The 72,089-nt window shown below is 36.7% G+C and overlaps 2 protein-coding genes across 5 annotated transcripts; one reads left to right on the top strand and one right to left on the bottom strand.

Annotated features, from left to right (window-relative positions):
• Window positions 1-16,227: 16,227 nt before the first annotated feature.
• On the bottom strand, window positions 16,228-39,937 carry LOC119787574 (RAS guanyl-releasing protein 1-like). 2 transcript variants are annotated; one of them, XM_038291531.1, is made up of 17 exons: window positions 39,630-39,937; window positions 38,327-38,505; window positions 30,264-30,369; window positions 27,983-28,045; window positions 27,760-27,891; window positions 24,842-24,995; window positions 24,492-24,665; window positions 23,219-23,335; window positions 22,062-22,337; window positions 21,617-21,697; window positions 19,150-19,254; window positions 18,880-18,989; window positions 18,412-18,556; window positions 18,271-18,307; window positions 17,790-17,921; window positions 16,846-17,162; window positions 16,228-16,747 (listed from the first exon to the last, which is right to left on the bottom strand). In XM_038291531.1, exons 1-17 carry the CDS (start codon window positions 39,761-39,763, stop codon window positions 16,613-16,615), a joined length of 2,397 nt encoding a protein of 798 aa, XP_038147459.1. In that variant the 5' UTR covers window positions 39,764-39,937; the 3' UTR covers window positions 16,228-16,612. The 2 variants fall into 2 exon arrangements, with proteins under 2 accessions (XP_038147459.1, XP_038147460.1); XM_038291532.1 differs by having other exon boundaries at window positions 38,327-38,502.
• Window positions 39,938-48,513: 8,576 nt separating this feature from the next.
• exd1 (exonuclease 3'-5' domain containing 1) lies at window positions 48,514-60,950 on the top strand. Of its 3 annotated transcripts, XR_005281330.1 has the most exons (12): window positions 48,657-48,786; window positions 48,868-48,933; window positions 49,021-49,051; window positions 50,871-50,947; window positions 51,022-51,089; window positions 54,456-54,542; window positions 54,638-54,742; window positions 54,827-54,907; window positions 56,162-56,305; window positions 57,703-57,894; window positions 59,754-60,390; window positions 60,457-60,950. XR_005281330.1 is itself a non-coding variant. In XM_038291506.1 (11 exons), the coding sequence occupies exons 1-11, from the start codon at window positions 48,657-48,659 to the stop codon at window positions 60,291-60,293; spliced, it is 1,521 nt and encodes a 506-aa protein (XP_038147434.1). In that variant the 5' UTR covers window positions 48,514-48,656; the 3' UTR covers window positions 60,294-60,950. The 3 variants fall into 3 exon arrangements, 2 of the variants coding, with proteins under 2 accessions (XP_038147434.1, XP_038147435.1); XM_038291506.1 differs by having other exon boundaries at window positions 48,514-48,786; window positions 59,754-60,950; XM_038291507.1 differs by lacking the exons at window positions 54,638-54,742; window positions 54,827-54,907 and having other exon boundaries at window positions 48,514-48,786; window positions 54,456-54,479; window positions 59,754-60,950.
• Window positions 60,951-72,089: the final 11,139 nt, after the last annotated feature.

Below are 72,089 nucleotides of genomic sequence, written 5' to 3'. Positions count from 1 at the left end.
GTCATTGGGTGACCCTTTAATTAGTCACATAGTTGCCTGCTTCAAAACCAAGAAAAAGGAAAGAGAAAAAAAATTACAGAGACCAGTTACATTGTTTAAAAAAAATATATAAAAAAAAATATATTTATATATATATATATATATATATGCAAATCATGACCTGATGTTTTTCTTATATTGGGTAAAACAATTCATTTCTTTGACAATACATTTAGCCTGTTACCCTGATCTAAAATTACCTTAGCAACATCTTTCTGTTGCTATTTTTAAGCGCTGTGTTAACTGTGCAAAAAAAAAGTGTTGGTAAAAAAAATCAGTTTTAATTAAAGTTGCATGATCTCACACTGATAAATAACACATTTGCCCATTCTCTTTGATTAGTCATTGAATACCTCTCTGCTAAACTATTTTCAGTTCACCCCACAAGTTTTCTCCATGATTTCATTGAGGGACCAAGATGGCCGTGGGAGAAGCCTTTGTTAACCCCATGGTGCCAGACTTAGAAAGCTTTGTTTTATACCTCTTAAATATCTTGCATTGTTTGTGGTGGAAAATGAACTTGAATCTTTGGTTAGCCTTATTTGTAGCTTTTGAAATTATTTTAAGCATTCCATTTATTTTGTGTAAAAATATCAGTGAATGGCTATTTATCTTTAGTCTTATTTATGGCAATCAATATTAATCCGTTACTTAAATGATGTGTTCCCTTGACTTTCTCTTTTTTTTAGATTAAACAAAAGCTTGGTTTTAAATTATTTTTCCCAAGGGAAACATGGACTCATATATTATTTGCTAAAAATTATTCAACATTTAGATCACATTAAAATTAGAAGAAAAAACTTTAAATTTGGTAGAGCTTATTTTTTTAGCATTGTTCGGGGAGCCAAAATTCTCTCTTCATGTAAGATTTTTTAAACTTAATATATTTAATGAAATCAAATTTTGCATTAATAAGTATTTGGTAGAGAGTTATGCAACCAAATTAAAAGAGGAATTTATTGTGTTTTTTTGGAATCCAAGTAAGTGGGGAAGGCGGTGTGGAGTCATATACAAGAAGTTAGAATATGATTTTTTAAAAGGCTGAGATTAAAAGTATCTTTTTTAAATTCAAACCTTTATAACCATATTCTTGTATTATTCTTTATTGTATTGTATTGTATTGTTCTTTTGTAATATTCTAATTTTAAATGTTGGGTTTCCATTAGCTGTATAATGAAAACTGTTAAAATTAATGAAAATACGAGCTAAACAACATAAGTGGATCTTACTTTAGTGAATAGATTTACTAAAGAAAATAGGCTTTTCAATAATATTCAAATACTCCAAATATGACAATATTTGAAAGGATTATTTTGATATATGTCTACAGATTTTAAAACAATTTGGAGTGATTTTTGGGGGGGGATTTTATTGCCATGAGCTAAATTGTGAGGAGAATAACTCTACCCTATGAGATGAACCAAACAAGTTCAATTCAATTCAATTCAGTTTATTTATATAACACAAGTGAAGAGGAAAAACTCCCATTTAACAGGAAGAAACCTCCAGCAGAACCAGGCTCAGTGTGAGCAGCCATCTGCCGAGGCCGACTGGTCTAAACGTAAAAAGCATAAACAGCAAGAATTAGAATTATTTAATAAATTACAAATATTTGTGGATTTATTTAAATTTATTGTTATTTTTCTTTGAAAATTAGCTGATATCTTGTGTGAAATGTGATGCTACCCACAGTGTATTAACTTGCATCATTTTTCTTTTTATTAGAAAATAGCATCACTTTCTCTTTTGTTATTATTTCCATATTTTGCTTTGAAACCATAAAAAAATGCTCTTTAGTCAAAGTGCATGTAAGACTGGTGGCTAACTCATTAATTATACATGTGCATTCATGCCCCACAAGCACTGCAACACTAACCATCCATCTTAGATGAGAAATGCAGGGTCAGTACCAAACTTTGTGTTAAGCCATAAATTCATGGATTATAGACTGATGTATTTTTTTATTCATCCATGACAAACCTTTGGTAAAAATTAATAAAACATTGTTAGGTTTTGCAAGAACTGAAAATCTAAGTATTAGATTTAAACTAATGCAATATTTTCATAGTTTATGCTATTCATTTTTATGCAATAACTTGCAATTAGTCATTGTTACTTCACTGTCTGAAGCCAGGGTCATAATTGTATTTGTCTCACAATAATTCAGTTTAAGCAGGTTATTTGAGTCACAAGCTTCCTTTTGAAGACACCATTTATACAGATCCAGCCAACTTATGAGGACTAATATAAAATATGTCACAGATTACATATCAGTTACTAGAAATATTGTTTTGTTGCATGAAAATTAAGGTATCTGCTGCTGTCTTTGGGGGGGGGGGGGGGGGGGGGGGGGGGGGGCGGGGCATTAAATCCTGGTGTTTGTGTGATGATGACAATAAATTTCCCATTGATTTATTTGCAAATTTTCCTATAATCATGACATCAAGGATTAAACTATACCCATCTAGCTGCACTTTAGCTTGATGGAGTCTTAGTGCTTATATTCTGAGGAACATATTCGTCTACAGTATAAAAGCTCACTAAGAATTATTCGCATGGCCTGCACCATAAGGATATTTAAACTAAACGGATTTTAGCTAAATTTAGACAATTAGCTGAACAGCTATTTATCACTAAGCAAGAAATATTACTCGACTCCAGAACATGGTCTGTATGCTGTGTTTGTATTGCCTCTGCTCTAAAGAGATTATCCTGCAGTCCACATTATATAATTGCAAGCATCAGCGTGACAAATAGACTGGCTTCCTCTTGCAACAAGGTATTTATGTCACTTCATGTAAAGGATGAGGGTTTCTTGGAAAAGACCACAAAAATGATACCCAACATCAGCACTGTGTTTAATACAAGCAAGGGAAGAGAGACTGTTTACCCAAGGAGGAGAAAAAGATTATTTGTTGCAAATTTAACAGATATGGAGTCAGTATGTTGCTTGTTGTATTTAGGATGCAAATGTTGGCAAAAACAATCCATCCATCCATCCATCCATCCATCCATCCATCCATCCATCCATCCATCCATCCATCCATCCATCCATCCATCCATCCATCCATCCATCCATCCATCCTCCTCCATCATTATATGATTCTAGTGATTTGATTCAGGTGTGAGGACACAAAGATACTGGTTCTAAAGCCACTGTCACACCATGATGAAGACCAAAATATGCCTGACGTATGAAAAATCTGGCAAAAACGCTGGCATACGTTGGATAAGTTATGGGTCAGTTTTGTATAAGTCATGACAAAACGGCAAGTACGTCAAGAAATGTTTAGCATGCTCAACATTTTCCGATTTATGCCAGCGTATTCTCATACATCGGCCATGAGTTACAGGTAAGTTATCTAATCGTTGACATATGTTAAGTGTAAGTTAGTCATAAGTCATGGCGTCTAACTTATCCAAAACCTATGAGTAGCGTGTGCATAACTTATGAGTAATTTATTAAGAGCTTATCTCCAATGCATATCAACGTATTTGACGTGTTCCAGACGACCTCTGCATGTGTTTCTGACTTACAGCTACTGTATAATGGCGTATTTCTTTCCATCCATTTCCTTGTGCAGGTAAGGAATATAATATAGATGTCCAAAGACCCTAAGCTCCTGCTTTTTAGCAATCTGCCATTGGATTCTGTAAATAAACACCACGAATAACCTGGACACAAGGCAGAGTTCCATCTACACTGGGTAAATTTTACAGTAACATATAAGCTGCATTACCATGGAAACCCACAGGACTGTAATCCTAAAAACAAACACCTTGATTTTCATGAAACAAATTCATGTTTCCTAAGAAAAACAAGAAAATAAAAGATGACTATATCTCACTATGTCTTTGCTGAATATTAACAGACGTCATTGTTTATATGTGTGATTGCACCACTAACCAAGCATCACCCAACCAGAGAACAACAGCTTCAGGTGGCAAAAATATGAATGAAATCTAATTTTAAAATCTCTGAATCATTTTACTGTGCAATCTATGGTTATTCATGACAGTCATTGCATTTAAAAACTCAATATATTACATTATTTGATTTTGTGTATTTTGAGGATTCTCTTTTAACTGTTTTGAAACGGGCCACTATAATTTCTGAAAGCTGTTATAGAATACAGCTATAACATAATGTTGCTTTTTTTCTTAACATATAAATAGGAAGGTATTATAAGTAATTTGAACATTCAAATGTTGAAAATATATCCAGCATTGCACAGATTTGTGCAATGCGATTTTGAAACTACAACATTCAACCTCCAATCATACTGACTAGGAGATGGAAAGCTCTGCATTTCAGTATATCTTAATTTGCCTCAAATCCTCCAAATCTTGGAGTCAGCAGAGTTTGACACTGAGGTTGCACAAGTCCTCTGAGGTTTAAGAGTTTGAGGATTTCTGACGTGCCTGGATGGAAGTGTATAAATGAAGAGCTGTGCTAACATCAGTAAGAGCGTCTACTGAGATCATCTGTGCATGATCAGCATTCAAGATGGAGGTTATGAGTCAGAACAAGCACCTAAACATGCAAATGAAAGGAAATAAGTAAGATATATGACCAATAAAAGAAGGTTTTGCAGAAATATTTATTCTCTATGAATTAATGTATGATTTATCACATTATAAAACACAAACCTGTGTTTGTTTTATTATTGGACAAATATTAAGTAACACATATAGGTACACCTCAAAGACTGTTAATGTTGTGGAAAATTTGAAAAGCCACTACACACATATGAATCCTACACATAGGCAAGAAATGTTACATTCCTCCAGGCAAGCAAATAAAATACAATGTCAATCTTACCTTGGCCAAAGAGAAAAAGAATTGGACTGTTTCTCATTGGTTCAGTGTCATTGTTTCAGATGAAAGTAGAGATTGCATTTCATTTGGAAATGAAGGTCCCAGTCTGGTGGAGAGGCACAGGATCCATGCTGTTTGAAGTCCAAGCTGAAGTTCCTACAAATGCTGATGAATCGGGTACAGATTTCTGACATTTACTATCAACACTGCCACTACATTTAAGACCAAATAATGTCTACTTCATTTTCAGGCAATACTTGGTACTTTGATACACTGTCAAACTTACCAAAAGCTGCCTCAATGACCATGGTTTTAAACCCAATAGAATATTGGAATATTGTCAACAGGAAGATGAGATGCACCAGTCCGAATAATGCAGATGACCTGTAGGCCTCTATAAAAACAATGAATGGGTTCCTATCACACCCAGACATCACCACAGGCTGATCACCATCATATAATTCAGCATGTTTATGTAGGCCTAACCATGCATTGAATGCATAGAATTGAGAATAACTTTTAGAAGTCTGACTTTTCCATTTAAAACATCTTCTTTTTATATCTTATATGATAGTCTAAATTTCTGGGACACTAAAATATTTGACCAAGTGCACAACAAGCATATTCATAAAGTATATAAGATACACTACACAAACATCCGCAAAGTCTAGTTTTGTTGTGTTAGTATGTCAAGATTATGTAAATTTTACGTCAATAATATTACAGATATTAATTTGTAAATTTAGTGATAAACTTTATGCAACATGATTAGTAATGATGCATCACTTTTTTTCTCCAATTGTAAGGACTAATTCCATAGGAGGTCCTAATAGATCAATTTCAATTATCAGAAATCAGAGGCGTGGTCAGAAAATGTTTATAAGGGTAGCCAGGCAATAACCAATGTACACTGAGGGGTGGCAGAAGTAGATAGGCACCAAAACCTCACGGTCCATCTCTACTGTTACAACAGGAAAATTAACGAACAAAACATCCATATTTTCTAAATAAAGACAATCTATACTTTCTCACAACCTTTGCTAACAAATAGGCGAATATATTCAAACATCCGTGCTTTCTAAAGGTATAGTGGATAAAATTCTTTCAGGTTTGAGTTTTGGGTGAACATCTTTTCCATTGTCATTACTTACCTACTTTTATCAATAATCATTTTGCATAAAATTTATATTTACAAGTACTAATATCTACATAAATTGATTATTTAATACCTTTTTATTGAAATACTTATTTATCCATGATTTCACTGAAGACTCTTAGATGACTTACAGAGACACATCATTTTCTCTTTACCCCATGAAACACAAAATCTATTTCTGCTTGAATTCTGTACTTATTTTTGTGCATAATTAACCATAGTGTTTTATTATTTTACAATTTCCCTAAAGGCTATTTGTTATGCAGGTTTAAAACTGCTCTACATATTACAGTTGCCTTCTGTATAGTAAAACACAGCAGTGGTTGCATTAGGCTGTAAAGATGACTTTCTTCAGAAGGAAATAATTAGGGCTATACTAAAGCATATGCTGATGAAGATTCTCTGTCATCCAGGTCATAGTCATTCCGTAAAAGTTTAAAAAACAAACCATTGGACTTGGTTTCCAAGATTTGAAGACGTTTCGCTACCTCTCCAGGAAGCTTTCTCAATTCAAATGTGTACTAATAATAACTAATAATACTAAAGCATACTAAATGTTTACATGTTTTGTAAAATAAATGATTAGAGACAGATATAATTTTTCTTCCACTTTATCACAAAGAATTTCTTGCTAATAAGATCCAAAGTTCAAGGTAGATGAGCAGTATATCATAAATGACTCAGTTTTTTCTCCAGTCATCAGACCCACTCAACTCTTAAAAGGATGAGCCACAAATGACAGCCGATCTATTATTATAACCCTGCCATCAATGTAGGAAGTCGCCCCACTACTAATGGATACTCTCTGGAGAGACCTGCAGGGAGAAAGGCATCAAATCACATTTAACTGAACAGTTGGCTTTTCCCGGTGGACTATCTGCTCACAGATGGTAGAAAGTTGTGTGCGATGTGTCGAAATCCTTTCAGATTGACCCAAATTAACTTTCGCTCATCACTCCGTTTACGCTGGGGATCAGAAAGGTGATTACAGTGAATCATAGAGAAGGAAGTTGCCCTACAATAAACAAGACACATGCTGTGTTGTAAATATGATAGTTAAAATTGCTTTATATAAACAGAGATTGTAGGAGGAAATTTCTTTATCAAAGCTGGTAACCTTCTCAGGTAGCAGATGTTGTCAGCATAGCAACACACTCACTTCTTCACTAGAAAAATACCCCTTTCTTCCAATACAAAATAGAGCAAACCAGCTTTTGATTTGACTAAAAATTCTGAATTACAAACACATTTTCTTCCTTTCATTCCCAAAGCAACTCCCAGCTTCAGTGTTTTTTTCATTTTTTTTAACCTTCAAAGAACGAAGGAGTTGAAAAGGAAAGACAGAAACGTTTCTACTTCTGACCTTTAAGTGAGGCATTACCTCTGAGCAATAACTGAAATTGATGGTTTTTTTTGCTGTTATGATGCAGTGGTTACATATGTCACTGTGTCCCCCAGGCATTAAAGCTAGACTGCTGCACATCCTGAACATGTTCTTATATCTCAGTTCACTGGAGAAAGCAGCAGAGGGTGGTCAGCCGGCAGAGACCAGCAGGCTCTTAAACAGGCTGTCGGCTATCATTAAAGTCTCATGGTTGTTTCTGCCAGCCGTAGCAGATAGCTGTGCAGGATTGATTGTCTAGGGATATCTCACCTTTTTTTTGTATTGTTGCAGCAGTAAACACTTTATTGTGTATACAGCAAAACACATTTCTGTATCTCAGGAAAGAAAAAGAAGCAAAGTTTTTTGTGTTTGAAAGACCTTAGTCATTGTGCTTATCCTCAGTTATTAGCTTATAACATCAAAATGTGGGGATGGAGCTCATCTACTTGGAAGTGGGATAGAAAAGTGAATTCTGCAAATATATATTTTACAAGTTTGCTTATGCAAATTATAAGCAGCAGATGTACAGCTTTTGCTGTAAAGAATATAGATGAGATGGAAAAAAGCAAAGAAAGACCCATCAGTAATAAGAAAAAACAGGTCAAATTACTGAGTAAATTATCAAGAAAAACAGAAATGTGTAAGCTGCAACAATAAAGTTTATTTATTTATTTATTTATTTATTTATTTATTTATTTATTTATTTATTTATTTATTTATTTATTCAGTATCCGAAAATGTACTGTAGTTTATATTTTGAAGCAGGTAAATATTACAAACAATGGACTTCCCTTAAATTGAGTTAAAACATGTAAAATAAAAGTTTTGGACAAATTAACAGCAGTCCTTATAGACCAAGTGGCATATGTTTATAACACTATGCACAGGGAAAAACACTTAACATCATCTTGACCAAACAATTATTCAAATATAGTGATTATATAGTGAATATAGAAATAATTAATGGATTTAATAAATAAATAAATAAAATGTGAAAAAGACAGTCAAAGACGGACTAGGAGAGAACGCCGCCGTTTGGCAGAAATATCCGTTTAAATACAGTCAGGGCTACAATCGTACAGCTCTGGTTGAAAGCGTACTAATGTGTTACACTGGCTCAGTCAAGGTCCAGACCTATATCTAATAGAATATGCACACAAGCTTTTTCAGTCGTTCATCTTTAAATTAAAAAGATCGGAAGAAAAATCATACAATTCTAATTTCTCTGATTTAATTTGATTTATGGTTGTAAGGAAAAACATAATATGACTAAACTCAAGGAATTTACAGTATGAAATATTCTTAGGTGTAAAAGATGCAGTGCATTGCAAAGGTATGGTAAGTTATACAGCTATGGGGTGAAGTTTTACTACTATGGGGTATTTTACACTCGAAACAACAGATGAGTGAAAAATAGCCATAGGAAATAGACGCAAAATGTAACTTAGAGAAAATTAGAAACCAAAGAGTGTCTTTTAAAATAGCTTTAAAAGGGTTTTATTTAATTAAATCTGTATTCTGGATTCACTTTTTTAAAGATGAATCATAATTGTTATCAATAAATCCACCTCATAAAGTTTGGGACCCTAAAAACTAGTAAACACATTTCTAAATAAAATGTTTGTCATAGCACAGGACAGAAGGAACCAGTATTCACACTGAGACAGACAATGGGATAATTCAAAACATTTATTTAAGAACAGAAGCGGGCTGTGGATCCGCCGTATAAGCAGCTATGGAAGGGCACCGCTCATCACTGGAAACTCTGGTTGGAGAAAAACACAGATTAGTGACCAAGATAATCTGACAAAGAATTACTATCCATATCAGTCAGTAACCTGGTTTAACAGTTCAGTCTTTCTCCATAGAATGCGTTAGGATCCAGTCAGTCGTCTGCGAAGGAGATGCGGTGGGCGCCACCCTGAGTGTCCCAGATGCTGCAGCCCCGGAGAAAAAGCAGGAGTCCAAGCCAAGTCAGGGAAACAGATCAGAACAGGAAGGCTCAGAGGTTCATGAGTCCGGAGCCCGGCCAGGGATACCGATCAGAACAGGAACAGGCTGGTCCTGGGTCCCAGGAGTCCACAGACAGTTCAGGCAGTACATTCAGATGGGAACAGGCATTCTCAGAGGTTGAGAGGCAGAACAGGCCAGGATATCAGGAACACTACGGAACATTAAAAACCGCTCTCTCTCCACTGAGCCGAGACAAGAACAGACGCGCTCAATGGATGAGAGACAGATCATGATCAGGAAATATGAGACCATCTCTACTGAGACCAGACAGGATCAGGAAGCCCTCAGTGGATAACCCCATAATCCCACATCCTCCATAACTGCTCCGGGCCCCTGCGTATGAGAGCAAGGCAGAGCGATGTGCTAGCGGATTATGTGGAATCTGGGGGTTAGAGACAGAACAGGATCAAGAAATCAGAAACAATACGTAACGCTAAAAAAACCTCTCTCCACTGGCCCCCGCGAACAAGCACTAGAACAAGAAAATCAGCATCAAATATCTGGCCATGATGGCTGGGACTGAGCCATATAAATAGAAGCAGCAGCAGGTGGATTAGATGAGCAGTAATGAACAACTGTGCAGAGTTAGACAGGTGAAGGGAGTGAGCAATTAGGCCAGCCATCAGTGCCAAGTCAATGACAATGTTTCCTAATATGTTTTTTTTTTTTTGGCCAAGATGTATATAAGCTGCATGGAGGGTTTTTATGTAAGCTTTCATTCCTATCAGGCAGGTGGTCGGCTTCAGTCATGTACTAATGTTTTTTTGTACTTTATTTCCCACCATAAGATTCGCACCACTTTCTTCCCTCTTCCTTCTTTTCAACTTTTCTGCATAGTTTTAGCATTTTTTTAAACTCAATTATTATCTTAAGTAATGTACATTCTGTTTATAACACACATTGATTTAAAACTTAAACATGGAGTCAGTTTTTCGTATAAGATGGTACATTTTACAACCTCCAAACCAAGTAAATAGATTGGAATAGACTAGAATAGAAATAACACGTTTAAAAATATACAGTAAAAACAAATAATTATCTATCAATACTTTAAAGTAAGGTCACATTTCCAACATAGGAAAATATTCCTTTATTGTAATGCTTTATAATAATACATAACATACTAAGATTAGAAGAAATGTTGAAATTTTTTAAATGTTTGTACATCTAATAATAATCATGTTAAAACAAAAAAAAAATGACAACAATGTTCAAATGTGTAGTTCTTTTTACAAACACCTTGTTAGGTGACTCTGAAAGATGAATAACATGATGACAGTTTATGAGATATAGCAGGATATGAATTTCTGGCCCCATAGATGGCTTCATGAGAGTGAACCACTTTATGAAAGCTGGTAGAGGTAGAAGATATTTTTTAAGGGTACTCTGACAGTCGGCTGTGGTGCACATATCTTTATTACTCTGGCTGCAGCTTCACACCTCCTCAAAAGTGTTTTATTACAAAGCAGCAGCAGCTATGCTTTCTAGGGGGGTAGATCTGTGTGATGTAGTTAGTAGAATTCCTGCAAAAATGGAGCCTAATTAAGATTTTCATACTGAATTTTTTTCCTTCATTCCACAATAGACGTTCTTAAAATGTGCATAGAGGTGATTTCATGCTCTCCTTTTCTTTTGGACAATTAAAAGCCCACAAGTTTATAAATGTATATATAAATGTATTTGTAATCGCCTAAATTATCGGTGCAGGGTTGGCTTTTCTTTTGGTGGCATCGACCTCAGGTTTAAAAGGAGAACAGCTTGTGGTCTTCTGTCATTGCTTTCATCATTCTACACTTTGCTGTCAGAGGTACGTATCTATATCTAATTAGTTTTACAGTGTTCATTAGCAAATGTGGTCAGATTATGAGTTTCACCAAATTTCTGCAATTCCTGCAAGCCATGGCTGCCTGGGTGATAAATAACCTCAGTCTTGCCTGCTGTAATTAGTCCAACCACTGAAGTGTTATATTTTGCCCTTGGTGTCTGGACAAAAAGTATGGTCTGTATCATTTAATCTAAACGATATGCAGATCTTATTCTTCTTCAGAGATATACATAGCACAATCCAGTCCAATCCATATCAAACCTGTTGTCATATTGTTTTCTATGGTAATATATAAAATCCTCATGTTACACAGATCTAAATGCAAGGATTAGGGTATTTTTGTGAAAAATCCAATCAGTTCCCATCTTTTAAGGTTGTTGATCAGTTTTAATGTGCTCATGTTTTAAATGGTGAATGTGTATCATAGACATTTTGGTAATAGACTTCATATGTTTCTCTCTCTCATTACTCTCAACATTACTTTTGCAGTAACTTCACTCTTTTTTAAATTTTTTTCCATACCTATGGATCAGCTGACTGCCTGAAAAGGAAATTCCTGTAAACTATTAGTGTCCTTAACTGGTCAGACAGGTATATGGTGAACTGATTAGAAAGTAGGTTCTGTTGACTGGTTTACTTTCAATTTTAAGCTTCAAGTCTGACACGAGATTTACTCTGGATTTAGAATCCTGGAGTGAGTCAGTCTTCATTATTGCCTGCATGAGTAGGTTAAGTACTGCAGTTAAATTCATTTCAGCCATGCACAGTTGATTACTCTGTAGAGTATAGTGTTCAGGGAGAACTGCAAAAAAAAAAAAAAAAAAAAAAAAAAAGAAGATGTTATTTTTTTTTTGTTAAATACATGCATTTTTTCTTGATTTGATCAGGTGAATGAGACACTTTGCTGATGGAATAAGACCATTTCCAGTTCAAATACGGGAAAAAAACTGCAGGCTCTTATTTCCTCTGCATAATATCTAATTATCTCATTCTAAGGTTAAAATTACTAATTAGCAGATCATCTTATTTACCAACCCAGATTATTTTAAGAAGTTATTACTCATTTTTTCCGGCATGGAAGGGAGTTTATAGAACTAGTTCTGTGTGAGGGACACACACTAGTTCATAATGTTTTTTGCGCTTTTAACCCTTTTGTTACGATGAAATACTTATATAAAACAAAAAATTTGAGGTTTTTATAAACAAGCATCACAAATTTGAATTTGTTTAAGAGTTTTTATAATTTACAAAAGGTATAAATCATTCATACAGATTTTACTACAGTTATGACCTGTCCATGGTGTACCCCTAAAAAAATAGACGTGACTCTGAAGGATGAAGTGAGAGAAGATGGATGGATTAAATAATATTTTGTTTAAATGAGCAGGTGTATGATTAAGGTTGGTGGTTATCACACCACTGATAGAATATATAACAATTTGTCTTGATATATGTAAACCTGACCTTAACAGGAAATGTTGTGACATCAGAATAGATTTGCTTCTCTAAACCTCAGCTGCCTCTTGGGGTTTAACATGTCCTTTCTACTATTCTTTTCCAGCAATAATATTGGGAATTATTCCGCCTTAGGTAAGAGGCAGCCAGCTAGACTGAGGATGTTCCTCACTAGCAGCTGGGTGTCACATCCAAATAAAAGTAAATTAGCTGTCACCACGGCTCGGCTTAGGAGCTGCATGCTATGCCTCAGAGTATCCTTTTTCACTTGTTCTCTCTTCATACTAGTGCAAGAAAACATGCTATAGTAGCACGAAAATAGAAATGGGTGTCCTTAAGCAGGGGATGAATTAAAGCTATAAAACAGCTTTTATTGGAAAAGAGATCACATACATTTAATCAGTTAGTGTTTGCAGTAATGCTTCAATGGAAAAAGAAGAAAGGCATTCTTTGCTTCTACCAAATCAAAGGGTTGACCTCTCATTTACTGAAGCTCATTTCATTCTAGGTGGAGCAACACCATGACCCCACAGACTGTGTTTTGTCCTCACTCAATGTTGACATCCAACAGAATATATATATATATATATATATATATATATATATATATATATATATATATATATATATATATATATATATAAATAAACTCAGCTATATTACCATAAAATAGAATTAAATCTGTCTGAACTTATGAGTAAATGTAAAAAGGGGCTTTAATTAACTCCAAAAACAGAGAAAACCATTTGATGTTGTCATGCAACAGTTTTTAAAACATCTACTACACACACCTCTAAACATCTACTATACACACCTTATTAATACATAAACTGAAAGTCAACAATAACCAAATGCTTGCAATCACGGGTTTTGCTGACCCCTAATGGCCACATGAGGTAACACAACAGCTGTCTTATCCATTGTGCATATTTATTAGAACACTGGAGAGCAATACACAGGGGTGGGGGTTAAACAAGACATAACTGCTATGGCATAATATGTGTATACTTTTGTATTTACACTTCATGATGCACAATGCAAAAACATGGATTTTGACCATTAATCACAGTACAACACTGCTACAGTAGACCACATTGTCAAAAAAAAAAGACAACCGCACAATAAAAAACATGAAGGCAGTATGCACGAGCATAAATAAGTCAGCAAAAGTACCTTGACTGTGTACAAAATATAACATCTTATTATGTAGTATATGAAGTTTGTAGTGTTTCAGACAATAAATACTGGCAATGCACTGAAAAGGCAATACAAAGCAACAGCAGTTTAGAGAGCAGAGTCGCCAGTTTTTTTTAGTCTGCAGATAAAATATGGTGGCCTCTTACAGTCGTGCTTCCTGCTGCCTTTATGCATCGACCAGGTTCTTCTTTATTATGCTTAACATAAATATTTTAGTTCACTAACTGATCAAGAATTGATCAAACACATTTTTCTGTATTTTCCTAAATACTGCACCGATTAGATAATGACTTATCTTTTGCGGGTATGACCGAGCCTAAATCTATGGTTTCACCAGGTGTAAATATATCTTATTTATCCGAAGTAGGCATGGGCCAGCTATCAGATTAAGGTTTAAAAGTGTTGTTTTTTTTTTTTTTGGACCAACCACTAGAATTCCTTAAAATCCTTTGAACAGAACTTTCTTCATCTTGGATCATAGAGTAGCTCTTCGCTTCCCTTTTTTCAGTTCCTGTGCACTGCTGGTCAGAATCAAGGACAAAAATATTCCTGACCAGTCATGAGGAGGAAAATGGGAAAGCCCAACCCATCACTTTAATTATTAAGATTATTTAAACCACAATTAGAACTGATAAAATGGGCTTTATACCTACTTCACTCTCTTGAGAGTAAAACAGTAAAAATTAGACTACATTCAGTGCAAATATATGCACTTAAAACCTTCTATTATATCCAACAAATGTCAATTCTATTTGCTGTGCGTTAAAACACACAAAAAGCATTATAACCATTATTCAAGATGTAAAAAAAAAAAAAAAGGTTTCTGCTTCCAGGATTCCAGAAAGTTCATTTCAAGACATTTTGTTAAAACCATTAGAGAGGCAAGGAGAAATGTTAAAGGTTAGATACAAAACAAATATGAAGAATCAAAAGCAAGTTACTGTAACTTAATAACTTGGTAAAGTACTAAAAAATTTCCATAAAAATGATATTATTTAAATATACCTTTGCTAACTTATGTGAGATTAGCCAAATTTTGGAATGTGATTCCATTGCTCTGTGATAATTGGCAACATATTTTAATCATTTTTAATAACAGAGCTTGGTACTTTTTCAGGATGAAGGATATAATTGCTGATAAAGAAAGTAACAGAACTTTAAAAAAATTTTTTTTACTCCTCTGCACTACTAACAATGCAGCAGTTCAGGAGCAAAATCTGAGGGTTTAGGTAAAGGGTGGATTTCTATGCCCAATAGTTTTGTTAGAGGTAATAAAACAAACTCCCCAGCTAGAACAACAGCAAACAAAGAAAAATATTGCAATTAGTGAATTCTCAAATAAAAAAAAAGACAAGAACATATAAAAATAGAAGAAAAAAAAACAATACCCAATTTAATTGTAATTTTGGTCCAAGTGTATAAACTGCCTACATATATTTGAACATTTTCATCACCTAATTAAAGCCAAGATTTCTTTCTTTTTTTTTGAGGTCTTTCTAAAATCCTGTTGTTAATATTTTCATACGTTGCAGTACTAAAAATTAATATCAGCAACCAGAGCCTGTTTACACTGCAAAAACGATATAGAAATAAGTAAAAATGTCTTAAATTAAGTGTATTCACCCTTAGTGCGAGTAGGTAAATGAGATGGTTTGCCAATGGAATGAGTAATTTTACACTTAAAATAAGATAATAGGATAAAATGCTCTTGAAATAAGACAATGCAATTGTGTTTTCTTATTTTAAGTGTAAATTGTCTTGTTCCATTGGCAAAATTTCTCTTTTACCTCCTCAAACCAAGAACAAATGCACTTATTTTAAGATAAAAATAACGTATCTAGATTTAGATTTTTTGCAGTGTAAGTTTTTAGTTTTACTTCTTTCCCTAGGAAAAAAAGGGGAAATTGTTAGATTTTCATGCGTTATCAACATATCTTATGTTATATGGACCCATGCCTACAGTAACTGTGGACTGTTTTCATAACGTTAGGTAATTTTGATTCTTGCCATCAAAAAGCATTTATAAACTGTTACTTCATCCTGCATGTAGTTGATAAAAAATAAAATTCATACACTATCAGCACAAAAACACAATTCCACTTTTATCACATTATGCAGAGTCCTCTGACTCTCAGTATACAAATGCACCTCAATTAATTAGAATAAGATTGAAAATAAATATAATTTCAGCAATATATATATATTTCAAAAAGAGAAACTCATATAATGCACCAATCCATAAGATAAAAGAAAACTTGTTTTTATGTGAAGCACTGAGTCCAACTCAGGCATCAGCTTGCAAAACTCAGAGGCTTTTAAATGGATTTTGCATCAAATCCTTTCAAGCCTGCTTCTTTCCTTGTTGTTTGCAGAATGTTTTTAATGCAGTTTTTCCTTTTAATTAACTTTTTTTTTTTTTTTTAGAAATGCACTTGGATAACACGCTCTGAGTCGCAGTTACATTTTGTAAATAGATCTAATTGTACCAATGGGTGCCTTTTAATCAGACACAATTTCAGGTGTAATTAATTCATGAAATCTATTTTAACTTTGACTTCTTGTAATAACTGAAATAAATACATTTTCAATAATATTGTATTTCATTGAGATTCATAGTATTTGTAAAACTCACTCTTTGCCCGTGATCAATAAATAGAAATTAATATGTTTCAACAAAAGGGGAGGGTCAGGGGGGTGGCACCAGTCTCTATGGAGAGTTAAAGTCTAAGAAGAGGAGTCTTCCTCCACAGGATGAAGAGTGTGTTTCTTCAGCAATGCCTTCAACATCTCCACTTCCTGATACGCCTCCCTGAGTTTCCTTCGTAGTGATTCGTTATTTTTTTGAAGTTTCAGATTTTCCTAAGAAAAACACAAAAAGTCAGGATAAGGTTTGGATTTCAGCTAAACAGGTTAAAACTTTTTATATTTATTTTTTTTAAGGCAATTTTTACACTCACAAATTCCAGGGATTCATAAGTCGTTTTTGGCCCCTCAGCTGGTTCTTTGGGTTTTTGCAAGATGGAGGTGTTCTCCCACTTGGCACAGTGTTTTCTCATGGGAATGGGGCTTGGACAGGAGGGGAGGCTGGGTGGGACAGGGACTAGAAGAGAGGGCTGAAAGCGGGTGGCTTCAGGGGCGATGCAGGATAGCTGAGGTCCCTCTGTCTGGGTGTAGCTGCTGACTCTTGCAGGCCTCCAGTTGGGGGTGACTGGAGATTCTGGGCTCCAGTCCCTCCTTCCATCTGATGGGTAAGGGAAAAGACACTCTTCTGAACCTAAGGAGAGTCATTTTATTATTAAGCACAACAAATGAAAATTGCAACATAATTTTTTAAAAGTTTGTTTTGTGGCACTTTAAAACTTTCATATCTTAAAGGACATCTGACACCTCAAAACAAAATGACTAAGCTTCATACGTCATGCTTACCCAAATACGTGTAGCAAAATAGTGCATAAGAAACAATCCCACACACTTAAAAAAAATTTCTGGGCAAGTCAGGTTATATTAAGTAAAATTGAAAGTTAAAATGTTCTGAATATAGTGGCTTCCTTGCACCCAGTGGGCAGCTATGAGTATTACTGTAAGTGAACCAGTTCCCAATGACAGCTGGAGGGAAATTACCTACACAGCATAACTTACACTTAAGTGTTTTGTTTCAGCTGCGGCAAACTTAGTCAAAAACCATTTAAAATGAGACTTTAAGGCTCATCTGGAGTTTTGCTAACAGCGATTTAATTAAATAGGCCAATTTAAATTTAATAATTAAAATTTACAAGGCGAAAATTCCGCCACCAGATGGCAAATGAATTGTAGGTTTGCTCTCAAAGGTGGTTGTGAAAGTAAAAACAACATGTGTGAGAATGAGACGTTATCTGCTGGGAACACAATCGGAACAACCCACCGTCTGAGGTGCTTGTTGTAACAGGCGTGGAGCTCAGTGTTGGACTGTCAACGGTGCTGGCCCCTTTGGTGTTCTTCTTGCATTCGAACGCCACCTGATCCTTGCACAGCCTGTGACAATTCATGCCACAGTCTAAGCAAGCCAAAACAATTCACATGTTAGGGCAGGAAGTTTGTCTCACAACAACTAACTGCCTTCCCACTTATCAATATGCTACCTATTCTGCAAATGCAACTCTTAGACCTGTGCAAGCGTACAGCAGAGCAAATACTTTTCTTCAGATCTTCTGCAGGACGGGGGAGGGGAAAATCTGTGGTTCTGAGTACAGTCTTTTTTTTTCTCCCTGCACTGCAGGGTTCACTTCGTAAAATGCAGCTCAGAAAACCACAGCTCACCTCACCTGCTCCCCACTACAAAATGCACGCACCTCTCCATGCCAAAGATAGAAATTGTGAAGTGAAACAACAGAGATAAAACCTACCCTTGCATTTGTAACCTTGCTTGATGACACCCCATAGCTAAGAAAAAAAAAGTAGAAAGGAAAACACACATTAATGGATGCAAAAAAACCCAGTAAATTTTTGTGGTAGAAAGAAAGTTGTTTCTTTTTCAGTTTACTTACAAACCCTGAGCAGTTGTCACAAAAGGTGGGTTTCATGTAAGTCGTTTCCTGGAAGTTGTGAGCAAAACCCACGCCCAGTTTGGAGCAAATAACACTGGCACGCATGAAATAAGCTGTGATCTCCTCTCTGCTCACAAGGCCGTTGCTTTAAAACCAAAAAACACAGACTGCTATGAATGATTAAGTAATTAAAAGGAAACATCTTTATATAACAAATTCTACATAATTCCTTATATATATGCATGTTCTATAAATATCTGCACCAGCTCATCGGATGTTTGTTGTTAAAAGCAGAAACGATCAGCTGGTTGGGTTTTCATGTAACTATCTAAAGTGTCCTATTGGTTCCTTTTGAGTCTATAAATGCTTCCTGTTGCTATGTTCACTACAAATAGTACGTTTGCTTCCTTTTCTTTCTGAAGTCAGATATTAGCAAGAAACTGAGGGTGTGACCTGTCAAATACCCACTTCTCTTTGTCCATTACACAGAATGAGAAAGGAAAGCTTGTAGCAATTTTCTCAAAGTCCTCCTGAGAAATAAAGCCATTCTGTTCTGGATCGTAGTTCTTAAACACGGACTGGAAGAGACAAAAAGCAAACACGTCAGAACGGTATCCTGTAGCTGCAAGACTACAGACCATATGAATGTGCCGTATATATACTGATGGTTAAAACTGCAGATTATTTTTGTATAAATATATAAGTGAGTGGTCTATGCTTTAAAAAAGAAGTACTTACATCTACCATCCTCTGCACATGTTTGCTGATGGTTCTGGGATCAGGTTTAGGAGCCACTCCTGATGCCCAGTCCACATAAACTGGAGGTTTGGAGGGAGTAGCTGGCTAACGAAAAAGAAAAGAAATATCACTAAACACATAGAATTGTACAAGAAATTAATATTCAACAAATATGTGCATTGTGCATGCATTTTGCAACAACTATCCGTTCAGTGTTAGCTCCTATTTAACAGCAAATCCTTCAGTAAAAGCAAATATAAACCAGAAAATCAGAGTCAAATTCAATCATCAAGCTGATAAACAGATCCTACTTAATTGAGCAATCTCTGAGTTAAATTTCCCAAAGGACAGACTGAAACAGGTTGAAGTTTATTTTTGGGAGGCAGTTCTGTGCTACTGCTGTCAATAACTTACATTATAGGTGACAGAGTTGGGCCTGTTTTTCACCTTTTTCTCTTCTAAACATAGCAATTGACTCAACTTTTACTGCGACTCGCTGTACGAGCTCCCTTTCAGCTGATATGACATGAATATTATTTCAAAGCCTGTCTGCTTGACTTTCTTTCTTGAACAGAACCACCTGTGGAGTTATTTTACCATTATATTTTGTAACATAGAAAGTATTTATAGATTATTGCTTCTAAGGTCCTTTTATGTGTATGCTCCTGTCCTTCAACCCCCACTAGCCCTCTGCAGAAGGCCACTCACAATGAGCTTAGAGGTTTCTTCCTGTTAAAATTAGTTGTTTGTCTCCACTTTCGCAGCATACTTGCTGCGAATTCAGGATTGCTGCAGAGTCAGCGGTACAATGAAGCAGCTGTCTACTATCCACATAAGCTCATCCAGGAGGAGCGAATCCTTGAAAGTCAGTGACTCAAAGTGATCATCTGGCTTTCGATAAATGGCACTCGGTAAAGTGTCTTGAAATTACATTTTGAGAACTAAAGCTCTATAAATAAACTGAAATGAACGGTAAAACTGAATTGTGTGTTTTGTACTGGAGGTGTGTGCAAATTATTTCAAAGATATGAAAACACTTTCCACTGTTTAAGCAGATTTATTCAGACGGTTAAAGACATTTTTTTTTCATCTCAACAAAAGCATAGTTAGCACAGCTTGTCTCTAATAACTGCTTTTCAAATTTTATTTAGAGTTTCTAGCAACTTCTCACTTGTAGATAGTTATTTGCTGTTTCCCGTTTTGAAAATAGGACCTGACACAAAATTCCATTTTGTTGGGTTACGGCAGATAGGGAAAAGATTGAGATTTTCCAAAAAATAAAACTCTAAATGGGTTTTTGTGGAACAAAGGATAAACATGATAAAAAAGATACTCTTAAATATTTTGGAGGATTTATATAGATTTTTTTTCTAGATTTCATGTGAACTTTGTTAGAGTTCTGAAATGAGCTCTAACGCTCACACTGAGCCTAGTTCTGCTTGAGGTTTCTTCCTGTTAAAAGGGAGTTTTTCCTCTCCACTGTCGCTACAACCATGTTTAGCGTGTTGGATTGCATTCAAGTCAACGAGTCCTTGAAATCAACTGGTTTTCCATTGATAGAAAACTTTGAAGCAATTTGATTGTATGATCTGGTGAATTGCAAAGTGCCTTAAGATGACATGTGTTGTTAATTGGGGCTATATAAATAAACTGAATTTGAAATGAATTGTAAAAGTAACATTTAATTTAAAAAAAATGACCTTAAATCTATGAGTTAAGTCAAATTAAAGCAACCTATTACAAGGATATATTTTTGTAATATATATTTATCAAATGCATGTAGGGAAAACTCGATACAGAAATGGTTTTCAAGAGACTAATTCAGGGGTCGGCAATCCAAACTGCTCAAAGAGCCATACTGGACCAAAAAAACAAAAAATAAATCTGTCTGGAGCCGCAAAAATGTAAAAGTCATATATAAGGCTTGAATGGCAACACGGGCTCCAAGTGTATTAACCTACTATAGAAAGGACTATGTGGGCTTAAATATATAATAAGCATTCGTGATTAAATGTTAATCCTGAAGCAAATGTCAAATAGCAGCATGAGGTGAGGGAGGAGCAGTGAATTCACCATGCGCTGCTTCACCGTCCTTCACCGTGATTTAAGTTTTGTTGCATTTATGAAATTATAGAAACTCAATAAACAAATCTTTCTATGATGGACGTGTTTCTGTTGGGAGGATTTGATTGAGTCATGAGGAAACCTACATTTTTGAAAAAGCTCCAGGGAGCCACGGGTTACCAACCTCTGGACTAAATAAACTCTCCTTCCATGAGAATTTGGATTCTCATTTCTCATGTAATTCAGTTGAAAACCTCATAACTGTCCCAAAATGCACAGGTTTCCAGTGTGAGAGGACTATTCTGCATTATAAAATATGTAAAGGCTTTTTAGAGCTTAGTGCCAGTAGGTTTGGGTGAAATAACTGATGGTATCATCAGAAGTTTGAGATTTAAACACTTACCGGTGCTTTACAGTTCTTTGGTTCCCGTGCGTAAGACAGCTCATAAATCTCATCCTCTGTATAGTAGAGGTCCAAGGACAGCTGTGAGTGAAAAACAACAAGAGCTGTAAACGGAAAATAATGATTTGCCCCAATCCTATGATTTCTCCTTGAATTAAATGCAGTGTTGAGGGGACATCTAGTTTCGCAGGACAATTGTTATGTCTCATGGGCATTCTGTCCTTTGAGTGTGAATAAAACACAGAGATAACACAACAATGCAGCGACGTGAACTCAGTCTCATTCACATTCAGCTCAGTACCCACACACTCATAGATCATGGACTCTCATCACACCCACACAAGACATTTGCATTTATGCATGTGTCCTCAAATTAGTGAATTACGTCAGGCTGCACAATATTTCACACAATCTTAATATGAACTTCTGCAGAGAGGCTCATTACCGTCAACAGATGAACAAGGTCCTTATTTGCATCCAGTTTGGAAGGGATCTGCTGCAGCTGAATAAGGTCGTTGATGTGGTTGTAGAGTGCCTGGAGCTTCTGGACATTCACCTTGTTGTCATCCACATAATCTGACATGGCCTCGTTGACAGAAATCAAATCTTTGAGATGGACACCGAGGATGGGGATTTTAAAATCTGTAACCCTATTATAAGCTTGTCTGTAGTTGTCATAGTTTCTGCAGGAGGACAGCAGATCCGTCATCTCGTTCAGTACCTAAGGAATGGATGTGTAACATTTAGTTATAAATAATAGCAATATTATGTAGGTCTTTTAGGGATTAGCAACAGGAAAACAAAAAACTTTTTTTTATGTTCTCTGTTCAGACTTTACTGAATAAAAGCTGGGAAATCTCATTTTAGTGCATGTGGAATACTGATCTGAGCTCTTGTGAAATTTTCCCATGCAGCTTAACCAGCCATACCACAATGTTACCATCATGGCCATCACGTCTGCGCTAAGATGTTTCCTCAAACTACGCACCAGCACAGAAACCTCCCTATAGAAGTAATTGAGAGATTTCCGTGCCCCGACTATCAGTGAGGAGACATAGAAGAATCATTAGGACCTTTATGGGCTTATCAGAAAAGCTGAAACTGAGAAGCTCATATAGTGTTTCTACACAGAACACAATATAAAAAATGTGTGTTTTTACTTGAATAGAAATTGAAAGTCAGTCACCATCTGAAATCTCTCATCATCCAGTTGGGATATGCTATTGGGGGGGGGGGGGTGTGCTTTTCTCCCAATTTGGAGCCCAAAGCATAACAGTTTCTACATCAAAATAACATTAGCATTGTGCGTGATGGTTTCATGTGGATAATGTTTAATATATTTGGATTTGATTAGTGAGTTATTTCTGTCCAAATGACAGATTACACAGTAAGCAACCTGCCTTTCCTGCTACCTTTACCTCACATGCAGGAAGAAATGCTTCTAAAGTAAAAACACACCACCCAAGGAAGATTGGCACTTCCTCAAACTGACTGCAACTCTCACGCGCCTTGCTATGCAATGGAATAAGTTGGGTTATTTTGGGGGGCGGGGGGTTTAATTTTAATTGCTTGATTTTATTATGTGCCTTTTTTAAGCACTACCTTGGTGTCTTCATCAGGCACATGCGATGTGGTGTCTTTAAGTCTCGATATCGAGCTGTGAGACAGTCCTCCCACCACTGCCATTAGTGTGTTGTAGTTGTGCTTACCATGTAGACACTAGGGGAAAAAACGAGTACACACAAAGAAACCACAATAAGAGACTTCACATCATTGGCAAAAAAAAAAAAAAACACAATTAAATTGGTTCCAGGTAACATTGGTTACATAACTCTCAACACAGATGTTACATAAGCCACTTATATTGTTATCTTTTTCTAGCTGCACACTGATATTTCATTCTTTTTTTAAAATGCCTTTTCTCCCTCTTTTCAGTTTTCTAATCTGTGCTGTCACTGAAGCATTATGGTGTGCAATTCATTTCCACACCCATGGGTTTCGAGGTTGACAGCAACAGGCAACAGCAGTCTGGTGCATAACCGTCAGTGTGAGAGGTCTAGCAGAGTACAAGGCTGCCTAACGGCTCCCTGACGCTAGTGTATCACTTCTCTGCAGGCTGCAAGCAGCTTCCCCCTTGGAAAGATTTTAACAAGCACAAACTGGTCAGTGACAGCAATCACAAGTCAGTTTTCAATTTTCCCCTGCTGCGTGAGTCTTGTTTCACTCCTACAGTTACTAGCAGCTTGAAATAATAGTTTTTGCATTTGTAAAATGTTAAGATCAGTTAAGTCCTGCAACATATTTACTGAAAATCATTGCAAAGTATGCTAGATCTCATTCTGAAACATATACGGACCAAATCTTTAAAGCTTTCAGCATTTCTTCATGTCACAATTGCTGATTTGAATGCCTTAAATCAGGATTTATACAATATACGTACAAGGCGCAATGAGTATTTATACAATGAAAGGAAAATAATACATTATTACAATTTTTTTTTTATTAAAATCTAAATGTGCAGATTTTTTGCAGGTAGGCAAAAAGACAAATGCAGTCTTGTGCTACATGTGAAGTGCAGACACATTCTTCTTCAGCTTTCTTTCAGATATTCTAATGCCTGGTGTTCTTTTATCAAGACCAGATTTATGAAGCCCTAATAGATGTTTTTTGACATATTTATCAAAGTAAGGTGTGGATTTCTGCAGCTTCTCTAGTCAACAACCTACAGTTATGTCTAATGTACCAAGGGACCATAACAATGGCACTGTATGTTTAATTCAACCTTGCAAGTTAATTATAGCAGGATGATGTGAACAGGAAATGTCTAGAGCTTTAGTACTATAGAAGAAATAGTGGGGGTTGAGTTAACCACTACCTGTGCAACATGGATAAACTTGGTGAAAACCTCAGCTCTCAGCTGAGCTGTTGGCCGACTCAGCACCATCAGCTGAACCCACTGGGAAATCCCGTTACACAGGGCGATGGAACGCTCCAGCACAGGGATGTCCTTCATGCAGCAGTGTCGAATGTAATTTATAAAGTCTACAAACTGACAGAGAGCAGACAGAGGAGCATCAACTGCTTTGTGGAAACTGAGGGATTTCCACAAGGGGGGAAATATTTAATGGTTTTTAAAAACTATCGTCATTTTATTTGAACAAAACTATGAAGCAAAAACAGTACAGTACTGAATTATATGAAGCCCAAAAAAGATGACATACTTACTGATATTCTACAAAAAGATTTGAACTCCAGGAAAGTGAGATGTTCAGCCAACTCACTGGGTTCCAGGTGATCAAAAAGAAGAGAAACTTTCCTCTTTTTACTATAGTGAGGTTGAATCTTTAGGCTGGCCTTCCACGACTTCTCACGCTCATTTCTAGAACACCACAAAGACATTTCCACATCAGAAAGGATCAAACAGATTGGTTAAATAAAAAAGAAAAGAAAATCATATTTAATAAGAGGTATAGAGGATGATAATTTTTTTTACGGGTGGATGATCTAAATAAGTGGTCCTAATTGTCAATGATTTATCTGATATGTTTTTACGTAAGGCCGTCCTACGTGCTTGCCCCATTAGCTATATTTTCCTGTGAATGCTCACTTTCAGACATATATCTGTGGTGAGCTACGGTTTCAGACAGTCATTAAAGCTCACCTGCGGTTCTTTGAAAATGGCAGAGGGTCGTAAGAGAAAAAGTGTCTACAAAGTGTATGAGAAGAAAAAAAAGGCTTTAGAAGAGGAAGATATATCCCATGCTTTGCGCGGAGAGCTGTCTTCGCAAAGCATTTTGGGATTTGCTGTCACAGCGACCCGCTGTGGCCATAGGCTGTCGATACCCGACAGCTGCGGCTAATATCAAAGATGGCACAGGCACCGTGCAGTGGACCAACGGAGAGTGATTATTGGTCCGAACATCAAGTTAACTGAGTTCACTTTAAAGTCCACTCTCTATGTAGGGATTGAGGGATATAGGGGTTAGGGCGGACGTTCGAACACAGTAAGCTTGTATGAGCTATGAGAACAGCAACTTTTAAACAGAGCGTGCACAAGGAGAAATCGGTTTATTTTTTAAAGTGGAGAGGGCGGGTCTTTTAAAAAAATTCAAGAAAATGCTCCACAATACCTTTAAGAGTAAACCAATTTTGTCTAGCTAAATTTATTCAAATAATCTTCTAAATAACTAAATTCTATTCAAAAATCAAAAGTAATGATGATTTTGCTTATTTTCTTACCAGCCAAATGTATCTGAAATTTTAAAAATTATGAAAAAAAAAGATTTCCAGATCTTTTATGCATTTGTTAAGGTTGAATATAAAGTCAAACAATATCTGATGTGAGTGCAACTCTAAAGGAAACATAAGCTGGAACCTTTTGACCTTTAGGAATGGCCCAATAATCACATTACTTAATTCCATGCAATCAGGTAACCTTGGTTCTTTAGCTGTTTAAAACCAAAAGTAATAGCATGAACTGTTTTAAATCTGGCCAATAATTATCCATCTGGAAGGACTTCACTGCAAAAATGATCTAGAATTAAGTAAACATTTCTTAAATTTAGTGTATTTACCCTTACTTTGAGTGGGTAAATATGATGATTTGCCAATGAAATTAGTATCTTTACTCTTAAAATAAGAAAATTAGATAATATGAACTTGAAATAAGACAATGCAGTTGTTTTTTCTTATTTTAAATGTAAATTGTCTTGTTCCATTGGCTATGTGTCTCACTTTCGTACTAAATTGGAGAAAAAATGCACTTATTTTAAGCAAAAATTGCTTAATTAGATTTCCATTTTTTGCAGTGTTGGAGAATATTATGATTACTTTTTTTTTTTTTATCATTTTATCTAATACAGAAACTTTTAACCCCCAATACACCTCTTCCATTCAGAAGGCAAGCACAACAAAAGAAACCTAAACACTATAAAAGATCTTTAACTTCCACAGAATCTCCAGGAAAACAATGGAACAGTGGTCAATGTGTGCGTTTCTCCTGCATCACCCTTCTCTGTTAAACCAATGAACATTTGATTGCACAATACTTTCATTTATGTTCACCTAACTAGTATTTTTCCATACCTAGAACAACTTTGGTCGAAAATATTGAAAACCATTTTATGAGGGGAGCGATGGTCTAGCAGTTAGGTTGCAGTACCCGGTTCGATCCCCACAACTTCCACACTGGGTTCCTGAGCAATACCCATAACCCCACACTGTATCCCCCACACTGCTGTCCAAGGGGATGGGTTAAATGCAGAGGGTTAATTTCCCCATTGTGGGACAATAAAGGGATTTACATAACCTACCTCTCATCATTATTATGGATGGATAGATAGATAGATAGATAGATAGATAGATAGATAGATAGATAGATAGATAGATAGATAGATAGATAGATAGATAGATAGATAGATAGATAGATAGATAGATAGATAGATAGATAGATAGATAGATAGATAGATAGATAGATAGATAGATAGATAGATAGATAGATAGATAGATAGATAGATAGATAGATAGATAGATAGATAGATAGATAGATAGATAGATAGATAGATAGATAGATAGATAGATAGATAGATAGATAGATAGATAGATAGATAGATAGATAGATAGATAGATAGATAGATAGATAGATAGATAGATAGATAGATAGATAGATAGATAGATAGATAGATAGATAGATAGATAGATAGATAGATAGATAGATAGATAGATAGATAGATAGATAGATAGATAGATAGATAGATAGATAGATAGATAGATAGATAGATAGATAGATAGATAGATAGATAGATAGATAGATAGATAGATAGATAGATAGATAGATAGATAGATAGATAGATAGATAGATAGATAGATAGATAGATAGATAGATAGATAGATAGATAGATAGATAGATAGATAGATAGATAGATAGATAGATCAACTAGTCACTGCAGCTCTTATCTAATCTGCCTAGAAAAGGTTTTGTCAGGATGAAGTCATGCTGCTGGAATGCTCCTGCAGCCACAAGGCTAAACTGCTTTCTGTTCTGTGTTCTGGATCGTGACTGATTTCATGGCTGCAGCAAACTGACTGGGAGTCGTGTAGGCTTCTTGTCTCAGTCGGCCAGCTGGTAAGACATTAACACTTACATCCATTTGGTCTCTAAGAGAGAGCAAAGATGCTCCTGTCCGTGTTCTCTCAGCAGATCCCGGAAGTCTTCCAGGCTGTCAGACAAGCTGTGGGGTAAACGGAACATCATCCAGAACTCCTGAATCCAGTGCCTGAAAATTAGAAATAATAATAATGTGAGTGAGTGACAGTAAACAAAATGTGACATTGAATCTGGAGATACTGGACACGTCTTGCACTGACCTGATGAGGTAGCATATCTTCTGGCGCTCTGCTGGCTGATCATTGTCTAGAGCGGTTTTAAAAGTAAGCACAAGTTAAGGAGCCAACATTTTTTTTTTCAGCTTATTTCTCCAGGAGGTATACAGATACCCAGCATAGCAGGTATGTTGAGTAAACACTGAAAACATGGCTGATTTACCTGCAGGGGCTGGCACTCGTTAATACAAACTTAGCCCAGTGAACCAAAAGGCAAACACATGTGACATTTGGTCATGTGGGAGGAGGCATCTGCAACTCTGATGAGCATCACCAAATGAATCATTCTGGCATACAGGGGAAAGTGAAGAGCAAACTGCACAAAGAAAATACACAACCAATGTCTAATATAATGCAGAACCGCTGAAAGCCATTGTTTAGAGTCAGGACTCTGGAGATGTTTCAGCCGGCGATGTCTGCCTACAAAATATTCATCATCTTGTGCTTTGGATGACCTTCACTCTGCACATGTTGCTCACCAACACAGTCCCTCATTAATTTATTTAGGGTAAACAGAAACCAATCCTTTCTGAAACAAATGAATTTTTATACCCCAGGTGCTGATTTAAATTCTGCTACAGAATTTTATCAGAAGCTATGTTTTATTTTTAAAATTGAACTAAGTTCTAAGGTTAAAATCTCAGGTTAAGTTGGACCGGATGGAGATAATTCACAAATGTTAATTTTGATCGCGCCATTTTTACACCTGGAAATGCTTTGATATTTAAACTTCCAGTGAGTTATGGACATTCATTGCAGCCTCTAACAGTTTTTTTTTTCCCGAATTACCTTGTATTTGATTAAATCCATCTTCTCATAAACTAGTTTTTCTGCCCCAGCTGGGGAAAACTATACAAACAGAATGTTGCTCCCCTTCCCATGTTTTACTGTGAAATGTTAGTTATGCGTCCCACATTGCATTTTGCATGCTGGCCAAACTATAAGATGTTGATCTGATCTCATTAGGGTACTTTCTTCAATGCATTTACCGAATCCTCTGCATACCTTGAGGCAACCCCCAAACTGAACTGATGAAGTGATGACCTTGAACAATTACTTTCTTTTTACTGATCTTCCATTTTCACCACGAGTTTTGCGCTCCCAACAGCATGTGATTGGATTCTCCCATCTGAGATTTGAATCTCTGCCACTCCTCCAGAACTATCATGGACCTAGTGGTCTCTAACGAATACTCTGCTTGCCAAGCCTTGCAAGTTTATATAGACAGCCATGTCTTGGCAGGTTTGCAGTTTTGCCATTCTCATTATTTTAGAACATTTCTCTCATATTAGATCTCCAAAGCTGGAGACATTGCTTTATGCCCCAACTGTTCTTTAGATGTTTATCGCCCATTTTCTCCACAACCTTTCACTTGTCTTCTATGTTTCTTGTTCTCTGTGATGTCATCTGTCCACCGATGTTTACCAACAAATACAAACCATTAGGGGGTATATATATTTTATATTGAGATCAAATGTCATTTTTCATATTTCTATTTCCCAAAAACTTTGAAAACAATTTTATGTATTAACACCTGATAAAATACATGCTTTTATAAAGCAGTATAACTAGGCTCTCTACTGAGATTAGGTTTATCCTCCTACAAAGGGTAACAACGTCACAGGAACAGAAGGCTTGACTGCATTGGGGACAGTTAATTGACCCCCATGGATCTTCTTGATCTGAAATTGATCTAATGTGTCTTTTTTGGTCTTCTTCCCACAAATAGAGGATTAGAAAAACAATGCATGTTTGGTTCATTGTCTAAATGTAGTTGATCAACGACGGAGGCAATTTACACCTGATGCCTTAACAAGGTCCTATCATGGGGGTTTGTGACGACACAGTCTTAAATTAAAGGCATTTTCATAAAGGGACTATTTTTTTCCTTAGCGTATATTAAGGATATCGACGTATAGAATATAATAAAATATGTCGAACAGGACTAACAACTCCAAGGTAGTATTCTCCCTGCTATTGAATGGATCGGGTACAAGCCTTAGTGGAGTAGAGTTGCAGCAAGAGGGAAACTGGATGCAAAATGGAGTATAGAGAGTGAAAACAGGCCACTTGCCCATCATGCTTTACACTGACAGCAAAAAGATCTAAGCCAGGAATGAGCTTGACTGTGCGTTGCTGTTGACAACCGAGCCCGCAGCAGGTCCAGTTATTTGTTCACATGTTACAATATTCTGCTCAAAACCACTGTTAGAATCAAGAAACAAAGCACCAGTGTGTACGTCTCTGGTAGGCCGTTGAAGGATATCGATCGATGAGTTTGTCCAGCAGGTCACTGGAGGACATGAGGAGACGGTGCATGGTCAGGGTGATGTTCAGCAGGTGGTCGTTCTTCCTCACGCGACCATCTGCGTCTGAAAAGAAGAAAACATGCAGTCAGAGTAAAAACACACAGACTGTGTGAGCAGGACATGCCATTAGAGACCAATATGTAGAGTACCAGAGTCAGTCCAAGAATAAAGATGTGGCTGAATTGTGCTTGTTATGATTATGCCTGTTGCTATATTAGGTTATAAGAGAAGGAAACACATTTGTGTGATCAGATTACTATTCATACTAACGTCAAAGTAAATTTTTGACAGCCATTTTAAATTGTTGAGTCTCATTTAACTATTAATAATACTAAACAAAACTAGTTTTCATCTCTAAAATAAGCGCTTGCATTAACATTGTGTTACTGATTGCACCATCATTTCATCTTTAACACGACTGTGAACTTTGTCGTGTTCAGTCAAAACCTCAGGGTTTTTTTTTAGACGCATCTTGGTTGGCCTCATTCGTTTTATCATACATTTTGGCCTTTGTTCAGACAGCATCCTAAACCCTTAAACTTAGACAACATTTACTGTCATTTTGTATACACAGAGTGTGACAAAACGAAATTTCGTTTTGTACAGCTTTCATGACATTTCCATCTCTTAAAGTGCAGCAGTGATCAAATGTAAACATGTATGAAACGTGTGAAGAAAAAATAAATAAATCCCTGATAACTTCTGGGTTCCTTCATTTAGGGTTTTATTATGCAGAACTTGCCCTTCTGGTTTAAATCTAGTTCCTTATACACTAAACCTTTATTGGTTTACTGAAGCTCACACTGTAAAGACATTAACACCCATTTTTAAAGTTTTGTTACACACCCAAACCAGAGCACAATGATGACAGAAGAAATGCTAGAACGTTGTTTTTATTTCTTTTTTTATAACAAAAACATCATTAGTGTGTATGTGTTTGTATTCAGAGCCCTTTTAATGTCTTATAATTGAATAGAATGCATACTTTGAGAGTTCACTGAATTAACAGAGTTCAGTTGTGTCAATGTTAATCACGCGGTATATATAGTTGTTGTGTGAAGACCTCTGTGCAGGGGTCTGCAACTTTTACAACCTGAGGAGCTCAATTTTGATTTCAGTCCAGCTAATAAAACTTGTTTAGAGCCACAAACATTAATCATCTTTGTTTTTTTTTTTAATATATAACTAAGTTTTAATAAATATCTACAACGGGAATTTTGTCCTCTTTAACAACCACAGTGCCATTTCAAATTTTAGGTTTTTAAATAATGGAAAATGACTAAATACATTCTAAATGGGTTATTGAAATTAGAGTGAATCCGTTAAATAAAAGCACAGACATTTTTCCCCACTTATAAAATATCAAAAAACTTATTTCTGTTATATTTAGAGTCAATTTATTTTGGATGCAATCAGTGCATGCAGAAAATGCTAAAACATGCATAGGTTAGAATATCTACATTTAAAATTTTAACTGGCTCTTTATCAACTTTAGCCAAAGCGATGAATAGCCACTGCCAAGTGTCTTAAGATACACTTGCGGCTCCGGAGTCACAGGTTGCAGAGCCCTGCATTCTTGTTAGAGAAGTTTAGCGAACAAACAGTAAGAAGAAGACCAAAGAACACAGCAGACATAAAGTTGTGGGGAAGTTAAAGCATCCAGCTTTGTGAAGTCAATAATCAGAAAACTGAGTTAGTGCTGCATAATTTTAAATCCTTGAAACACATCTGTCCAACTAATTTGAGACCATTAATATAGAAGCAGTAAAGAGGCTTGTGGTCACTGTTGATCTGGTGAAAAGATTCATGACAAAGGAAAACAAGTAGACAGGAAAAACATACTTGCACTTCACATGTGAAGTCTTTATGGCAGACTAGCAAGAAGAAATAAGCTGTTAAAAGAAAGCAGCAAGATGCTGATTTTAAAGTTTGCTACCAACCATGTAATGGATAGAGAAAATGTGAATAGGCTCGAGTTACAGGAGGTAAAAACTGAACTATTTGGCCTACATACGGTACAAATTGCAACTTGTGGTGGAAAACTAACCCTGCTCCTTCCTTGAAGACACCAGCCTTACAGTGAAACACAGCAGTGGTAAAATCGGGTTCTGCAAAGGCACAGGGGAACAGGTTTGGGTTGATTGGAAGACGGTTGCAGCTAAATAAAGGACAGTCCTTGTAAAGTTTACATGTGCGTTTAGCCAAAACTTTATTCTTCTATGGAGGGATCATGTACTGTTGGTGGGCAATTTTTTAAAAGAAATTGATCACAAAACTCATGACTATCTCAGATGTATTAAAATTATCAGAAGTCTTTCAATAGTTTAGTATCATCTTAAGTTCAAATGAAATCATGTTTTTTTAGTCAAAACATTTAACAGGAACATTAAGTAGCTTTCTAATCTGCATGTTTGTGTGAGAACAAAAAAGATTTACAAAACGTTGCATGGGTAGAACATCATGAGAAAGAAAGACATTTCTCCCATTGGAAACATTTCTACCCAGTTAACGAAACGGGGTAAAACAATTTGTGCACATGCTTTAGTCATACTATCCACAGACCATGCAGTGGAAGATTTACCTTTTCCTCTGATTGTGTGAACCAGTGATGCTTGCCTGTCTCACTACCTTTTTCACTTCCTCCTTCCTTGCAAGAGCAGAACTTCCTCCCTTTGTGACCAGACCACCTTCCTTTATTCTAGTTGTCTGCGTACTACAGCTGACATCTCGAGACCCCTTTTTTTCCCCAACCACTATATAGTGTATGTGTGCAAAACATGATGTGACATTAAAACATTTTCACTTCCCACTTACAGGAGAAAACAACACATCTTATGCAAATATTCTAACCACTAAAACCGGGAATTTGAGATTAACCATGAAGAAACCTTTGCTTACCAAACACCCATTTATATACTGTGGGATTTTTTTTCACCCTACTTGTCTAAATCTTTCTCCTTTAAAGTCTGTAAAAACAGAAAATTTAGACAACAAGCGCACAGTAAATGAAAAGCTTTGCCGCAACCTTGGGGCCATCAAGGCCATCAGACATCTGAGGGGGCCACATTTAAACCATATTACCTTGAAAATAGCCCAGACACCATGACAACATGCTTTCTTATCTTTTTTGTCGGTAAGCAACTAACCACTCCTGCTGGAAGTGGCTAATCTTGTCTGCCTTATCCTACATCGGCTATGCTTCTGCTTACAGCATAGAGCTCCTGCCTTCTAAACAAAGCAAAGGATGAACTTATCTGTGAAGTTATTGAGAAAGTAAGAGTGTAATTAAATGAATTCTCATTTTCAAAATGATGTAACTAATGAAACAACAGTGATGCATTCAAGGTACTGGATTTCTGTGATGTTCTACATAGGATCTGTGCAAACAAAATTATGAGAAGCATTTTGTTTTTGTTTTTATATGTGTATCAATTCACACGGACAAAGTAGTTAAAATCAGCTGCAGAGTTGAATCTCCAACAGGATGTCATGACTATCTGGTAAACAATTGCTTCACAGCATTCCAACCACTAACACTCCCTGTGCAGGGTTAATTGCAGGAGGAAATCCTTTCTGGACCGTCTGCTATTGACGGGAAAATTAGGAAAGCTGCCGCCCAGCGCGCTGGATCCACGTGATGCTGGCTGGTGATAAACACTTCAGAGTGCACGCTTTGACTGGCCTGCTTTTAAGGTTATCTTAAACATTCATCAGCCACTTTAAACCTGCACATTTGCACTTTTCCTTGTTTTGAAAGAGGCTATCAGATGAGATGATCCCTTTGTTTTGTTTTTGGTTCAAGTAAGATGCAGGAAAAAAGGACTTCTCCCTGTGCTCTGGACAGTCAATAACACTAATCATATATCTGGTGTTAAAAAAAAGGTGAATGGCTTTTATTAGCTTCAATTATTAAAAGAAAAGATTAAGTACAAAGTAAGCAATACATCAACAATTAAATAGTTGCTTTACTCTGTTTTGCCATGAATAAATAAATCAAATGTATAAAATAAATATTATATAAATGCATAAAACTTGTCATTTCATTTCATTTAGTCACAATCAAGTATCTCACCTAATATAATAGTAAAACCGCAAGGTGTATTAACTAAGTGGAAAAAATTTATCTATTTTAATTTAAGGTTTAGTAAAATTAGCCTCTTTACTACTATTATAGTAATAAACATCTCCTTAGAGTTTTTTGAATAGGTTTTTTGAATAAGGTTTCTCCTGGTGATGAGATCCAAGTTTTGAAAGTTTGAAGGTCTCCTCACCATCACCCTGATCTTTATTTCCCTTCTATTGTTTTTTTAAGTAAATTTTGCTTACAAAACACTAAAGATAGATTGCATCTCAAAGAGAGTATAAACATAGAAACACAATAAGAATAAAATAGCTCTCTTACATCCAATGAGAAAAAACCCATGTTAGTAAATTACAGTAGGAATAGTTTTTGGTCAATTGTTTAAAAATGACCAAATAAATCGAAACAACAGATGGGAGACCGAAATTTTAATTCAGTGCCAGAAATGCACCTGCATTTATCCATAGATTTGATGAATTTCTTGGACAGGAAAATCTATTATTATTTTTAAATACATGACTTGTCAACTAATACTCAGAGCCATAAAGGACTAATAAAGGTATTTATGGTGGCTGATTAGTGTATCTTTAACAATTAGTAAACAAAGGTTTGAGGTAACTCAATAACAATTAGAAAACATTTTAGCCAAAAATCATAATATATATATATATATATATATATATATTTATTTATATATACACACACATTTATAAGATGTTTCGATTCCAAGTGTAAACAACTTTCTTGTGAAAGCAAAACAGGCCTAAGGTTGGTTTTCATACATTTCACATCTGATAGCTACAGCACACAAACATTCTCACATCTTGTCTTCAAAATAAAAACAGAGCCGTATATTATGTGCAACTCAGTTAGCGGAATGGTGTGGGGTCAGAAGAGAGTGATGATGTCAGCAATTGATCCACACCTCCCAGCGCTCCTGCATTTCAAAGGTTGGTAGGCATCTGAAGGCTACAGTTCAGGGAGCTGACCTTTCAGCTTGACCAAGTTTGAAGCCGTTTCAATGGTAATCTTTTCAACTGCCCTTATGTGTGCTATCACGTTTGAAAAAAAAAAAAGAAAGGTGGCAGGACTTGTAGACCAAGGGGGGTTCGTGTGTGATGTTAGCTGAGGAAACAAATTTGCCATTTTATCCAGAGAAGCCATTCAGGAAAAAAAAAAACACTCATAGCACACAGCACAAATAGATTACATCCTGTCCATGCACACAAACATTTCTTTTTTAAATAAAAGCAGTGACATTCCCTTTAGAATATTACATGTTACTAGTCTATAAGCCTCTTTAGACGCCTTAATGATAAATTCTGTTTTGCTCGTGGACCTGATGAGAGGCAGGCTGTCATTAGAGCCCACTTCTTCTTTTTCTGCAGATAAATGCAGTTATGAAATGTCACTTAATGTGCAGCCCATCATAACACGTCTCCACTGCTTTTGCTGCATTTGCGTAACCAGGCAACGGCCATCTGAAAGCTGTCTCTTTAGAGACACAATCACCACAACTCTGAGAGCACTCCAGACAACTTGATTGATGCAGCGATCTTTGACTGATCCAACGGCAGCCTACTGTACGCAATGACTGTTGTCCATTTTTTGGTACTGTACACATTCTTTACAGCCATGTGCTACATGTAGCCATAATTGGTTTCATTTCCAACTTACAAGCTGGAGCCTATCTTCAACAGTCTTCAGACAAGAAGTAGAATAGACAGGTAACCAGTCCGTCGCAGGGATTTAAGACCCCTTCTCTTATAAATGCTGCTAAATATCTTGCTATAAATACAAATATAAACATCATCATTAAAATATTATTCCCCTAATTATATTTCTGTATGTGGTTGTGATTGATCAAGCTTTTAAAATAAGTTGTAAGAAAAACGAGATATAAGGTGCTAAAGGAACATTTAACATATAAAAATGATTAAATTATGCAGATTCATATCTAAAACGAACCTGGAGTATGTTAGTTTGTATAAAATTCTCTTAGTTTCCAATACCAAATGTTTCTTTCGTTTTGTAATCCTAATCCAAAAGCTGTTTTTTTTTTGTCAACATTAAATCTAGCTAATTTGTTTATGACTCTTTCTCATGTTGAAAATGGTTTTATAAAGGTTATATATTATGAAATGTGAAAAGGCCCATTAAAGAAGAGTGATGATATAGTAAAGCCAGCAATATTTTAAAGCAATCTGCCATTAAAAATCAGACGAGCGTCTCTTAAGTGGTGATAGAAAAATAGCTCAGTGTTTATTTACTTTTTTTTCTTTTTCAATAACTAACAGGAGATTGTTATTACAGATATCAACCCCTGTTCATAATTGCTGATGAGCTTTTTGGATGGGTCCACTGGTAATTAACGATTTCTTTTCAGTGATGAGGTTAAGAGTTTTGGAGTTAGAAGGCCTTCCTGTTATTATCCTAACCTATGGTGCCAAATTTAAACCAGGATCCTGTCTACTTTAAAACGTTCATATTAAATTCAGCCAGAAACCTTATGTCAAATACCACATAAGTTAAAAAAAATAACAGCTATATAAATAATTATGGCCTCAACTGTAAATAATTGAAAAGAACAGATTTTCTTTAAGGTTTTCAAATACTTGCATTTAAGGCCATTCAGTATATGACCTGTTCAGTAAGGCAGAACAAAAAGACAGTTATATTATAGCTTCTACTGTTTTGTTTTTGTTATGTTAAGCACTCTGACCAATGGTCTTATTACCAAAGTTTATAGTTTAATACTGGTTTTGCTTTTCAGTTACCAAAAATAGAATATTTGCAGTTATTTTTACTCTACTTTGTAGATATGCCCTAATTGTGCAAGCTTGTTGCACCTCCTTTTAAGGATGAACCCAATCAATCCCAATCATTTTTATTAAAAATGTAAAGTTGGCTGAAATAGTGTAGTGAAACCAGCAAAACATTGTAGATGAATTGATCTATGACGGTATATAAAAATATCTTGTGCAGACAACATCATACCGATGAAAAGTTAGACATAAGGCTCCCAAGACTGTACAAAATAGAAGTGAAATACAAGCTACACCAGATGCATTTATAAGCAATTACTTTAAAACAATGGACATTTCACAATTATTTTGGCCACATTGAAAACAAATCTTTCCATAATCCAGCAGCCCAACTCTGACTCAAATACAACCACTGGACTATACTTAAATCAGGTTCAAACAAATACCACCAACAATGAAAGTCAACGTGAATCAACACCAGCAAATGAAAATCTGAACAATTGCTTAAGCTTTGGGTTTTAATAGATCCTAAATCAAGTCATCGACAATCACAAAACCTGTAGACACTCCCAATGCTAGCATACAAAGGTTCTAGTTGGGTGTAGCTAAAGGTCCACCTAACTGCTGGGGAAATGTTCACCTTTCCTTATGGGTGTGCAGTCTGAATGGCAAAAAACACAGAAACACCTCATGAAAAACAAATCAAAATGCAGGAAATCATTTCTGAAAAAGGAAGCCAGAATAAAGGACATCGCCACATCCCGACACAGTTAAGTTTGTCCACCTTTTTAAAGCAGCAAGCATGCCTTATTGGCAGTAAATGTAAATAAGAATACGGGAAACCATTAAGGATAATACTGAGAGAGATATGGGTACTTTTTTTTTTTTTTTCCTTTCAAACAACTTATATTTCCCAAACCTGAAAGATCAAAAATTTTTCACATAATATTGTTTTCAACTTCACTTCTGAGTAAAAATACAAGGTTAGAAAAGAAAAACTCTTAAAAGAACAACAACAAATTAACCACAGAAAATCAACCGCAAGCAAGATAACGCAATATTAGCTTCAACTCTTAAAGATCTTTAACTATCATCATAATCATAATGATATTTGTTCAATCATTCTAAGGTAGGGTCTTAAATTGTAAAACAAAAACCACTAGCATGAACTTACCAAACAATTCCAGACAGGCCTGAATCAGTTCTTCCCAGCTTGCCCCTTTGGCGACATGTCCCAGAGACATTATTGATTTGCTTGGAGTAACCTGGGTTTGCATGGGTTTGTAGAACTTGCGAGTTCGACCCGGTGGAGAAACTCTAGATCTGCTAAGCGTACATCCTGAAGTCAGCCTCCTTGGGAAAAAGAAAGACATTTTTTTTAAAAATAGGTGCAACAAGCGTTTTCCTTTAAGTTTCTCCTGTTATTTTAGATAAAACATAAATGGATTAAAAAATGAATTAAAAACCTTATGAAAGAGTTAGTACGCGTTAAATGTTTGCAAAAAATATATGCAGTCTAAATTATTATATGCAAAATGTTCAATTGAAAAACAATTGAAAAATGTTGGGGGTGTCTAAAATAGATAAGAACAAATAGAAATGTGGCTGCTATTTGGTTTTGCACATGTTTTCTTCCATCATAGAACACATAAATGTGAATAAACATGATGATTCTGGATCATAATAAGCATTTTTCCAAAGACTCCCACCCTTACCATATATGGACACTGACATCACCAGGTGAAGCATGTTGCTTCACCTGGTGATATATATATATATATATATATATATATATATATATATATATATATATATATATATATATATATATATATATATATATATATATATATATATATATATATATATATCTGTTGATGAGTGGAGGCTGTTATACAGTCCAAACTGGTTATTTCATTTGCATCTTCTTATCTGAGGATTTTAAATGTTAAACTCCTAATCAGCATTTCTGCTCGTATTTTTTTATAACCTCAAAAGCGAATAAAAAATTACATGTTTGTGCTTTAAAGTTTAAATTTGACGGAGAAATCAGGACACTGAGACATGCACGGACCATGTCACATTGGAGCGCGTAACGATTTTCCAAATATTGCTTCTCTGGTTTGCTTCTGATTTTTCTTATTCCATTTCCTTCTTTTTAAATTTCACTATCACCAATGGAAAGCTGGCCTTCAGTTTGGCTTCAAATCTAGAATGACCAGTAATAATGAAATAAGTTAAGCCAGACATTAGAGACTGACGTATCTGAGCGTTTTGTTGTGCGTAAATACGCGGTGAAGAGATACATCCTTTTTTGTTTTTGTTTTGCAATTTCTAAAAAAAAATATATATATATTCAAACTTCAAAAAAAAAAAAGAGTCTGAGATTAAAAACCTTTAATCCAAACAGGTGGTGTAACATATCTTCAGGAACCGTCAAACTAAATGTGGTAGCGATAGTAGGAAATTGAACTTACACATCGTCTTTTCCCTTGTCGTCTGCTGTTATGCTTTCGTTTTGCTTCTCCTTTGACTGACATCCCATGGCGAGGTACTGGGCGACGAGCGGCTCCACTAGGCTGTCCATCTGCGTCCTCCTCGGCGGGAGCATTTCATCGCTCAGCTCGGTCTGGCTCGGTGCGCCACCGCGCTCTCAGCAGCATTGTGCTGACTCGTCAATGAACATTACACAATTAAAGATTCACCCAGGCAGTCTGTCACAGAGTGGGCGGCCGCACTGCTGTCGGGTGTCACTCTCACACTTCATACTGGTCTCTTTCTCTCTCTCTGTCTCCTGGTTATTTTCCCCATGAGTCATGCTTCAACAGGTATGTCACATTTTTTTACAAGTTAAGACAAGCGACCGGCTGACGATACAACAAAACATAGACTTATATTGTGTTACTGTTCTGGAAGATTTGGAGGGTCTGATTCACTGGCGGTTCTAGACAGGGGCCAAGACTAAAAACACATTTGTTTAGGATAACCTTCGACTGTTCTAATTAAACAGTTCAACTGAAACATCATTAGTTCAACTTTTTTTATTTTCTTTAGTCCAACTGTTTTAATGTTTTTTTTTTGTTGTTTCTGCATTTTTATTTGATTTTATTTATTTATTTATTTATTCCTACTTGTTTTTATTCTGTTTTATTTTCCTATATTTTAATCATGTAAAGCACTTTGCATTGTCTTTGTACTGAATTGTGCTATACAGGTGCTGGTCATAAAATTAGAATATCATGAAAAAGTAGATTGATTTCAGTAATTCCATTTAAAAAGTGAAACTTGTATATTATATTCATACATTACATACAAACTCATATATTTCAGATGTTTATTTTGTTTAATTTTGATGATTACAAATGACAACAAATGAAAATCTCAAATTCATCATATCAGAAAATTAGAATATTACTGAAGACCAATAAAAACAAAGGATTTATAGAAATGTTGGCCAACTGAAAAGTATGAACATGAAAAGTATGAGCATGTACAGCACTCAGTATTTAGTTGGGCCTCCTTTGGCCTGTATTACTGCAGCAATGCGGCGTGGCATGGAGTCGATCAGTCTGTGGCACTGCTCAGGTGTTATGATAGCCCAGGTTGCTCTAATAGTGGCTTTTAGCTCTTCTGAATTGTTGGGTCTGGTGTATTGCATCTTCTTCTTCACAATACCCCATAGATTTTCTATGGGGTTAAGGTCAGGAGAGTTTGCTGGCCAATTAAGAACAGGGATACCATGGTCCTTCAACCAGGTACTGGTAGCTTTGGCACTGTGTGCAGGTGCCAAGTCCTGTTGGAAAATGAAATCTGCATCTCCAAAAAGTTGGTCAGCTGCAGGAAGCATGAAGTGCTCTAAAACTTCCTGGTATGTGGCTGCGTTGACCCTGGACCTCAGAAAACACAATGGACCAACACCAGCAGATGACATGGCACCCCAAACCATCACTGACTGTGGAAACTTTACACTGGACTTCAAGCAACGTGGATGAAGTGCCTCTCTTCTTTTCCTCCAGACTCTGGGACCTTGATTTCCAAAGGAAATGCAAAATTTACTTTCATCAGAGAACATGACTTTGGACCACTCACCAGCAGTCCAGTCCTGTTTCTCTTTAGCCCAGGCAAGACGCTTCTGACGCTGTCTGTGGTTCAAGAGTGGCTTGACACAAGGAATGCGACAGCAGAAACCCATGTCTTTCATACGTCTGTGTGTGGTGGTTCTTGAAGCACTCACTCCAGCTGCAGTCCTCTCTTTGTGAATCTCCCCCACATTTTTGAATGGGTTTTGTTTCACAATCCTCTCCAGGGTGCGGTTATCTCTCTTGCTTGTACACTTTTTTCGACCACATCTTTTCCTTCCCTTCGCCTCTCTATTAATGTGCTTGGACACTGAGCTCTGTGAACAGCCAGCCTCTTTAGCGATGACCTTTTGTGTCTTGCCCTCCTTGTGCAAGGTGTCGATGGTCGTCTTTTGGACAACTGTCAAGTCAGCAGTCTTCCCCATGATTGTGTAGCCTATAGAACTAGACTGAAAGACCATTTAAAGGCTTTTGCAGGTGGTTTGAGTTAATTAGCTGATTAGAGTGTGGCACCAGGGGCCATCAATTTTGAACCTTTTCACAATATTCTAATTTTCTGATATGATGAATTTGAGATTTTCATTTGTTGTCATTTGTAATCATCAAAATTAAACAAAATAAACATCTGAAATATATGAGTTTGTATGTAATGTATGAATATAATATACAAGTTTCACTTTTTAAATGGAATTACTGAAATCAATCTACTTTTTCATGATATTCTAATTTTATGACCAGCACCTGTACAAATAAATGTGTCTTGCCTTGCCTTGCCTTGACAGGGACCAGTGCCCCTGTAGATCCAGTGTTGCCAACTCCTCAGTAAGGAAAGTAGCTATTATCAGTGCTTTTTTTTTCATAACTTTAAATTGCATACAGATTGAACACAATAGCAATACAAATATAGTCCATACATACAAGAGTGTTTTGGGGTCTCTGAGAAAAAACACTAAAACAGACACCTTTGCAGACTTGTATCTGTGTCCAAATAAAAAAATCACCGAAAGGGAGAACATGGAATCTAACATTTACCAACTGAAAAATAATGTGGGAATAGCTGGAAGGGAGGATGAAGAGACTGATTTTTCTCTTTGCAGTCAGCTATCCAGTTATGTTTGAAAAGGTGCTTACAGATGTGTCGCTTTCTGAATGACAGGCCTACATGGATTTATGTTTACATTCAGGAATATAGACTGGGGGTGGACTTGCTCTTCCAAGCTGCAGATGCTATTGGCTGTGCTATAAGTCGCTGAATGACGTCATTGCCTAATTTGCATAGTTTTTTTTTTTTTTTCAACTTTTATTTTTACTTTTTCTTTTTTCCCTTTTGTGCTTGCCTGTTCACAAAAAGATACGGCAGGTTCAGCAACTGAGGGAGCTGACTTCAGCGTGATCAACCTGCGCCATCAATCCCGGCGCATGCGAGGTTCATTTGCATTCTGGACGCTGAGGGTAACAGGCTGTGGCTCTGGGGGAGGCGCCCCACGGCAGACACTAGCTAGATTTGTTGCTAGTCGCTTTTTTGAAAAAGTGTCGCTGGAGGGGTCTGAAAAGTGGCTAAATATAGCGACAAAGTCGATGAGTTGGCAACACTGTGTAGATCATGTCCTCCTGGCCCCTGTACTAGAGACATAATACTAAGAGAAATTCTAATGATGATCTCCTTGCAGAGAGTAAATTGTTTTTCTCCCCACATTGGAGTTCTGCTAGGCTGCACAGTGATGCATTGGGTGGCACTATTGCCCTGCAGCGAGAAGGTTTAGGGTTTGGATTCCCAGCCTGGGGTCTTTCTGCATGGAGTTTGCAGGTTCTCCTTGAACATGCATGGGTTCTCTCCAGGTACTCCAGCTTCCTCCAACAGCCCCAAAAAAGCATGACTGTTAGCATAATTGGCTCTATATTCTCCTTAGGTGTGTGTTTGTGTGAATGGTTGTTTGTCTCTGCGATGGACTGGCGACCTGTCCAGGGTTTACCCTGCCTCTCGTCCATTGACAGCTGGAAATAGGCACCTTTTGCAACCCCAGCTGGGATAGAGCGTGACGGAAAATTGATGGATGGAGTTCTGCTACATGTGAACACTTCGACCATGTAATCTATGTAATTTTCTCTTTGCAAAAAGTTAAAGTTCTATAAAGGTAGATGGATATTTTTTTATTTTACAGTCTTGTCTCAAATACTCCTGTAGTTTGGCCTTTAACTGGACCATATTTTTTTGTTTTCTTCTATTTAAACTATTCCTTTGTGACTGTGGGTGTTAAGTTTATGATCAAACTTCTTGTGAAAGATGATCCTTTTCCTTAGATTCTCCGATTTCTAGCCAAGCTCAAACTCTCACTAAACAGCAGACTCCAATGACCCACGATTGAAGGATGGATCATTCATCTGCATCTGACTTGGTGTGATCCAGCATTGGAACCATTAGCTCTCCAACAACAGGTCTTGTGAAAGCAACTAAAACTTACAAAGACTCCTGATAGGTGTTGAAATGTTCAGAGAAAAACTTAGCAAAGGTTTGGATGCCTCTGATTGAATCATGTTTCTGGGTTCTGATAATCTGGATGACTGAGAATTTGCACAGACAACTTTTGAACGATGAAGGTTTTCTCCATATGTTAATGGAATAGAGTAGGCACTTTTCCTCACCAGATGAATTTTAAATTAGTTATGGGTCTGTAATTATTAAATAAACTTGTTTACATACACCTCTATGCATGTCTCTGGTTTACTGGGATTCAAAGCTTTTTTAAATCTGCAGCTTTCACTATGATTTATTTATGCAACAGCAAGGACTGACTTTCTCCTTCAGAATTCCTAAACCAAGCATGTTTAGCAACTTCTGGGTGTAAATAGAACACACCTTAAATGTAGGTGCTATTGGGCCTTACACATGTGAACAGGGAGGGGGAGGGTTTGTGTACTTTGTCCAAAACAGGGCAGTAGAACTCCAGTCCTCATGTTTTTCAATTTTGATATATGTCTTTTGTACAACAGATCTAAGGCAAGTAGTTGTTTTATCTCCTCAGCTTGCACGCAAGTAGATCAGCATAGGGTCTAGCTTATGGCCTAATTATTTGATTTAGTTGCACTGAAGCTGATGCCCATCAAAAAGCTGCACAGCTGAGAACTATGGTTTGAGAACAATTGAATTTAGTATGTAGTAGCAACTGGTCACAACACAAAATTTCAAGGCACTTTAAAGAGTCAATTTATTCAAATCAGACAGTTTACTATCTTGATTACATCAAGTAGATGACTTTGAAGAATAGAGACATCCTGGATGAGCACAGTGATATACTATAGACATAGAATGGGACAAAACTGAATGCTGGTTCCAGATTAAAGGTACTTGATAACTAAGACATATGCCCCCCATTCTACTTTTAGAAATTCTAGAAACTATAACTAAACCTCCAATTTGGGGGCAAATTGATGCTAGGAACAAACTATAATGAAATAAACACTAATCTAAACCTTTCTATCTATAATGTGGGCCTTTAATTGGTTTTCTGCAGGATGAACTGATATTAATAAATCTTTTATTTATCCCCAATCAGCTTTGCTTTTCGTAGTAAAAATCATTCCCACAGCATGATGCAGCCAACAAGGTGGCTGCATCATTCTGGTCTCAAGGTGGTGTTTTCTAGGTGATGTGCTGAGCATTTTCCAATATTTTTTTGCAGATTGTGGAGTTTACTTTGAATAAGCTCCTTTCATTTGGGAAAAAAGTAAGGTATAGTAGAGCAAAACTGCAAAAGCACAAGAACAATCAGGACTGCTCTTGCATATTTAGATAAATACTTCTGTCAGAAGTTCATTTTTCTTTGATGTTTTGGAGATATTATAAAATAAATGATGAGTGTAAAAGGGATGTGCATGCATGTGTATTTATTTTGTAGTATTCATGAAAGAATCAAAACAATTAAAACAAAAGGAACGTTTTCTTTTTTTTAATAGGTGTTTAAAATAGCTGAAGTTTTTTTTTTGTAAGATTTGTGTTTGCATAAGTTGTGTCAGCCCCACCTGTGAAATCAGCTTCCCACCCATGTCTGAGAGTTGAGATATAAACATGTTCTGGAAAATTCGTGTAATGTGATTTCTTCTTTGGTTTACACAAACTTTATATTTGTTCAGTCGGAACATCAGGAAAGGGTGGATCTTCCTCCAAGATAAAAGGAAGAAGCTGCAGGTTCCGTTTTTGCACGTGCAACACTTATCAAATTTTAGACGCTCGCAGAGCTTTTCTGCTGGAATGTTTTACAGCTGTTTAAGAGTCAAGATCAGTTTATTCTTTTTACATTATGCTGCAGTTCATAATGACATTACTGGCAAAAAAAATTATTAAAATGTGTGTGGAATTTTAAGCTTAAGCACTGTTTACATTCTAAACCTAACCATATAAAATTGCCTTCATTTCTGAAATAGGTTTCACATATTTGAATACTTTGATATTGATTCCTGTTTGTTTCCTGAGTTTATGAGACATTTTGCTCTTTGAAACAGCACAGTTTCCATTTTATATCGTTTGCAATTTAAAAGTGGCTTTATTAGAAAAAAAATAGATATATATCTTCTCATGTAAACCTTTAAACAGTTTTCTAAGAAGGAATAATATTACAGAAAAAAGAGCACAGCTGCACAATGTTAAAAAGGCAAAATAAAAATGACAGATCTGGGCACCTACACCATCCTGCCTTTGATCCATTGTCTCCATACTTGCTGTTTTCAGATGACCACCAGCCTGAGCTCATGTTTTCCCTGGAAAGGTGAAGTCACATTTAGAGCGGTCTGCCTTTGATAAGATTTGATATCTCTACCTTGTTCCTGTGTCACTAGTGTTTGCAGCAATACTTTAAACCTGAACCCAAGTGGCTTTAATTTCATTTTTCATGTTGGTTTGTTTTTTGCTCTTTGATATGAAGCTTCAAAGAACAATATTACCAAAATGTTTTATGATAGAGGGCAATTGTGAAAAAAACACTCTATTTTATTATGTGTTTACACCACAAACCCCTGTTGCGTCTCCTACAGATCAACAGCAAAGAAAACTCTAACAAGCTCCTTGAAATGAAAGTCCTGTTTATTATTGTTCTACCTCACACAGTTTGCAAGTTACTCTGCAACACATGTTATACAGGATGCTCTGCATTGTTATATAGATTCATTTTAACATTTGGATACCAAAAAAAAAAAAAAAAAAAAAAATCATCTGCATTTTATTTACTAAACTACATTTTGATGTTAGTTATAATTTAATTCACCTCTTATTTTTTGGATAGATACAATCAAGGCCCTTGAACTAACTGCAAAAGTACTATACTTGAAGTAAGGTCACCCCCTTGTGGAGAAAGTAAAGTTTTAGTTGCACCTTCACCAAAATATTCATGTTTTGAAAAACCAAAATCATAATCATCAAAAAGAATAATAAACAATATTACCTTTATGGTTAACTGGAGTTAGGAATATGTGTCCTAGGCTGTTGTGGCCCCTAACCACAATAGCTTTTAATACAAGCATACTTGATTAACAGTTCAATATGTCATATTAGTACTCTGTCAAAATAAAATATTCCAAAAAAGTGTTGGAAATTTCTAAAACTTATAAAGATGGTATTATTTTAGGAATATTCATCCACACAAGAGATTCAGGTTGTTGTTGTATGTTGAGGGTATAATAATATATGCAGTTCATGGTGTGATATATTACAAATAGTTTATTTTTCCTCCTTTTTTAAATATATATTTACTGTAATATTTTTGTTACAATGTTGACTCATTGAAATAAAGGTTGAAACATTTATTTCTTAATATATTTCCATAAATCTACTAAGTTGTATAAACGGTTAACAACTTATATAATTATTAACTTGTGGGCTTTTTGGCTTTCTAAAGTGGTGTGGAGAGAATTATCGAAATAAATATATAATTATCATAAATTACAGATTTTTTTAAATTGAATACTAATTTAATAATTTAAGATCTAACTACTATTGGCCAAATAAAGTATTTATGAATACTTTATTTTACTTTTTGGTATGCTTATTATATTCTTCTTTTATTCACATATATAGGCTAAATATTCATTGAAGGTGTGTAAGCCTACTTACGGAAAAGGATTTGGGCCACTGGGGAAAAAAAAAAAAAAGTTAACTGATTTTTAAATATCATTTCAGTTTAATATAGGCAACAAGTCAGAATTCTGACTTTAATCTCAGAATTCTGATTTTTTTTCAGAATTCTGACTTTAATCTCAGAATTCAGATTTTTTTTCAGAATTCTGACTTTTTTCTGAGAATTTTGACTGAATTCTGACCGCTAACAAACATGTTAGCATCAAGCTGTAGCCATGTCTGTTTTAGAGACTAGCTCTCTTGTTTTAATGACCTTCTGCTTCTCCAGTAATGAAATAGCATCACTGGGGACCCCTCAGGCACGTAAAAATTTGCCTAATTTCGTCATTTTTTACTAATGTGTTACTGGTGCTCCCAAACAACTCACATCTTTTTCAACGAAGCTGAGTGCTCCCACCTATCTTCCTTCATGGTGCCCATCTACATTAAGATCCAAAATTCTGAGATTAAAGTCAGAATTCTGAGAAAAAAGTCAGAAATCTGAGAAAAATGTTAGAATTCTGAGAAAAAAAGTCAGAATTCTGAGATCAAAGCCAGAATTCTGAGATTAAAATCAGAATTCTGAGAAAAAAGTCAGAATTTTGAGAAGAAAGAATTCTGAGAAGAAAGTCAGAATTCTGATATTAAAGTCAGAATTCTGAGATTTATAGTCAGAATTAAGAGAAAAAAGTCAGAATTCTGAGAGAAAAGTAAAAATTCATAGAAAAATGTCAGAATTCTGAGATTAAAGCCAGAATTTTGAGAAAAAAGGTCAGAATTCTGAGATTAAAATGAGAATTCTGAGAAAAAAAGTCAGAATTCTGAGATTAAAGTCAGAATTCTGATTTTTTTCTCATATTATACTAAAATAAAATGTAAAAATCAGTTAACTTTTTTGCTTTTTCAGAGGCCCTAATCCTCTTCCGTACCTACTCTTTAGTTTTTGGAGTATAATTTCCAACTCCCATTTCCGGATTATGGAACTAGTGTAAAACACTCAACATTGAAAACAGATAAATCACTATGTCTTCATGAATTATATTGAAAAATAATTAGTAGAATATGTCAAACATTTCACAAAATTTTAATTTCTTGAGTTTTTTTTATTTTTAGCGTCTTAATCCTTTTTTTCTTACGTTTTTCAAAGATAGTAGAAATTCCGAGTGTACTTGAACGCCATATCCCACTCAGCAGTTTAGCGCGCTCTGACCGCGTGATGTTTGACAAACCGTTAGCATAGTTTAGGAATAATTTGTCTCTTCTGCACACGCGCCGTGTTGACATTTCTGATCAAATAATCAGCCTGGGGCGGTTTCAAAATGGTTCCAGAAGACGTCCAGTTCATGGCTCTTCTGAAAGGAAAACGCATCAAACTGATTCTGAAAAATGCCTCATACTTTGGCATTGTTCAGGGAATCAATTCAAACAAGACATTGGTTTTGGCTGACGGTGAGCGAATACTGCAGTGTCACAAATCCACATTTCCTCTGTTAATTACCCCGTTAGCTCACTTTCATGGTATTTTTCCAGTTAGTGACAGCAGTGGATGCAGATATTCAGGAACTATGCTTTTCTTTGGACGCGAGGTTCTGAATGGTGAGCGCCTTCATAAAAACTAGTCAGAAAGTAGAGAAAGTGTCATTTTGCCATCAGTAACCTTTGTTTTCTTTTATTAAATCCAAGTTGAATTGGAAAGCAAAGAAAAGGACGACAGGTAAGTAAGCGAATATCACACAGCTCAATAAATTAATGTACAAATTAAAAGAGATTTATAGTAATTTAGTTCAGAAAGTGAAACTCCGGAATACATTTAGAACTCTGATTTTCCCTTAGATCATAGGTCTTCAACAGGGGGTCCACGGAGGTACTGCATCATTTGTTTTTGTTTTTTTAATAGTACCCCCTGCAATTTTTTTCCACTAATTGAATTGTCTTTAAATCCACATTGACATGAATTCAACACACTGTAGTAAGCCGATAAATGGAGACAGAAGATGTCTTGTCTTCAATGCATCACAGGAGCTCTTTCAAGCTGGGCACAGTTTCATTCACAACACCTGTCCCATCAACCAGGAATCAGAATCAGAAATACTTGTTGCATTGCTCCACATGTAATAGAGTGAATATAGGACCAGTTTGACATATAACACAATTTCATACAATATATATAATTAGGGGGTCCCCGCTCCATCTCGCCATCAGTTTAGGATTCTTGGCCTGGAAAACTTTGAAGACCCCTGTCTTAGATTGTTGTGTCTCATGGATAATAATAATAATAAACTGAAATTAAATGTTAATTAGAGCAATAAAACTATTCCAAAAATGTATTTTTATGACCTTAACAAAAATGGTTAACCAGAAAGTGTCAAAAAGTCAACAGCATCTGTCATTAGGAGATTAGGGCACAGGGGACTAAAAAAAGTGGGTTGTTTAAAACAGCTGTTACCCCAAATAATAATACAGTGTTTCAGACTGGTGATCCCTAAAAAATAAATGTATTTTTCTCTAAATACATTTGTAAATCACCCTGAGGTAATTAGATTAATTTAGATGCATGTGGTTTTAAAAATATATTTATTTGTATAATTATTAATGTATATTTGATTGGATTTTTGGTTAATTTTTTGTTTTATAGTTTAATGATATATTTGACATTTGGATCATGTATTGGATAAATTAGTATATGTTACATTCATTTAATTCATTAGTATTTTGGCCCTCCACATGCCTCATGGATCCTATCATGATGATTTTTAAAACCATCTCAACCCCATTTTGGGGGGTCCTACCTCTCACTTTGGGAACCCCTGGGTTGGAGTTCTGCATCCAAGCTGATTTTGTGGTGAAGTGACTGAGTAGTGCAAAGAAATGTTGCCAAGCAACAGGGATAGCCACAACCTTGAGCAGATTTTGAAGCAAAGGCGTATCAAAAGGTCTTTGCAGGTTCAGAGTAACAGCAGAGCCCTGTGCATAACCACTGCAAAGGGATCTTTGCAAAACAGAAGCTAGAACTATTTTTAAAGCCTTGGTTATGTGGTTTTACTCCTGAATCCCTGACATCAGAACTGTCTTACCAGTGCTGTAATGTCGAGGACAATCGTTCTGGAAATTTACTCTTCAATTCTGATTGAAGAGTAGAGAGGCATAGAATATTACATGAGGTGATGGGTGAAATTTCCCCGGTCTGTGATAATTTGATGAGCAAAGTCATGGACTGGCCTTGGTCCACTCTGTGTTCTGATGCCATCCTTACCAGGATATTAAAGGACACTTCATTTCTCTCTCTGCTGGAAATTCAGGTCTCATTTTTCCTGCAGAAAAAAGCAGGGCTTTTTTTTTTACACCTCAGCAGGCTGATCACATTCGTTCCATGACTTTCAATTACCAACTATGTAAAATAACCTTTTGAATATATACCATAGAATAAACTTTTCAATGGTATTCTAATTTATAGAGATTTGCCCAAAATTACAAAACAATAGGTCTCTCAAATAGAATTTTATTGGTAATATAAATATATAAATGTTTTCAAGACCAATTATCCATGGCGCACCTGAAGAGCAGCTTGATTTGGAGAGGTTCCAGTCATACAGGAAGATGATGTCGTTAGGTGAGTTTAATTCATTGTTATCTTTATTCATTTATGCTGATTAAACTCCCTTATGAAGGATTCTCTCCTTCCAGATGACCATGAAGAGGAGTCCATTAACTTTGAGCTCATTGATAAGATCCATGTCAAGTTTGGACCTGCTGTAAGTTACTTTTTTTAATATTTAAAACATTAAACGGGGGTAACATTATGACCGCTGGAAGGTGAAGCCAGTATAAGACTGTTTATTAGTCTTATATTGGCTTCAGTATAAGATTGGGTGGAGGATGGCTAGGGAATGATGCCTCCTCAACACTGTGGCTTTTTGGTGTGCACCCAGTCTGCATTGGACAGTAGATCTACTAAAAAGGAACCGTGATTACTCGTGATTTTTTATTTTTTCCCCCTGTACATGTTATGGGCAAATGGTGGATTATTTTGGTCAGTCAATTAAAAAAGGTAAAATTACTGAAAAGATTGATGCCCACATATTGATCAATCTTATTTTCATTTAAATAAGCTGAATGGCTAATTCATAGATAGATTGCATATAAAGATATGCTATATCTATTGTTAGGTGTGTGTCTTCTGGTTACCTAGGGAACGCAGGTCATCTGGACATAGTGTGATTTTATGAGCTCATTTACACTACCCTTGAAAAACCGATCCATGCCGAGACCGGTCCAAGCTCGGATCAGTTAACCAGGCTGACGACCGTTTACACATCACGCTATCTCGGTTCCTCGCCTCCTCGCCTCCTACTGACGATCTGCGGTATTACTACCAGTATTGAAGGAGGAAATCAGGCAATTGGTGGCGGTAATGCACCAAAAGTTGTTTGCCAACCGCCATAAAACACAAGAAGAAGAAGACAAAGAAGGAGGCAAGGCAAGGCTAATTTATTTGTATAGCACAATTCAGTACAAAGACAATGCAAAGTGCTTTACATGATTAAAATACAGGAAGATAAAACAGAATCAAAGCAAGTAGGAAAAAATAAATAAAATAAAATAAAAAATGCAGAAACAAAAAAGAATATTAAAAACAGTTGGACTAAAGAAAATATGTTTTAGTTGAACTGTTTAACTAGAACAGTCGAAGGCAATCCTAAACAAATATGTTTTTAGTCTTGATTTAAAGGAACACAGGCTTTCTGCACTTTTACAGTTTTCTGGAAGTTTGTTCCAGATAAGTGGAGCATAGGAACTAAATGCTGCTTCTCCATGTTTAGTTCTGGTTCTAGGTATGCAGAGCAGGCTGGAGCCAGAAGACCTGAGTAGTCTGGAGGGTTGATACACTGATGGCAAGTCTGTGATGTATTTAGGTGCTAAGCCATTCAGAGATTTATAGACTAACATAAGTATTTTAAAGTCTATCCTCTGAGATACAGGGAGCCAGTGTAAGGACTTTAGAACTGGGGTGGTGTGCTCTACTTTCTTAGTCTTAGTGAGGACACAGGCAGCAGCGTTCTGGATCAGCTGCAGCTGTCTGATCCACTCTTTAGGCAGACCTGTGAAAACACCGTTGCAGTAATCGATTCGACTAAAAAGAAACGCATGGATTAGTTTTTCCAGATCATGCTGAGGCATTAGTCCTTTAATCCTGGAAATGTTCTTCAGGTGATAGAAAGCCGACCTTGTAATTGCCTTTAAATGCTTTTGGAGGTTCAAGTCAGAATCCAGTACCACACATAGATTTCGGGCCTGATCGGTGGTTACTGGCTCAAGCGACTGAAGCTGTATGCTAACTTTAGATCTCTCCTCTATTGGTCCAAAGATTATTACTTCAGTTTTGTTTTTAGGAGGGAATCAAGTAAATCAAAATGTTGTGTGGAGAAGATTTTGATTGTTGTTTATAGTTGTTGTTGTTCTTCTATTTTGTGTTGGTTGGCAAGCAACTTCCGGAGGGGCATTACCACCAACTACTGGAATGGAGTGTGAATCGGGATGTGCAGCCAGACGGAGAAGACGCGTTCTGCTCACGCGCTCTTGTTATCAGAGAACCGAGCCAGGGAAAAACCGAGCCAAGCCCACCTCTGGAACTGGTCTGCAGTTAGCTCGGTTCGGTTGTGTCTAGCTCGGTTCAGTTCAGTTTGCTTTCTATTTACACACGATAAGTTATCTCAGTTACTGAGCTCAGACCGGTCTCGGCACGGTTTTTCAAGGGTAGTGTAAATGGGGTATATGTTTCCCTGGTTCAGTAGAGCTGATTTCCACTGATGGCTAATTGAACAGCTATTGCTGAACTACAATCCTCTTAAAGGCCTTCATTTTCTACTCACCCCCATGCTGAACAACACTCTGGAGTACTTTTTTGATATCTCAAATGCATCTGGAGATCTAGGTGGCTTCTTGCTGTCTGCTGACATTCAAATAATGGAGGTGCCCAGCGCCCGAGACAGAAAGGTCCATAAAAGTTCACAAAAAACGTGTCAATATTCCTCCATACTGTTCGTCCAATGTACTCCAAGTGTCCTGAGTGGGTAGCGTCCATAATTTACTCAAAACAAAGTCATTTAGAATGTTTTTAGAGCATAAACAGTAGTGTATAGGATTTCCTAAAAGCGCGTTCACGAGTCTACGGAAACCGCGGCAGACCAAACCAGACGAAAGTGCGCATTCAGCATCTGCTCTGGCGATAATGCAAGCGTAGAAGAAGAAATGTGCTGTTTACCTGTGCAAAGAAAGAAACAACGAAAGAAAAATGTCTGAGGACTTCAGTGTTGAGGAAGAGCATGAGTTCTTTGCCGAGCTGAATGCGCACTTTCATCTGGTTTGGTCTGCCGCGATTTCCGTAGACTCGTGAACGCGCTTTTAGGAAATCCTATACACTACTGTTTATGCTCTAAAAACATTCTAAATGACTTCGTTTCGAGTAAATTATGGACACTACCCACTCAGGACACTTGGAATACATTGGACGAGCAGTATGGAGGAATATTGACACGTTTTTTGTGGACTTTTATGGACCTTTCTGCCACGGGCGCCATAGATCTCCATTATTTGAATGTCAGCAGACAGCAAGAAGCCTCCCAGATCTCCAGATGCATTTGAGATATCAAAAAAGTACTCCAGAGTGTTGTTCAGCATGGGGGTGAGTAGAAAATGAAGGCTAATCATGTTTTGGGTGTACTATTCCTTTAACGAAGTGTGTTAATGGAAGGGAAGATCTAAAACCAGCAGTTAACCAGCCCCAGAGGGCCGATTTTGGACACCCCTTCTTTAGATTATTCTTTGCTTGGAGATCTAGTGTCAACAAGCTCTCCTTGTTGATTCTGTTAAAGTATGTCAAATTTTAGCCAAACACCTCAATAAACATTGCAACTTTGGAAAATCCAAATTTAGTCTTCAGAGATTTATGGGGTCTATGCCTTTATAAGTGGTATTGTAGTTATGGTAGCAAAGAGTAGAGTAAAGCACTATATGGCAGGTTGTAATGTTATCCATACTTGTTTTAAATCAGTGTTTTTCTCATATGTATATTTTTTTTCTGTGGAAAAAAAAACTAAACCTCAGTCTCTTTCCTGTAGGTGATGCACATCAATAAGGAGCAGGTGATTGGTGTGGGAGGTGAAGGAGTTGAGATCTTTAAAAATGGAAGGTTGCGTTGGTTGCAGGTGAAAAAATCTGAACTCTTCTGCTTTTTTAATCAATTCCTTCTGGCTTTCTGAGTTTTGTCACACCACAAATACTTTCAATGCCATCCGTCTAGATTGCCACCTCTAAGAAGGTTTATTTGTTTGACATCCTGCTGCTTGGAGCCCAGGCCTTTAAAAATGGCCTCTCCATGATCCTTGAAAGTAAGCAGATACTGAAGGTGAGAGTTATGCACATTAGACAAAGAGTAAACTCAGAGATAAATGTTATTTAGACATCTTTGCTCCTTTTGCATCTTTCGCAGGTCATTCATGATTGTAGAGCCATTGCTGCGTGTCTTATCGCTCAGTTCGGGGTCCAACTAACCAATGTGTTTGACACACAGGTACGTGCAAATGTGCATCTTACTACAGCTTACTATTTTTGGGACGGGAAAAATGTAATTTAGTTCTTTTATACAAAATAAAATCGAGGGTGACCCGGATGTATATCCGGTTGCACATGCGCAAATGAGCTGATGCTGATGGTATGGATCGGGTAGGGACACTTAGTGTCCACAAAATCCATCTTGAGTATAAAATTTTAATTGTTTGCTAGGTCAGACCCATTTATCATGGATGGGCTAGACGTCACATCCCAGAACAGCGCGGGAACTTCCCAACCGAAGTAGATTACGGTGTTTGATTTAATGATGTGACATGTGTATTTTCTTATTTAACTGGCTGTTAAATTATCACACCGTTTCCCAGCTGTGAAAGAAACACCTCTTTCCATGGCTGTATTCCCACATTTTCTATTTAGTTATTAATTTATTTTATTAGATTACATTAAAAAAGGTCACTTCGCATCTGATTGCAACTGTGATAATAGCGTATAATGCATGTAGGCTCTTACCACAACCATCACTTTATGTAAACCCTCTCTGTAAGTATAGTTAGTGTATGTTGTTATGATATTTTATCCCACTTTTTCACACAATATGCAATCCTCTTCTCGGCGATTCCGTGGTAAAGTTGAAAGATAGACTATAACAGATCATAGGAAAAAAATCACACTTCAATCAAATAAATGATATTCTACTAATTTAATAATCCAACATTTTTAATTGACGTTGTGAGCGCATTGGAGCAAACGGGAGCGGACCGAAATACTTGCTCCGGCCTTTGAATTGAAAACTGCTCTGTGCTCCACCACATTTTTTCCGCTCCATTCCATCGCTCGCTCGCTCCACGCTCCGCTCTGCTCCATGCTCTTGTACAGGGGTCTCTGAAAGGGTCGTGTGGCTGCAGGTTTTACTTTCCAACCAAGCAATAGCACACCCGACTTCATTCATCTCATCGGGTCCTCATGTTCAGATTGGACTCAGTTGATGACATGAATGGAGTCTGGTGTGCTATTGCTTGGTTGGAAAGAAAACCTGCAGCCACACGGCCCTTTCTGGAACCAGTTTGAGACTCCTGCATAGGTATTGATTAGAACACAAAGCCCATCTAAGACAAGACCTCAGGGGAAATTACTGAATTATATGCAATAAGAATATAAAACTCTTAAATTGCATTTGGGCTAGGTCTACTTTGTTAGCTTTGTCGTCCTTGTATACATCTTTTTTTTCTTTTTCTTTGCTTTAATATATTTAAAGGTGGCGGATGTCATGTATTTCTACTCGAAGACTGGAGGTTTTCTTCCTGACAGAGTCAGCACGCTCCCAGAGGTACTCAGTCACTATCTGAACATGCCCTCCTCCAAGCTCTCATCTCTCCATGTGAGGTTACAGCTATCCAAGGTATATCCCTTGTTTTCCTTAAATTTATGTGTTTCCACGAAGAGTGGCCCAGTCCCGTACTATGACTTTATGAATTTCTACACCAGCAGCTCTGGTTTCATATAAAGGCTTTGCAGTTAATTATCTTACCCTGTTAGCCTATCGTATTATATGTCCGTGTTTTATATTTTTCTCTCTTTTTTTAATAAACAAAGTTCTTAATGTATGTTTACTATATAAATATCGATATATTTCACATATTTCGTGCATCGGCACAACAACTAAACAAGGGAGGAATGTAGACATATGTCAATGGGAGAAGCAACAAAACTAAGCATTTAAGCATCAATGAGCTGAGCTGCAAAAAAAAAAAAAGAACAAAAAGAAGTGTAAAAATAAGTGAGGAAAAAATTTGTATATATTAGATGCCAAGAGGAATTGGAATCTTGGTGTTCACTAACATGGGAGCTAAAGCTGTGAAAGCATTCATGTTTTGCCACCAAGTTGATGGCAGATACAAAGAAAGCAGATACAAGGAATACTAATGCTATTCTTTGGCAGCACAACCTGGCAAAAAAGTCTAAAACACTGTTGCAGTTGATCACGCACAGTGCAAAAACTCTTCTTCAGGTTTATAAAGGACTAAGTATACACTATAAGTTTAGCACTTGGCATGTGTTGTTTTGTTTGAAAATGAATAAATGCTTAACCTGTTTTTTTGTTTTGTTTTGTTTATAGTCATAGTACAGGGCTAAGTCTTTTGGAAGGCTATCCCTATTATCTGTTGGACCCAGGTTTTGCTTCCAAAAATAAGCCTAAGACTTGAGAAATTACGGTTTCATCTATCACTTCAAAGTGGATACCAGATTGAGATGTTAGGGTGTTTTATTTATTTCATTGCCTCTGATCGAACAGAAGAGTTCTAGAAACATCATCCAAGAAGCTCCAAGGCTACGTTCACACAGCAGCCTTAAGTGACCCAAATCAGATTTAAATTTTTATTTTTTCTGCCCATATGTATCTGATCTTTTCATGGCAGTCTGAACAACTCGGATCTGATTTTTTTCAATGTGACCCAGGCCGCTTGGCTATGTGGCCCTGAATCTGATACAAATCTGGTCTTAGAGATTAGTATTTATGTTTAACCATATCAAAAAGATCCGCTCCAGCACTACCATCCATGTTTACTTCCATACACACAGAGCATGCTGACGTCACTACATCCTCTACTGCACATGCGGGACACTTGCGTTGTATGAATGCATTTCACAAATGAGATCACATACAAGTCGCAGATATTTGGAAATGTGAACGGCGACGCAAAAAATTGGGATTTCACAAAAAAAATCTGAATTGAGCATTAAGGCCTCCAGTGTGAATGTAGCCTAATGCTTTGTTTGCTTAATGTAATTTTCTAGGAAGAAACTGAGATGTGGTACAAGCGGCCTTGCCCCCTGCCCCTGCTGAAGGTGATGGCGTTATCTGTGGTCCATCTGAAGCGGCTCAGACTGATGCTGCTAGACAGGCTGATGACCGACTACATGGTCCTGGTGGACTCCTATCTCAGCAGTAGCCTCGGTGAACCCGATGGACTGGAATATGTCATTATGGTTAGTCATTCAGGAATGATCTCTGAAATGTGTGCATTGTGGAAAGACAGTTTTCTTTTTATGACTTGTTGAAACTTAAAGGTATAGTGGAGGATGTTCTTTTTCCAGTAGGATCGTCAAAATAAGTGCTCCTCCTAATTATCAATCCTTCTGGTGATATGTTTATGTAAGACCGCTCTACGTGCTCGTTCCCATTTTCACTTACCGGTGGTGAGTTTGACATAGTGGAAAAAATGCAAATTCTTTTGAAAAGTAAGCTTGTATGAGCGACGCAAACAGCAACAGCAAAAGGTGCGAGGAGAAATGGGCTCATTCTCGCTTTCGTAAACATTTAACAGACATTTCCTCTTGGGAGCGGGTACAGGATTGTGGGCGGGCCTTTACAAAAATTTGGGAAAATCCTCCACTATACCTTTAACCTTTCGAAACACAAAGTTTGAATTCACAGCTAACTTAAATTAGTTAAATATAGCTTCTAGTTGCCTTTGGGGGAAACGGAAATAAGCCAAATGAAACAAATTGAATCATTTTGCAGCAGTGAGGTGTTTTTAGAGGATTCAAGATGATCTCAGAATGCTAGAGTGTTGTGATGCCATGCAGATGAGTGTCTAGAAACATCTGTCTGATTGTATCTGCATCCGAACCGGTTCTTCAGTTAGTAAACCAAAATTATTGGTAAAAAATTAAACAATGGTCTTTCTCCAGTAGGTCCAAAATATGGTCATTGCACGCAGCTACTGCTCACACTGTACGACTAAACGCAGGGTTTAGTCACACAGTTGGAATTCACAGCTCACGATTTATGTTCGGCCCGACGCTCTCATGCGATCTACCTGCTCACACTGTACGGCTAAAAAAAAGCTAAAAAATATGAAGCTTACTAAAGTGAAACGTGCTGCCTTTGCAGCGCCTTGTGCGTCGACATATTTGGAAAAAAGACATGGCTGAGCAAACATGGCTACTACGGTCTGTCAATTTTACAGACGGAACTGCAGTTCACTCATTGCATCCCTGCCATGCTGCTGTGTTTACAGAAGAATCCTTGTTTGCGTATGCGCACTGAGCGATTTGCCCACGACGGTCGGGAGAAAATCAAACATGTTAGATTTTCTCCCGACCTCACGATTCCGGATTGGGAGGTGTTCGTGAGAGGCTGATCGCCCCTCGTAACCCCCAGTACACTACACAACTTACGACGCAAGATCAAGCTGAAAGTTGGCCCGATCGAAAGATTCTCGCACGAGTGGAAAATCGCCCCGAAAATCGCACAGTGTTCCCGGCTTAAGGTAGAGTGTGGAACTGAGACACAGACGGGCTTTATCTGCTTGTACAAAAAAAACAATCTTTACTCATATTTTGCTTAGCCTCAATCTGGTGAAGCCTATAGTTCATTTTAGGCTTGTTTCAGTTCAGTATATCTTTAATAATAAAGGCCTTTATCATATTAATTAATGCAGTACATTGGCATATGTAGATAAAATTCCAATTTGATATATTTTAATTTGATACAAAAAAATTTTAATGCAGTTCATTTCAGTTAATAAAGCTATTAGTTAAACATTATCAGAAGCCTATATTGATAAATTTGGCTTTATTTAAAAAAAGTTTTGTTGTAGAAACGATGATTAAAAAAAATTGCACATAATCGATGCAACATCAAAGAAACCTGAAGACGGATTACAAATCTTGTTACATAAAAATATTTTCAAAATATATTCAAAACTTAATATGACAAAAATGTTATAAAAACATTATGATAGCTTCACTAATCTGTATATATTTTTGTAGTAGATTTTTTTTTTCTTTTTTAAATCCATTGAGATGGTGATATGCTTATTTTTCCTGTTTGCGTTTTGTAGAATAATGTGTTGGAGTTGCCTAAGGAGCTCAGGCAGCTGGATGAAATGCGCAGTGAGCGGCAGGAGCGGGCTCGGAAACGCTACCCTGTCACAGAGCAAGGTCTGTTGGATCGCTTCAACCCGTATCCCGATTCGGAAACCACACCAGCAGCAGATGGGCACAGCAACACACAGTCTCACTCCCTGGAGGTTGATGCTACACCATGTCTGTCATCAAAAATGGATCCTCCTGATCCCCTGCAGGATCCAAGTGTCTCCAGAGACCATTTTCCAGATGCCTCCTCTGAGCCTCAGAAAGAAATACCTACAAATACTCATCTTCCTGCAACTTTAAACGAAGAAGTAAAGTGTATGATGGGGAGAGGATGGCAGATTGTGAAAGAGCAGTCATCTACCCCATTCCTCCCATCCTTTGGGAGAGGTTTTCCCCTACAGAAGTCACACCCTCAGATTCCTGGAGAGGGCGCTGGAGGCATAAAAGCTCCAATCTGGCAGGAGAAGAATCTCTGCATGATGGCTCTGCAGTCACCAACAAAGTAAAGCTCCAGCCTGGCTGTGGAGATGGAGAACTACCCAGAAATTCTAGTGGTGTAGGAGAACCTCCTACTCACTAATTCAACCATTCACAAATTTAAATATATATCCATATCCAATATATCCATCTCTGGTCTTAAAGTGCCAGCCTTTAAGACCAGAGATGGATATATTGGTTGTTTCCTTGTCTATAACTGTTCTGACCAGTAGATGGCAGTAAAAGTCCTTTTATAAAATTCTCCTCAGTTTTTGTAAAAGATCATTTTAATAAATATCATATGAGCTTTATGGCTGCTGGAAAGACAAACTGTTCCTTCCTGTTCTCTTTAATTTTGTTTTCTAATTTCTTTCCATCTTAATTGGGGTTCTGGAAATGTCTAAAAGCGATACCAGAAAGTATTAGCTTGCAACAGTTTCTTGTTTTATAGATTTTCTTCTGATTTATTTTTTTTAAAGTGGCAAAAAAAAAAAAAAAAAGTTATGACTGTTGATATAAAGTGAAACCACCAGCGATGGTTATTAAGGGGCCATATGTGTACAGTATGTTACCGCCTGCCTGCTTCTGTTGATTGTTAGAGGTAATAATGTGCATTGATGCATGTGTTAACTAAGCTAAACAATTGTTTTTACTTTTAATATAAATAAACTGACCCAGTGACTCTCAACAGCCTCACTCTTTGTAGATACTTGCGTCATTAATCACAGGTGGCAAGCACCTGCTGCGTCGTACAAAAGCTGATCGTATCCAATTAATTTGATGCTTTCAGATACCATGCAGATTTCACAGAGGCATTACATAGCCAATTTTCCCGGGTCATCAGAGATATTGCTGCAGATCAAGGCATGATCACGACAGGAGGGCATTGCTGCGTCGTGCAGTGTGAATGGCGCTCTGTTGTATAATCACATCTTGCTGTGTGCAGAGGCTTGGGCCCTTTCCAGGGCTTTCAAATTGAAAGCATGAAACAGATAATGTAGGATTTTAATTAACTGGGAGGCAGCCAATCTTAAAGCCCTGTTTCCCCCTCTTAGCAACCAGCTCCTCCCTCAGCTTCTGTTAAACTCCTGCAGGGTGGAGCCCGTCCATATGCTCCCTTTACGTGTCTTAAATGGCGGTATTCCTCACTGTAAGTCCAGCAGAGGACTGGAAGTTTAACACTATCAAATGCTGATTCAGTTAATGTTATCTTTAGTTGCAGAAGGTTCAGACGCAGCGAAACTTGAAAATATTAATGGTAACTTTCCTGTACAACAGCAGAAGGGGAGATTTATCTGTGTCAGTCAACAGTAAAGTTGTTTTGGAGGTGTGTGTGCGCGTTCGTGTGCACATTTGGGGTTGGTGGGGGTTACAAGTCTCCGTGGAACTGTGGAGGACAAGCTGCTGTCATTGACCACCAGATTGCAGCTCTTATTTTAGAGGACCTTGCATTTCCTCTCCGTCACAATAATGCCTTATGTGCTCCACTTCCTGTTTCTCAGGCCTGGAGGAAGGAACTGCAAGCTTGTCACACGGTAGTCACCGTTTCCTCAACCCCCTTTGCCTCCCTCCCCCTACCTCTGCACTCCCTACCCCCAAACTTCAGACAGTGTTATGTCCTTCAGAGGGGAAAGATGTCTGCACCTTCAGCATCATAGCAGGATGTGTCTGAGCTATTTTTAAGTTTAACTCGGAAAGGTAGCGCACAGACATAAACACAAACTTGAGGATGGCCAGCTGTGTTGATTCACTATTTCAATGTAAAGGCTCCACTGTGTGCAACCAGTTGCTGTTTTGACTAAGCTGCATCTTTAGGATACGTCTCTTAAAAAAAATAAATAAAAATTTTAGTAAAATATTTGTTATCCTTCTACAGATTTTGTCAGATTACAACAAACTTTGCTGTATTCAAATGAAATATAACAGGATGCAGTTTTATCCAGGCCTTCTGAACGGATACTTCAAAGAATCACTTTTTAGTTTTGGAGGTTTTTGGGGTTGTTGAATCCAAATTTTGTGCCAGTTGGGATTAAATTAAGACTTTCTGTTTAACTGGGCCATCTGCTACAGAAAGGTGCTTTGATCCAAACTTTTCCATTGTAGCTGTCGCTGTATCTTTAGGGGGTTTTGTCCTTCAGGGGGGTGAACCTCTGCCCCCGTCTCTTAAGGTCCATCAGAACTTTTGCTTACTGTTTATTACAGTCTCCATTTCCTTACTAAAGTAACCATATCGACACAATCCCGTCTTTACCACTTTTCAGGGCCTGTTTAGGGGGGATGTACAGCATATATTTTTCTCATGCCATGTAAGCTGAAATTGTCCAATTTTGGTCTCACCTACCTGGATCCCCTTCTTCCACATGTGTCGTCGTTACGTTACTCTCTAGCTTGCAGGGAAATTCTACTATGGTCTTCTTACCACTGAAATAAAGACTGCTATACAGTAGAGTGAATGCTGATTCTACTACCTAAGCTTAGGATCTTCGCAGCTTCTCCTTAGTTACATCCGGCCTCTTTCCTGCTTTTATGAAAGGTGCTCTTTCTTGGACAAACTGAATAGCTTTCAAGTTAGGAAAACTTTTCAAAACCCGCCGTTAAAAATCTTAATTTATTTCTGTACTGTCCACTGTATATAAATATATATTCCATGGTATCATGGTAAAGGGGTGGTACAAATGTGTTCCTCACCCATGTTTCTTCATTCTTAAACTTTACAATTATGCGCCATGTTTTGCACATTTAAGACATATCCTCCAGAAAAAACAAAGTCTGATTTCAAAATGACAATAGATTAAAAAATAATTGGAAGGTTAGGGATATTGAATTTGGGACTGTAGATCGGTTATACATCAAATTCAAAATATGCTTTTAAACCACTTCTAAATTCACTGCATCATCTGACAAAATGTCAGACAGTATTTCAGATCTCCTGAATTTCACACAGCACTCAAAGGTGTTGACTCCCTCCCTCCATGCTGCCTTACATAACTACAGAGGAAAACAACAAGCTGATGGTCCGGAGCAGCTCTGCCGGTGCTCCATTGGGGTTAGGCCTCAGATTCCTCCATAATTAATAGGCTTTAATCAATTATTAAAGACAGGGATAACTTACTGAAAACCACTCCCTTGTTAAACAAACATGTTGTTAGCTGTTTTGCACTTCTAAGCACGTCATTAAAATTTACTGTTGAGTCGTGCTGACTAAGTGTGCATCAGATCACGGTGCATTTCTTCAGTACTGCTGAAGACATGGAAACGTAGTGTTCGGACTGCTGGCTCGTCTGTAGTCGTGTTGTTTGTGTACTTTTCTAATTTATCCCAATCACTGATTCTGCTTTATCAGGGAACAACAACTTAGCTCATATTCAGCAGTTCTTTCCCTCCAACAACAAGTTACATTAATGTTGACAAAATAACATTGCTTTCATTATTAATAGAAACCACATGTTTTTCTTTTGTGCTCCTAAGAATGAAGGAATATAATCATAGATCAGGTTTCGAGCCGCTGAGCTGTTTCGGTGGACTAGGTCTTCCATCTGCCTGTAAAAACCTTTTGTCGAACTCTTCTACCACCAGCTCACCCCTCTCATTTTCTCACATTACAAAATGACCCTCTTTTGCGCTCCTCGGGTTATTTTCAACTATAGAATTAATATTTAACGTGGGAAAGGTTGAACTTTCCAGATGGTTCCTAAACTCAAACATAAATAAGGAAACAAAACCATACATCAATATTTTATCTCTTTTACTAAATGCTTTCATATAGTTTGGAATTGCAGAGATCTTACACAACAAGAGCTCCTGAACATCTATTTAAACTCATGCAGGCTCACCGTTTGGGACTTTTTGAACTGCTGTGAAATGTTTAATCAGGCAGCATGAAGTATTGAGACCTGGTAGTGACCTTTCTGGGACGTATTGTGACCTTCAGCTAGGATAGAGAGGAATGTTAATGAATTAAGCAAAGTATTTTTTAGGAATGTTTGCATTTAGTTAGAATTCCAAACTTAGATTGTGGATCAATTAGTTCAAGTGTGATTTGCTTCCTTTTTCCTTCCTGCCTTCTAGGTACTTAGAATAAAAAAGAAAGCTCACAAAAAATATAAATCTTCAAAGTGAGACAAAGATTATTACAGTAGATTAGATTATTTTTTAAATAAAAACTCCAGGGTGTGGATGTTACATGATCAAGATGAAAACCAGTTTATCACTCTTCCAAATCGACAGCATCGATCTTATATCTGGATCCTAAGGCATTACCAGGCCAGTCTCCTTCTATTGGAGTGAACTGTTTTCTAAGTGAGGCTTTCACAGGCATCATGCTACAGAGCAGAGGCTCTACTCCAAACTGAATCTGAATTAAAGAGCCCAGTTTCTTTAAAGAAGAAGCTAGTTTCTACTTCTTGTGTGCAAGATCTTTTTTTTTCTTTTTTTTCTAGCATGTTCCACAAACAAGAAGTAAACAAAATTTTCAATTCTTGTTAAGCTTGGGTTTTAACAATGCCTCCATCACTGCAGCTGTGTCCCAGTCCTTTATTTATTTCCTTCTCTATCCTTTCATCAGTTGGGAACAAACCCCAAGATTCTTGGATTCCCCTAATAAGGAGTACAGACCGATGAGAACAATGGCCTCAGATTTAAACAGCTTAATCTCTTCTTGGGTTCTTCAAAATCAGCACCTGCCATAGCTTTAAGGCACCATTTGCATCATCTACAAAAACTTATAGTTTCCATCAGATTCCCAAATCAAACACAATTTTTTCTAAGATCCTGTCAAAAAAACACCAGGATCTGAGAAAAGGAACAATCATGCAGAAGTCATACCTGCTCTAGAAAAGAGGATACATTTTTAGTGAGCATTTCTTAGTGGAGACAGAAGCAACAGATTAAGAGGTGAGATGTTCCTAATAAGCCAAAGCCAGATTTCTTTGGTCTGCTTTCCTAAATACTGGAATCATCGCCGCCGTCCACCAGTTCTTATTTCACATTTTGTCAGAGTTCCTAATACGCCTTTTGGGAGAAAAAAAAACAGAAATCAAAGACAAAGAAATAGACTTGCTGACTGAGCCTCTAAAATATTCAAAATTTCTTCCGATTTTGCCTTTCTCTCATTATTATACAATCTAAATCAATACATTTGATAGAAAATAGATAACCTGAATAAAGAGCTATTTTGAAAATAATTTATTTATGAAAGGAGATTCTATTCAAACCAACCTTACCCCATATACAGTATAGAAGGTAAATAAATTGCTAGAAATACTTCAATGTGACCCTAACCTAAGAAATAGAGGTCCTTAGAAATGTTTTAATTAAAGTCTGAATTTTGACTTGGCCGATGCTGGCTTGTTTGTTTTGAATATCAGATTACCTTGAGCCAGTTATTAATCTTCTTGATTTCCTTTGATTAAAAATATTCAAGCTAATTTCTGTGACCAACAGAACTTCTTTGAATCCTTTTAGAATGTATGAAGTTGACTTTGAAACGTTTAGTGATTCAGTAAAAAGCCTGTTTTGTAAAGTTCCTTGAAATGTCTTGTTGGTTTGTTGTTACCAGAAAAATGAATTGAATTAAACTGAAATGAAATGAGAGATGAAAAGTTGGACTTGCTATACATAGCTGAGGTTACAGGTCAGTCAATGTGTTGTTTTTTTTGTTGTTTTTTTTTTTTTTTTGCAAACAAAATACTTGTTTTCTTTGTTTTTTTTTTTTTTTTACTTTTTGTTCAGTAGAGCTTATTCTGCTTTTACTCCTTGGATGCCATTTCCACCCAGTTTTTTCCTGTTTATTCATAAACACTGCCCTTTGCTGAGGTAAATGAGGCCTTCTGTTTGTTACACGCTGTTCTGGGTTCATTCGTAAAGCTTAATTCTTGGATACAAGATTTCTATTGTGTATTTTCTTGTTCCAAGTTTACCTTTTTATTTGGAAATAGATATTTTTTCCTAGAGATAAAAAAAATATAGCGTTATATTCTTACCCCTATTCCAGAATAAGATATGTTTTTTCATGATTTATTAAGGGGGTAGACGTATACACAAATAAGAGAAAGCTAATCTGGGCAGCTTTTTAAAAAGAAATAAATTAAATAATTTCAGAAAACCTCTGAATATATTTGTCTGACATTTAGATTAGTTCGATAATCTGAAGCACTGATGTGCAATAAAAGGGCAGCTATAGAAGAAAACTATGCAAAAAGGTAAAAAAGTATACATATGTATACCTACGTTTATATAAATATGAGTCATAAGCTCAAACACAGTTGAAAAGCAAAGACTGCAACTATTAAAGGTATTATGGAGGATTTTTCAAAATTTTTGAAAAGACCCGCCCTCTCCACTTAAAAACAAAAAAAATGCACATGAACAACCCTGTACTTGCTCCAGAGAGGAAGCGCCTATTAAACGCGTGCAAGAGCATGCATGAGCCCAATTCTCCTCGTGCACACTCTGTTTAGTTCTTTCTAGTTTAAAACAAAAAAAGTGGATCTTTGCATTAAAAAGTCAATTTTTATAGCTATAGTCCCAATATTGGACACCCCAAAAAGCTACACATGTCTGATTCAATCAGGTTTTGGCATGTTCCTCATAATTAAAGCCTGCATTGTGTGATGTGTGGTTGTGCACACAGACGTGGGCTGGCTTCAGTCACAGAGAGGGCCTGGAAAAAGAAGGGGTGGAGCGGGCTCCTTGTGGTCGGCTGAATTAGTGCCCGATGGATTGGCCTGACAGCTGCTCTGTGATTCTGGCACCTGAACAGGCCAGCGCTGTGGTGTTTTGTTGCCAGAGGCTGCACAGCAGACAGTCAGGGAGGTGGAAACACCAGACACATCAAACAGAAACTCTTTCACCAAGTGTAAGCTCTGTCTTTCAATCAGCTTGCCATGCTTGTGTTGCTTACTGCAGCAGTATCATTGGATTAGTATAGGATTACATTTGGTGATTAAAAAGAGCAACTTCAATCTACCTCATCTGGAAGTTTATCCAAGCCATACTGAGCTGATCTAATAGAAACAAAAAAAATATTATTTTTATTTCAATTCCGATTTCAATACTTAATACAATACTACAGCAATTAAATAAATTGATTCTCAGTTTTATCACATTTTATCTCACATTTAAATGATTTTAACCAAAGCCCCAAGTGGAGAACTGAATGCAAAACAAAGAGGACTGCCATCTATCTACAACAGCAGCCATCTTCCAGTAAAGTAGTGTATCTAATTTTCATTTTTATTGTAAGGCTTCTTCATTTATACTGCAGTGAAAATAAACACCAAGTTGGCCTTTCACACAGTTAAGTGATTTTTTCAAATACCTTGAAAATATTCATGATGGCTTTTTTAGATGAGCCAAGATAAACCCATCCAGACCCTCACCAGTCGTGTCAAGGGTCTCTTATTTTCATGACAGAGGTTTTTACTCAAAATAATTATTTTCTGGATGTTAATATTAAACACTTTTAACACCTTTAACAGGAAAACTACCTCTTCAGGAAGGTTCTTATCTTCAGTAATGCTAGTACTCATGAAATATCTAAATCTAAGCAATATGGCAGAAAAACATATTTATCTCTTTCCGTTTGTTAATGTATTCAGCCTCATGCATCATGTTTAGTTAGCCAGACTGGTAATGTCTTCTTTCTGAGGACTTCAGCTCCAGAGTCTGTACAACAGTGCTGACTCTGAAAAACCGAAACAAAAGATTCTGAGGATGAAGCCTTTTTAAGATCAAAACTAGAACAAAATTAGCCTGATTGGCTTCATTCTTTATTTTTGCAATTTATCTTTTGTTTGCATTGCCTACCTTGTTACTTTTATCTGTTTTATTTTGTTAAACATCACATCTCCAGTGTGAACAGCAATTCTTTTAGAGTGTTTTTCCCTCTTTATATTAATTTGCTGCTCAAGTGTAAAACTATCCAAATATACTGGACAGGATAAGTCCTCCCTTCCCTCATGGCAGCAGAATTACATTTAGGCAAAATATATGGTTTTGTCTTCAAAGTCAGATCTCTATCTCAGGACAGTTTTCTCCTTCTTGAAGGAAGTTCTTAGCAAAGAAACACAAGTTTCCCCATTTATTAACTTTAAACGCATCTTTTTTTTCCTCCCCCCAGAAACAAATGTTAGACAGCTCTAGATTGAACCCTTTACTAAACAACAGCAAGGGAAAAAAAAAAAAAAAAACAGATTAGATATTCAATACAAACTCAATATGGAATATTTTTCCTAAGATACAAACAAGTCAATTTTCTTAACTGACTTCTGTTAAGTTATTTTTCTGATTAAGAAGTATTTTATTTATAATAGCAATTTGAAATAACTTGGATTCAGACACAGTATCGGTCTTTAGTTTGACACATCTGGATGTTTTGTCCCTAAGTAAGCACCAAACTTCTGGTTTTGGAGTCTGAAGTAGGAAGGTTAGGAAGGTTCTACTCTAAATCCCATCGCTGTAATGCTGGGATTGGATAGATCCGTCTGCCTGCCTTCTTAGCTGTGACTGTGGCTCTGTGAGAGGAGAAGTTGCAATCAAAAGGATAAAGTTTTTTTTTTCCATCTTCTGGACCTGGCATTTTACTAACTTGTACATCGCTGTTTAATTATGTGTCTTTTAAGAGCTTAATTGGGTGAATGTGGTTATATTTTAAAGTCATTTAACTGGTCAATATAACTAGTATTTGGCTTTAAAATTCAATCTGTGTGCCATTTATCTTGGCCCAGATGCCACGGCTCTTGATATCTATAAACCCTGAGCAGTCTGCTATCTTAGAGTCACAGACGGCTGAATGTGCATAAAAATCACCTTAATGTTCCTGTTTATTAGCTTCATGTTTTGTACCTTTAACTGAACCAAAATGTACACAGTAAAGAAGCAACGGAAACTGCAAAGCTCTCACAAAGCATTAAAGACAAAGATAAGGAAAGAGGGTTATTAGAACACTTTAAGAAAAGTTGTCTTAATCAACATTAGATTTTAGCTAATGATATCTGGCACACCGTTGTACAAGATCTTGTTTTTAACATTTCATGCATCAACAGGGATGCAGCATGGAGCAGCTGGTCATCTGAATGACCCGTGGGCTGTTCTGCCTCTGGTTCTGTCTGATCCCGCTTCTCTTTTGTTTGGCCCGGTCTCGAGTCAGAGGCTCACTCTCATATTCTAAGCCATTGCCACTGCCACCATACACAACTTCATCACGCTTGGCTTTATTTGAGATGTGTTTTGGATCCAACCTTGCTGGGTTTAAGGTCAGCTAATTTGCTGGCAAGCAGTAATAGCTACGGTGAATTTCTTCAGACTAAAGTCTTACGAAAATGAGCAGATGGTCTTTACTTTCCTGCTTGAATAAGTGGAATGAACCAAAGGGCCCACACAGGGACATTTTTGGGCAAACTATTTGGCCATCCTTTGTTTTCGAGGAAGAAAAGGAAAAGGGGATCTCAATGTTGGCAGAGAAAAGCTCGGCCCTAATGAAAGCAAAGTGTTTTGGTGGTGCTGGTATTGAGATCCACTGTAGCTAAAAATTGTTTATCTAATAATGCAAGAGTGATATAATTATTTAATCTTGGTAAGCTGTAAAAACAATGTTATTCCTCATTTATGTTTGTTTTTAAATTTACTTTGGCTTCACTCTTTTTCCATAGAAAGTGTTCCTATCCCAGTCAATTATATTCAGCTGTGCCTCTTTTCTCATCAAAACCACTGATTATGCTATTTCTGCCATCATTCTTAGGGGCTGATCAACTAAGATTAGCACAAATTAGGGGTGCTAAATCATTTATTCAAACATAATACGGCACATACAATTAGTTGGCATGTTGATGGTGATTTACTAAGAATGATTGCACGGTTGTTATTTGGTAAATAAGTGGGGAATACTGCTCTATTTAAATATTGCCACTGCCTTGGGGCAATAAAAGAATAATGTGGTTCAGAGGTAAAACTTATTTTTTATTTATTTGTTTATTTGACAGGGACAGTACAATTAAACATTGCAACCAAACAGGTGGCTGATGTCCAAGTACATAAGGCTTGTAGCCATGGGCTAATTTGCAGCCTTCGTCCCTGGTTAGGCTTTTAAAAGGTGTTAGCATTGAGGGGGAGGGAAGTTAATAACAACACACAAATGCATAAAAACACACAAAAAAACAAGAGAAGTTAAAACAAAAATGTACAGTACAAGCCAGTTTAGTGCTCACACTCTTGATTGTCTAAGAGCCATTTTTTCAATCTTGTGGAGAAAAGTCGAATATCAGTCTGTGACTTAAGCTCCAGAGGCAAAGAGTTCCAGAGATGTGATGCTTTCACTGAGAAGGCAGACTGACCCATAGATGTCCGACATCTTTTAATCCTGCAGTTCCCCATAGCTCCAGCTCTTTTACCCACCAAAAGGCTTATGATCATTATGCACTTCCCTTTAAAGTATCTATACGAAGCAGCAGCAAAAAGATTGGGAAAGAAGAAAATCTTAAAAGCGGAAGTCAAAATTTTAGATATCAATCATAAAAACAAGAAGAGTTGACTTTGACAAAAATAAGGTGTTTATATGAACTAATAGAGAAGAAGAAGAGGATAATTTGCTCTTATTTAGGTGTTCAAAAAGTCTTCAGAGGTAGACGCTTGTTTACTGTCATAATGTCAACCTTCCACTTCCATGATGATGCCATTTCCCCCAGGCTTTTTTTATTTTATATACAGAAATCTGCAGGAATACAGTATAAACAGTATCTTTGTGAATTTGCTCTTGATGATTACCTTGTAAGGTTCTATCTTCATTTCAGGTAGTTCAGATTCTTTTAGGTTTCAGAAAACCAGTGTCAAAAGGCATGCGTTACATTTGCCAAACATGAGCACATTTTTTGTACCAATGTAAAAAATAAGTGTGTAAGGTGCAGTGGTTTAATAATTGGTGGGGATTTGAGAGCATGATTTCTGTAATCTTGAGTAAACTTTTATGAAAGAGTTTATTTTGACTTCTCACATGCCAGTCTTAATATACCTTCTTTACAGGATAAACAGTTTATATGCTTAACTACATTAATTATTGGCTACCCTGATGTTATATTTTGCACAATGCCACTTCGGCAAAAGGACTGCTTCTTTGCAGTCCAATTTTCTGTATTTTTTCTACTATTTGACATGGGGAAATGTTTAACCTCCTCTGTTTTTTCTAAATGTGTCTTCTTTAATGCACTTTTGGATGACCCAAAGGTTTTCTAAAGGATCTTGTTCTGGGGAAAAAGCAGAAAATGTAGTTTCCTCTTTGGATTAAAAAACATATTCTCTTACTGAGTTAAAGTGGTTTTATTTAATGTATGGTAAAACATTGCTTATGTCGTACTACTAGAAGACATGTCAACTAATTAGCAGGTTTTAGACAGATGTCACCAGATTTCCATGAAACACACCCACCATGCTTTTTTATATATTCAGCCTGTTTAAAACTTATCTTACCTTGATTGTTTGCTACCAAATGCTTCAGATGTTCTTTTTTGCCTTCCTATGCCATCCTTCCATTTGTTCTTGGTACTGTAGCAACAAACTTGGTTCTGCATGAAGTTTAGCGTTAAAGCAGCGTTTCAGTCCTTAATAGAGTTTTCTATTTCTGTTGGCTGTATTAAGTCTTTGCTTTGCCCACCAAAAGGCTTATTGTTGCTTTATAGTTTGTTTTTTCAATTCAGCGCTCTGATGGGTTGTCAGTTCAGGCATTTCATCCATTCTTTTTATTTTATTTTTTGGGGGGAAATGAAGTTCTGCTTTATAAGAAAACTGATAAGAAACTGACTAGAGTGCCATTAGCATCACCCATAAATATAATT

Source organism: Cyprinodon tularosa, unplaced genomic scaffold, assembly GCF_016077235.1.
Source record: "Cyprinodon tularosa strain WSP-4 unplaced genomic scaffold, ASM1607723v1 ctg3, whole genome shotgun sequence".
NCBI lineage: Eukaryota > Metazoa > Chordata > Actinopteri > Cyprinodontiformes > Cyprinodontidae > Cyprinodon > Cyprinodon tularosa.
This window is presented reverse-complemented; position numbering and strand designations above follow the sequence as displayed.

Coding starts and splice junctions, on each gene's coding strand:
- LOC119787574 (XM_038291531.1), bottom strand. CDS start 39,763: ATGCTCCCGCCGAGGAGGACGCAGATGGACAGCCTAGTGGAGCCGCTC. Junction 22,338..23,218: donor TGCCTGATGAAGACACCAAG/GTAGTGCTTAAA, acceptor TCCATTCCTTAG/GTACTGAACGAGATGACGGA. Junction 19,255..21,616: donor CAAAGAACTGTAAAGCACCG/GTAAGTGTTTAA, acceptor CTTTTTCGTTAG/CCAGCTACTCCCTCCAAACC.
- exd1 (XM_038291506.1), top strand. CDS start 48,657: ATGGTTCCAGAAGACGTCCAGTTCATGGCTCTTCTGAAAGGAAAACGC. Junction 48,787..48,867: donor GACATTGGTTTTGGCTGACG/GTGAGCGAATAC, acceptor GTATTTTTCCAG/TTAGTGACAGCAGTGGATGC. Junction 57,895..59,753: donor GACTGGAATATGTCATTATG/GTTAGTCATTCA, acceptor TGCGTTTTGTAG/AATAATGTGTTGGAGTTGCC.